General features: G+C 50.9%; 1 long non-coding RNA gene across 1 annotated transcript; it reads left to right on the forward strand.

Annotated features, from left to right (window-relative positions):
• The first annotated feature begins 37,638 nt into the window (after positions 1-37,638).
• On the forward strand, positions 37,639-44,252 carry LOC142930918 (uncharacterized). Its single transcript, XR_012946901.1, has 2 exons — positions 37,639-38,253; positions 43,067-44,252. It is a non-coding gene; the product is annotated as an uncharacterized LOC142930918 (long non-coding RNA).
• The last annotated feature ends 27,198 nt before the right edge of the window (positions 44,253-71,450 follow it).

The following is a 71,450-nucleotide window of genomic DNA, read 5'->3' on the forward strand; positions in this document are numbered from 1 at the left end:
GACAGCATGAACCACGATTATCTGAAAACCGGTTCTGGGCCTCCCCCAGGTCGACTCGGCCTCAAACGAGTGCCCTGGCGCAGCGTGCAAACGTCCCCACCGGGGAGACAAAGGCGGCCTGCTGGCGGGGCGTGGCGCTGGCCACCCACTCCCCTCGTGCTGCGTTTGCGGCCTTGATAAGCTCTGGCTAACAGCAGGAGTCTGCTGAGGCTATGTATATAAACACAGGGGGAGTGGGGGGGTGTTCTTGTCATTGTTACGAATCGCTGAGATCAGTCGAGGATGAGTGCGAGGCGATTGTTGCAGGGGGGTGATGCACGCAGTGCTGCTGCTGCTGCTTCTGCAACGTCCCGTGTCCTTGTGTGATGCGCGTCGATAGGCGACATTCATTCGGCGTAATGTTTGTACGGATTCAGAGTGAATAGGAGGGCAGTGCGGCTGTACGCGCGGGCGTGCGTGTGGGTGCGCGCATCTATCAGCGAGAAGAGACTGTGTGTATGTGTGTATGTGTGCGTGTGTGTGACAAGAGTCTTTGTCTGTGTTGTGTTATAGTCTCTGTGTGTGTGAGGGCGTGAGTCTATGTGTATGTGTGTGTGTGATAGAGTCTATGTGTGTGATAGAGTCTATGTGTGTGTGTGATAGTGTGTGTGTGTGATAGAGTCTATGTGTGTGTGATAGAGTCTATGTGTGTGTGATAGTGTCTATGTGTGTGTGTGATAGAGTCTATGTGTGTGTGTGTTAGAGTCTATGTGTGTGTGTGTGATAGTGTCTATGTGTGTGTGTGATAGTGTCTATGTGTGTGTGTGATAGAGTCTATGTGTGTGTGATAGAGTCTATGTGTGTGTGTGTTAGAGTATATGTGTGTGTGTGTGTGATAGTGTCTATGTGTGTGTGTGATAGTGTCTATGTGTGTGTGTGTGATAGAGTCTATGTGTGTGTGATAGTGTCTATGTGTGTGTGTGATAGTGTCTATGTGTGTGTGTGATAGAGTCTATGTGTGTGTGATACAGTCTACGTGTGTGTGTGATAGAGTCTATGTGTGTGTGTGTGTTAGAGTCTATGTGTGTGTGTGATAGTGTCTATGTGTGTGTGTGTGATAGAGTCTATGTGTGCGTGATAGAGTCTATGTGTGGTGTTAGAGTCTATGTGTGTGTGATAGAGTCTATGTGTGGTGTTAGAGTCTATGTGTGTGTGATAGAGTCTATGTGTGTGTGATAGAGTCTCTGTGTGTGTGTTATAGAGTATATGTGTGTTAGAGTCTATATGTGTGTGTGTGCTAGAGTCTATGTGTGTGTGTGATAGAGTCTATGTGTGTGTGTTATAGAGTCTATGTGTGTGTGTTATAGAGTTTATGTTTGTGTGTTATAGAGTCTATGTTTGTGTGTTATAGAGTCTATGTGTGTGTGTTTTAGAGTCTATGTTTGTGTGTTATAGAGTCTATGTGTGTGTGTGGGAGAGTCTACGTGTGTGTGTGTGATAGAGTCTATGTGTTTGTGATAGAGTATATTTGTGTGTGTGTTATAGAGTCTATGTGTGTATGATAGAGTCTATGTGTGTGTGTTATAGAGTCTATGTGTGTGTTATAGAGTCTATGTGTGTGTGTTATAGAGTCTATGTGTGTGTGTGATAGAGTCTATGTGTGTGTGTGATAGAGTCTATGTGTGTGTGTGTGATAGAGTCTATGTGTGTGTGATAGAGTCTATGTGTGTGTGATAGAGTATATGTGTGTGTGTGTGATAGAGTCTATGTGTGTGTGTGTGTCTGATAGAGTATATGTGTGTGTGATACAGTCTATGTGTGTGTGATAGAGTCTATGTGTGTGTGTGATAGAATCTGTGTGTGTGTGTGATAGAGTCTATGTGTGTGTGATAGAGTCTTTGTGTGTGTGTGATAGAGTCTATGTGTGTGTGTGATAGAGTCTATGTGTGTGTGATAGAGTCTTTGTGTGTGTGTGATAGAGTCTATGGGTGTGAGAGAGTGTGAGTCTATGTTTGTGTTATAGAGTCTATGTGTGTGTGATAGTTTGTGTGTGTTATAGAGTCTGTGTGTGTGATAGTTTGTGTGTGTTATAGAGTCTATGTGTGTGTGTGATAGAGTCTACGTGTGTGAGAGAGTCTGTGTGTGTGTGACACAGTCTACGTGTGTGTGTGATAGAGTCTATGTGTGTGTGTGACAGTCTATGTGTGTGTGTGACAGTCTACGTGTGTGTGTGACACAGTCTACGTGTGTGTGTGACACAGTCTACGTGTGTGTGATAGAGTCTATGTGTGTGTGTGACAGTCTATGTGTGTGTGTGACACAGTCTATGTGTGTGTGTGACACAGTCTACGTGTGTGTGTGAGAGAGTCTGTGTGTGTGACACAGTCTACGTGTGTGTGACAGTACGGAGCGCTGTTCCCCACGCAGCCAACTCCCCGAGTTCGATTCCAGCTCACGGCCAACATCGGTGGCGAATAGCCGCTCCCCCCTCCCCTCCCTGCTGCGGTGTGTAAACAATAGCCACTAGGAAGACAAAGGCAGCCGGGCGTGGTGCTGTAGAGACACGTGCTGTTCGCTGACACTAATTGTCCCCTACAGCCTGTCAGAGACTATAGGGGGATCTTCGTCTTGTTTGCTAATTCGCTCACAACTCTTGCTCCCTACAAAGCCTCCCAGAGACTATATGGGGGATCTTTGTCTTATTTGCTGTTCGCTCACAGCTCTTGCCCCCTACAGAGCCTGCCAGAGACTATACGGGGGACCTTTGCCTTTGGCGTGAGAGGCAATCCCGCTCTGCTGCTCCCACTCCTCTCTCCCTCTCGCGAGAAGTGACAAACGCCGCCGCTGACCTTGTCGCGACGCGTAACGAGAACTCCCCCTCTCACAAGACGGAGCGGGGGGAGGGGCGGAGGGGAGGGGGTGTTGGGGGAGGGAGAGGGGAGGGGAGGGGGGGAGCGGTGGGGAGGGAGGGAGGACAAGTGGAGAGTGAGGGGCTGGAGGGAAGGAGAGAGGGAGGAGAGAGGGAGGAGCGTGTAGAGAGAGAGGGTCCGAGAGAGGGGGAGATGGGGGAGAGAGGGAAGGAGAGAGGGTGAGGAGTGTAGAGAGAGAGGGGGGTGGAGATGGGGGAGAGAGGGAAGGAGAGAGGGTGAGGAGTGTAGCGAGAGAGGGGGGTGGAGATGGGGGAGAGAGGGAAGGAGAGAGGGTGAGGAGTGTAGAGAGAGAGGGGGGCGGGGATATGGGGAGAGAGGGAAGGAGAGAGGGTGAGGAGTGTAGAGAGAGGGGGGGAGATGGGGGAGAGAGGGAAGGAGAGAGGGTGAGGAGTGTAGAGAGAGAGGGGGGGGAGAGAGGGAAGGAGAGAGGGTGAGGAGTGTAGAGAGAGAGGGTCCGAGAGAGGGGGAGATGGGGGAGAGAGGGAAGGAGAGAGGGTGAGGAGTGTAGAGAGAGAGGGTCCGAGAGAGGGGGAGATGGGGGAGAGAGGGAAGGAGAGAGGGTGAGGAGTGTAGAGAGAGAGGGGGGTGGAGATGGGGGAGAGAGGGAAGGAGAGAGGGTGAGGAGTGTAGCGAGAGAGGGGGGTGGAGATGGGGGAGAGAGGGAAGGAGAGAGGGTGAGGAGTGTAGAGAGAGAGGGGGGCGGGGATATGGGGGAGAGAGGGAAGGAGAGAGGGTGAGGAGTGTAGAGAGAGGGGGGGAGATGGGGGAGAGAGGGAAGGAGAGAGGGTGAGGAGTGTAGAGAGAGAGGGGGGGGAGAGAGGGAAGGAGAGAGGGTGAGGAGTGTAGAGAGAGAGGGTCCGAGAGAGGGGGAGATGGGGGAGAGAGGGAAGGAGAGAGGGTGAGGAGTGTAGAGAGAGAGGGTCCGAGAGAGGGGGAGATGGGGGAGAGAGGGAAGGAGAGAGGGTGAGGAGTGTAGAGAGAGAGGGGGGTGGAGATGGGGGAGAGAGGGAAGGAGAGAGGGTGAGGAGTGTAGCGAGAGAGGGGGGTGGAGATGGGGGAGAGAGGGAAGGAGAGAGGGTGAGGAGTGTAGAGAGAGAGGGGGGCGGGGATATGGGGGAGAGAGGGAAGGAGAGAGGGTGAGGAGTGTAGAGAGAGGGGGGGAGATGGGGGAGAGAGGGAAGGAGAGAGGGTGAGGAGTGTAGAGAGAGAGGGGGGGGAGAGAGGGAAGGAGAGAGGGTGAGGAGTGTAGAGAGAGAGGGGGGGGGGGATGGGGGAGAGAGGGAAGGAGAGAGGGTGAGGAGTGTAGAGAGAGAGGGGGGGGGAGAGAGGGAAGGAGAGAGGGTGAGGAGTGTAGAGAGAGGGGGGGGGGATGGGGGGAGAGAGGGAGGAGTTGAAGGGGGGTGAGGAAGGAGAGGGAAGAACCAGGCACTGGAGGCAAGGAGAATAACAGAGAGAGAGAGAGGAGATATGAGGGAGAGAGCGAGGAGAGAGGATGTAGGAGAAGAGAGGAGAGGGGGGGTTGAAGGTGCTGGAGGTGCCGGAGACAATGAGGGAGCGAGGAGGAGGAGGATATGGAGGAGAGAGGAGGAATGGGAAGATGCTCGTGGAATTGATTTCCTATCGATTCCCCTGGAAATGAGACCGCGTCTCGCAGTAAATCAGCGGCAGCAGCAGTGCAGCGCTGAATCTAGGCGGCCCCGAGACGTCGCGTGCGTCTGTGTCTGTTTGTGACGGTCCTGGGCCTCCCCTAGGTAGACTCAGGCCTAAAACGAGTACCGAGTGCAGTGGTGTAAACATCGCAGCTGGGGAGACAAAGGCGGCCCGGGCGTGGTGCTGGCCACCCACCCCGTCGTGCGCCGTTCCGGTCTTCACAGGCGCTACTCGCTAACAGCACTTGCCCCAACAGTCTGTTCGGGCTATACGGGGGATTTTTGTCTTTTTTATTATCTGGACCAACCTTGGACACCCCCTAAGGTCGACTCAGCCTGGTTGAGCCCAGGATGGATCGCGGGCAGGCCAGCCTTGAATGCTTCTTTCGGAGGGCTCCGTCGCTGTGGAAGGGAAGAACTGGAGCTTCGTGTGGAGCGATGCGGTCGCTTCCAACGCAGCGTTACGCAGTCTATGGAAATATGATTCCGCTCGACTGAGACCTCTGCTGCAAAACCGGAGCTGGCCATAAGCACACCGCCCCGGGTTAGGGAACTCCTCCATTCTCACCACAATTGCCCCATCACTCGTGGGGAGTTGAGGGTGGGCGTGGGATGTTTGATGACAAAATAAATACCCAGGCAGGTGCTTTGTTTTGGTGGCGCTGATGGTAAGGCGTCACCTCTTAGCGGCACGCCCCAGGTTCAGCAAAACAGTATCCAGCTCCTTGTCACAGTGAGCAATAATTATCAGATCATCTGCATACACAACATGGTTGACCAATAGGGAAGCTATCCCTTGACCGGACCCCGTACATCGATCGGCCTTCCATTGTATCTGCTATACCAGATGGAAATGCCTCTGGAAACAGCCGTGGAAAGCTTTTCGAATTACGTGATCAAAAAAAGATGTTAAATTATGTAGCAGCCGGAAGATATCCTTTTCGCATCCCAAGGTGAACAAGGGATGCCTTTGACGCCCTGCCACGCTCATACACTCACGAGACAAAGACAAAGACCCCCCATATAGCTCTAGCAGACTTGTGGGGCAAGTGCTGTTAGCGACCACCTTCATTAAGGCCGGCACGGCGCACGAAAGGGTGGGGTGGCCAGCGCACCGCTGCCGTCCACCTTTGTCTCCCTAGTGGCGATGCTTACCAGGCACGCATTTGAGGCCGAGTCGACCTGACACACGCACACACAGACAAACACGCCGACGCACGCACGTGCGAGGCACGCCAACAAACGCGTTGACGAGCGCGTCGGATCAAAACTCACGGGAGCGTTCCTTGTCTGGCGCCTGTGCCTGGCACCAATGGTGAGCGCTCATTGAGCCGGAGTAATGTAGCGGGAATGACCGCTTAACACACACACACACACAAATATATATAAATATATAAAATACAACTTAAGCCAATTCCTTTCTCCTTTTTTTTTGTACCTTCCACGACGCTTCATCGACCAACATCGATCGCGGACGATGAACTCGGATGGGGGGGGGGACGCGGAGTGGGCGGCGCCTCGCCGCTTCCCGTGGACGAACGCGCGGCTGCAGTGAGCGGTGCGATGCGCGTGCGCGCGCGACGGTTATCAGGACCAGTCCCTGGGCCTCCCCTAGGTCGGCTCGGCCTCAAATGAGTACCTGGTGCGGCGTGGAGTTCACACCGCCGCTCGTGGAGACAGAGGCGGTCCGGGCGTGGTGCTGGCCACCCACCCACTCGTGTCCCGTGTCGGCAGTGATGAGTCTGTGCACGGGTGCCGGGAGTCCCCTAGGTCGGTTCAGACTCAAGTGGGTACACTACCTGACGCTGTGTGTGTGTGTGTGTGTAAAACATCAGCAGTAGGGAGACAAAGGCGGCCGGGGTGGTGCTGTCCACCCACCCCCTCGTGTGCCGTTCCGGCCTTCAATAGGTGCTCGCTAACAGCACTTGCCCCTACAGTCTGTGAAGGCTACACGGGGGATCCTTGACTTTTGTGGTGGACGGTCAGTCGACCCATGGCAACTGTTGGGTCTGCTCCGTGACCTCCTGCCAGCGGCCGTTCCACACTTCACGTGGCCTCAACGTGCACCTAGCCTGGCACAAGCACCATGGTGACGTCACCGCCACTTAGTGGCGAATGGCGGTGGTTGTTGTTGTCGGGGAGCGGTAGCGTAGCGGTCAGCGCACAAAGCTACGAACCAGGTGACCCTGATTCAATTCCCGCTCACGGTCGAAACCAATGACGTTTATCTGAACCGGTCCAGGGCCTCCCCTAGGTCGACTCAGCCTCCAATGAGTGCCTTGTGGAGTGTTCTAAACATCGCTACTGCGGAGACAAAGATTTCAGGGCGTGGTGTTGGCAGCTCACCCCATCGTGTGCGTTGCCGACCTTTATAGGTGCTCGCTAACAGCACTTGCCCCAAGTGTCTGTTAAAGGTTACCCGGGGGATCTTTGTTATTGTGTGACAGTCCCATCGGTGAGGTCCTCAGGCAGGCAAGGTCGCGTCGGCTGGGTCACGTAGCTCGCATGCTTCTGTTTGGCCGGATAGAGGGGGCTAGATTTCTCGTGGCCCGGGCTAGAGAAGAGATTTACTAAGGGACCGTCCATAAATGACGTCACGCGATTTTTGGACGATTTTTTACCCCCTTGAACTCGTATTTAATGTGGCGCTGCACTCTGATGTTGTAGGAGAAAACATTTATTAAAAGTCTATTTAATTAAGTAGAACGTGTTGTCTATGTTTATTTAAAGTTACGCATTTTGATGTGACGTCACATTTCACAAACCTCCCCCCCCTCGTCACAGATCGTCACAAATGTCTGACCCCCCCCCCCCCCTAGTTGTGCGTGACGTCATTTATGGACGGCTCCTTATGCGGTACATGAAGATGTAGATCTGATTGGTGTCAAGATAAGTACTTGACAGTGCCAGGCTAGGTGGACTTGAGGCTTTTTTTGAACGGGAGAAAGCGACGCTCACAACAAGCGAGCGGAGCGCCGGGCCGCTAAAACGCAGCAAGTTGTGGCACAGTCGGGTGCCACGGCTGAATCGTCTGTCAGTCATCTCAGTCAGTTAACCCATGGCACTCTGGGTCTGTCCGTTGACCTTGTGCCAAGCAGCGGAGAGAGCCTTCCACACACTTCACGTGTCGGCCTTCAAAGTGCACCTAGCCTGGCACACGCTCCGTGGCGACCTCAACCGCCAGCATCAGCGGCGAATGGTATGCTGTCTGCCTATGGGTTAAGTTCACTGATTGATATTGACTAACCTGCAATCACGATACACGGGAATTGATGTTGTGTTTCAGGCATCGTGTAGATTGATTGATCGACATTATTCCAGCAGGTGAGAAGTCCTTGAGATTTCAATCTCTCTCTGTCGGGGTGACCTGGGTCAGCGTGGGACAGCCAAGGAGATGTTGAGAGACATATGCGACTATCCTCTGTGGTATTAGAGATATATATTGATGATGGTGATGCTGATTATTATACTGCAGCTGGTGTGGTCGTTAAAAGCAGGATTGTTTGCGGTGATGATGATGATGAAGATGCTGATGATGATGCTAATGATGAAAACGATCCTGCTACTGCTATTGCTGATGATGCGACTGCTGATGGTGCTGCTGATGCTGGTTCTGCTGTTGATGATAATGATGATATTGATGACAATAATAACCATGTTGCTGATGATGAAAAAAGGGTTTGCTTGCCGTGATGATTTTGTTGCTGATTATGATGATGATGCTGCTGCGGATGTTTCTGCTGTTGGTGGTGCTGCTGCTGCTGATGACGAAGATGCTGCTGCTGATAGAGGCAGGACTAACAGAGGAGTCACCGCATGGACAGATTGCTCATTCACTCCATTGGTCTCGAACTCGCCCTGGGCAAGCGACTGGAATAGCAGCATCACCCCCCCGTCACCCCTCCCCTTAACACCCCCCCACCACTACTCCCACGTTACCCCTCCCCTTAACCCTAACCCCCCCCCACCACTACTCCCCCGTCACCCCTCCCCTCAATCCCTCCCTCCACCACTCCCCCAGTCCCCTTTAAAAAAGACCTACTCAGCAGGTATAGAAATGCAGTCCGTAGAACAATGATTATAATTCTTAAAATGTATTATACGTTTCTCTTGACTAGTATAGAGCTCTATTTAAGTCTGTCGAACTCGAAGAGTACTTACTTTAGAAATCCCATAGACGTACACAGGGCTCCATAGATTTACACAAAGATCCAGAGACACACATAGACTACATATATACCTTCGATTTAAAGCTTTCGTGACTGCAGGGATTCAAATTCTTGGTTCTTTCAGTAAACTCACGTAGAAGGGAATCAATAAAATAATAAAAATATGTGTTTTATATTTTTATTATTTTATTGTTTCCCTTCTACGTGACTTTACTGAAAGAACCAAGAATACATATATACCCATAGACTTACCTAGGGCTCCATGCATGTACACAGAGACCCAGAGACTTCGAAGGGGATACACGGGCCTACATGACAAACACACACATTTACTTAACAGCTTTAAACAGCTGACCCTTATTCCGAACCAGGTGAGAGCCCATTTTTAGCAGACATCTGTTTCTCCAGGGAGGGAGCGAGCGAACGAGCGGAGTGGAGTGGGGTGGGGGAGGGAGGTTTGGCACTGGAGGGAGGCAGGGAGGGAGGGGAGCGAGGGGCTGGAGCAGTTGACTCGATATGAATGCAAAGGAGCGAGAACGGGAGGAGGAGGTGGGAGGAGATATGACAACACGAGAGACGGATTGACACTGGAGTATAGATTTTCAACTTCTATGCATGGAGGGAGGGAGGTTCATGGAATTGATGGATGCAAAAGAGAGAGTGAAGAGAGCGCGAGAAAGTGAAGATACTTTGACTTTTAAACAACTTTTATTGCCGCCAGCAGCAACAGCACTGGAGGCAATTCCGATATGAAACACACAAAGTCACCAGCAACACAAATAAAACAAACACGATACATCCATGCGCTGTGGCGCCAAATACAGCGCACACAACACGAAAGAAAAGTCACGTGGTGATGGTGGTGGTGGTGGTCATCGCGCACGCCACGGTAACGAGCGAGCGCTTCAGAAGGTGAACACGAGGGGTGGTGCCGTCCACGCTGGTACAGAGGGGGGCTTGTCCGGCTCCCCGGCGTTCGAAGAAGACGCGCTGCACATCACCGACATGTGTGTGGTACGCGTGCCCCAGCCATAGCCGCGCCTTAAGCAGGCCCCTGGACACTGGAAGCACAGAGCAGCCGTCAGTGTCACCTTCCAGCATCTTTTACTCGTTCTGTACACCGCCAACTTCGCCTGAGCACAGGCGAAGTTGGCGAGGGTCATGGCGCTTGTTAGCCAGGTAAGGCACCACCCCATATACGAAGCTGCTGTTGTAGAAGGGCACCCCCAGTTTCCTGAAGATGTCCCCCAAAAGGCGGAACATTGGGTTGAGCCGCTGGCAGCGTAAGTACCGGTGTGGCAGATCCTCCCTGGCACCGCAGGAAATGCACAAGTCTGTTACCCCCGCAAGATTCGGCTGAGCCACACGGCCGATGGCAACGTGCAGTGTGCCAATCTCCACTGGAGGTCCGTTTGGCTACGGAAGACTTGGACATTTGTTTCCACTGGGGGGCGGCCGCAATGAGGGGAGAGAAATGGTCTCTCCATTTAGTGTCCTGTAGGTCGGCTAGGTCCCGGGAATGCAGCGCCTTGACACTGCCACGTGTAGAGAGAGCTGTGTTTGGGGCACTCTTCAGGGGCACGTTCCTGCAGCCTCGGAGCTTCAGCAGCTTGCCGGAGTCGCTGTGGCCGGGGGGCTGCGCGCAGGAGAAGCACAACTCCGGGAAGGAGGAAGAGAGGGGGGGAGGGCCGCCACCGTCCCCCGGCGCCTCCAGCTTCAGGCGCAGCTCCTTCATGGCACGGAGCGACGTCCCGCAGCAACTTCTCCCCGGCGAGCATGGAGCAGAGTCCCGCTGTGCTGGCGATCTCAGCTGCGGTCTTCCACTTGTGCTGGTGGGCCTGTACGAGCCCTGCTGATGTGAGGCATAAAGCCAGGGTCCTCTCTCCTCTGATCCCCTGGAAGCGGCCGTTGCAGAACGAGGGGCTCGTTCAGGAACTGCGCGAGGTCGTAGGGCGCGTGCGTTCTGCTCCACTCGAAGCTCCGCCACGCGTCCAAGAGGCTCCGGTGATAACCTGGCAGCCTCGTGTAGTCGACCAGGCTCAGGTCCATCAGGAAGAGCTCCTTTCCGTACCCCAGGCACCACCTCGCATTTCTCAGCAGGGCGAGGGCCGGCGACTTCCAGGGTAGCTCCTCCCGGTTGTACAGCGGCCACCTGACGGCCATGAGCCTGAAGCTCACGACCCTGGCGGCGACATCCTCCAGAACCCCCAGCCTGAGCCGGTGCTTCCCATGCCAGACGAAGTGCGCGAGTGAGCGGTTGACTCTGGTGAGTAGCCAAGCAGGAGGCTGGAGCCCCTTGGTCTTGTGCCACAGCGCGGATGCTGCCAGGGTGTTAGCGACGAGCACTCGGCCCCTGAAGGACATCTGCGGAGCGAGGCGTGGCGCCCATGTCAGTAATTTAGCCTCGATTGTGTCGGCCAACTCGGTCCAGTTGTTCAGAGCGACGTCACGTGGTTTCCCCAGGTAAACCCCCAGGTGCTTGACTCCGTCGTCCTGCCAACTGACTCCTCCTGGGAGGGGCACGGAGCGAACGCCGCCTCGCGACCCAAACACAGAGGGGGCCTCGCACTTGGCCCAGTTGACCCTGACGGAGGAGGCCCCCCTCTCGTACACTGCCACCGCCTGGAAGAGCGCGGTGACGTCATGCGCGTCGTTGAGCACGACGCGTCACGTCGTCTGCAGAAGCCGAGAGCTTGATGACCGCGTTCTCAGGTCCTGGGACCTTGAGGCCAGACAGATTTCTTCTCAGGTGGCGTAGCAGTGAAGAGAGAGAGAGTGAATAGAGAGAGTAAAGAGAGAGTGAAGAGAGAGAGAGTGAAGAGAGAGAGAGAGAGTGAAGACAGAGAGAGAGTGAAGAGAGAGTTAAGAGACAGTGAAGAGAGAGTGAAGAGAGAGAGTGAAGAGAGAGTGAAGAGAGAGTGAAGAGAGAGTGAAGAGAGAGAGTAAAAAGAGAGTAAAGAGAGAGAGTGAAGAGAGAGTGAAGGGAGAGTGAAGGGAGAGTGAAGAGAGAGTGAAGAGAGAGTGAAAAGTGAGTGAAGGGAGAGTGAAGGGAGTGTGAAGAAAGAGTGAATGGAGAGTGAAGAGAGAGTATAGAGAGAGAGAGTGGAGGGAGAGTGAAGAGAGAGTGAAGGGAGAGTGAAGGGAGAGTGAAGAGAGCGTTAAGAGAGGGAAGACAGAAAGAGTGAAGAGAGAGTTAAGAGAGAGTGAAGAGAGAGTGAAGAGAGAGTGAAGAGAGAGAAGAGAGAGTGAAGAGAGAGAAGGGAGAGTGAAGAGAGAGTGAAGAGAGACTGAAGAGAGAGTGAAGGGAGAGTGAAGAGAGAGTGAAGAGAGAGTAAAGAGAGAGTGAAGGGAGAGTGAAGAGAGAGTGAAGAGAGAGTGAAGAGAGAGTGAAGGGAGAGTGAAGAGAGAGTGAAGAGAGAGAGAGTGAAGAGAGAGTGAAGAGAGAGAGTGAAGAGAGAGTGAAGAGAGAGTGAGGAGAGAGTGGAGAGAGAGAGTGAAGAGAGAGTGGAGAGAGAGAGTGAAGAGAGAGTGAAGAGAGAGTGAAGAGAGAGTGAAGAGAGAGGGAAGAGAGAGTGAAGAGAGAGTGAAGAGAGAGTGAAGAGAGTGAAGGGAGAGTGAAGAGAGAGTGAAGAGAGAGTTAAGGGAGAGTGAAGAGAGAGTGAAGAGAGAGTGAAGGGAGAGTTAAGAGAGAGTTAAGAGAGAGTGAGGAGAGAGTGAAGAGAGAGTTAAGAGAGAGAGTGAAGAGAGAGTGAAGGTAAAGAGAGTGAAGAGAGAGTGAAGAGAGAGTTAAGAGAGAGTGAAGAGAGATAGTGAAGAGAGAGTGAAGGGAGAGTGAAGAGAGTTAAGAGAGAGTTAAGAGAGAGTGAAGAGAGAGTTAAGAGGAGAGAAGAGAGAGAGAGTGAAGAGAGGGTTAAAAGAGAGTGAAGGTAAAGAGAGTGAAGGATCGCAAGCCTGCATGCAGGGTCAGAGTACCGGGATTTGCAGAGCAGGGCAGTGGTGGGCACTGTGACTCACGCAGGTGACTCACCCAGGTGACTCACGCAGGTGACTCATCCAGGTGACTCACCCACGTGACTCACGCAGGTGACTCACGCAGGTGACTCGCCCATGTGACTCACCCAGGTGACTCACCCAGGTGACTCACGCAGGTGACTCACGCAGGTGACTCACCCAGGTGACTCACACAGGTGACTCGCCCAGGTGACTCACCCAGGTGACTCACCCACGTGACTCACGCAGGTCACTCACCCAGGTGACTCACGCAGGTGACTCACGCAGGTGACTCCCCCAGGTGACTCACCCAGGTGACTCACCCACGTGACTCACGCAGGTGACTCAGGCAGGTGACTCACGCAGGTGACTCACCCAGGGACCCACGCAGGTGAGCCACTTGCAAGGTGCCACTCAATGTGGCAACACAGACAAAGATCCCCCGTACAGCCCTCAACAGACTGTTGGGCCAAGTGCCGTGAGCTGTCACCTCTGAAGGCTGGAACGGCACGCGACGGGGTGGATGGCCAGCACCACGCCCGGCCGCCTTCGTCTCCCTACTGCTGATGTTTACACACACACACAGCGTCAGGCGGTGTACTCACTTGAGGCTGAGTAGACCTAGGGACCCACCCACCCCTTCAACTACTCATCACGGCAATACGAGTGGGGACGCGGGAGGCATCGATCTCGCGGTGTGGCTGGGTGCGCTAACCACTGCACCACCGCCCCACCTCGAGCTCCACGTGGTACCCGGTACGGCACGGCTCGGCACGGCTGAGCACGGCACGGCTCGTCAGGGCTCGGCTCGGTCTGACTTCCCACAGCACGGCACGGCACGGCTCGTCTCGGCCCGGCACGGCTCGCAAATCCGGCGTCGCTCGGAGGCCCAGGATTTTTAGAGCGCGGCTCAGCGCCGGCAAATCGATGGCGATGCGGCGAACGACATCATCCCCGAGTGTTCACTCGCAACGAGCAGGCGACATGAGACGACGTCATTTGTAACACCGCCCCGCGGCAATCGCTGTGCCGACACCGCCACCACAGGAACGCCCCCTTCCCACCCCCCCCCCCCCCCCCACAATTGTATCTACCTCCCACTCACCACAGGGACGCGCTCCCCCACAACCCCTCTCTATTCCCTCCCTCCTCCTCCTCCCGCACTCCCCCCCCACCTCTGCTCGAGATTGAGAGGCTGCTCGGAATAACACCGCGCTCGGTCTGAGGCCGTCACACGAGCCCTCGTGCGTTCTCTCCATCTTGCATGCGCTGCATCCGGCTATCGCAATCTCCCTCACTCATTCCCTCCTCATCCTCCAGTCTAAATCCCGCCCTCTCTGTCCATTCCACTACCCCGCTACCTCTCCCCCCTTCCTCCAGTTCCTCCCACCAGTCTCTCAATCCCTCCCTCCCTACATCTCGCTAGCTCCCTCCCTCTCTCTCATCTCAATCCCACCTCCTTACCTCCAGTGTTGCAATCTTTCACCCCACCCCCTCCCACCTTCTTCCTACCCGCCCCCTCTGCCCACCAGACTCTCAATCGCTCCCTCCCTCCTTTGCTTCGTTCCTTCCCTCCCTTTCATCTAACCATCCATCTCTCCCTCCTTCCCTCTCCATCTCTCCACATCCCCTCCCTCCCTTCCCCTCTCACCTCGCCAGCTCTCCCCTCCCCCACGGCTCCGCAGGAAGGGCTGCCTCATTCTGCACCCCGTGGCCGGGGCTGCGTTTTAACGCCGTGCGAGAAGTCCGCGACTCTGTGTGGGTGGGCGACTCTGCCTGTTCACATTAAGGGAGGTCACGCGGACACTTCCCATTAAAGGTGGAGGGGTGTGGTGAGATTCATGGATTTCTCTTATCTCTTCTTAAGGAGTTTCAGCTTCCTCGAGGTCCCCGGCAGTTAACACTCAACCTGGCCCGCCTGTCTGTTCACCTGCATGTAAAGCTGCCTGGCTGTATAGCTGCCTGTCTGTATAGCTGCCTGTATATGAACTGTGCAGCTTAACTGGGTAAACACGTGGCTATTTTTATCGTCGTCAACGGACTCCGTTTGCCATCTCCCTCCCCTCCCCTCCCTCCTACCAATCTCTCGATCCCTTCCTCCCTCCCTTTCATCCATTCACTCCCAACCCTCCCTGCCACCACTCTCTCAATATCTCCCCCCTCACTGTCATATTATTTTCATCCCTCCTTAAACTCTCTCAATCTCTCCCTCAACTTCCATTCATTCATCCCCCTATCCCTCACCCACCCTTTCCTCCATCACCTCCAAGTTCTTATCCCCTCCACCGCACCCTCCATCTCTCTATTCTCCGGCTCCTCTTCCCATAGCTGCAGGCAGAGGGAATGCTGATGATGGGGAAACGGAGAGATGATTGAGGGGTAGTCCTTCTTGCAAGCAGGTGAGTCAATCAATCAAACGCATACTGACCTTCAGTTCATAAGCAACATTTAAATACAAAATAAAGGCCACGGAGTGATTGATTGATTTTAATGAATGAATCAGGTTTGTATTATTCGTAGTATTATCATTACTATTAATAATACAGATCGAGAACGTGCCGGAGGGAAAAGTGCTGTGATGATTAACGGGAATTTTGCGTTGTGATGGCTGGGACACCCGCTCCGGATGGAGGATGCGGTGAGCAACTTGGAGGTTTGGAATGGGAAGAGAAGACCCAAAGCGGATGGAACCTTGAACGTCAGGTGCCGACTTTGCAACTACAATTGTTGATAATGGACCTCTGCAAGGTCTAGCAGACGCAAGGAAGCGACGGCTCGGCGAGGTGACATCAGCACCAGAGGTCACCGTGAACCCTGTGACCTTGAGCCCAACTTTAACACCGTTGCGATTATATTCTTAGTTTTTTCGGTAAAGTCACGTTGAAGAGAAACAACAAAATAATAAAATATATATAAAACAATAAAAAAATTCTCACGACGTTTCGACCATAACTCAAACGGTCATCTTCAGGTGTGTTGGTTTGCATAAATTTATTTTTATAATAAAAATAAAAAAATAAAAAAATAAATGTATGCAAACCAACACACCTGAAGATGACCGTTTGAGTTATGGTCGAAACGTCGTGAGAATTTTTTATTGTTTTATATATATTTTATTATTTTGTTGTTTCTCTTCAACGTGACTTTACCGAAAAAACTAAGAATATGAATTACTGCAGTCACAAAACCGTTGCGATTATTCATAACGACCGGTCATGGTCAATCCACCGATAGATGGAGGACCAACCCATGCCGCGTCAAGTCATGGGGAGTTGTTTCGCCATTCTTCACCACACTGCTCACTGCTGCGGGTTGCTTCAGTGACGTCTGGGCCAGGACCTGTGCCGTGATGTCACTCGCCACTGATGTTAGCCGTGGCCGGGAATCGCAGCGTAGTTACGCAAACCATTGCGCCGTCAATGTGACATGTGTCATCATCGTCAGCAGCAGCAGCAGCAGACTTGATGTGCTATGAAGAAGGACCATTGCCCGAATCGTCACCTATTATGTATCACATTGATCAAGGTCACCGTGTTGTTATCGACAAGCGTTTTGCATTTGATTTGTTATTTGTTTTCGTGCGGCACCACTGCCAACGCAGCAGCAGCAGCAAATCATTTGTTTAATCATCAGCCATGATCAATCCCCTGCTGGATGAACCCCCCCCTCCCCTCCACCAACGATCCGCCTCCACCTCTGCCGCACTATCCCGGGGACGTGATAACGTAATAACGGCAGAGCAAAATTCCTCACAATTATTATCCGCAGATAACGAGACAGCTCCCAAATCGTCGCGTGCTTTGCCCCCCTCTCTCGGTCGACACTCATCCGACGAGAGCTAATCTTAGTAACATGACGTCATCCAGAATTCCCAAATGAGCCCCCCCCCCCTCTCTCGCCTCCATCCCGTGCGGAGCCCTGGATCACGCTTAATTGCTCGTGTAATTGAATCTGGGCCACGGCGATGAGAGGAAAGAGACTGCTGACCCGAGGGTTTCGATGATGGGAAAGTTCCGAAGAGGGTGGTGGTGGTGGCGGCGGCCGGAGAAGAGATGAGGTGAGGAGGAGGAGGAGGGAAGAGGTGAGGAGAGAAGGGGAGGAGGGGGGGGGGACGAGGAAGAGTTAGACAAACGGGGAGAGGATGGAAGGGAGAGAGAAGAGATGGGAGTAGAAAATAACGATGATGATGATGATGACAGGGAGTGGTGAGGAAATCGAGAGAAGGCATGGATAGATCGGGTGGAGAGGAAGGGAGAGAGCGGAAGACATAAAATGAGAGAGGAAATAGAGAGAAAGAGAGAGAGAGAAAAAGGGTATGAGGAAGGGTGAGAAACGAGAGAGGAGAGCGAGGACGCATGGAGAAGGAGAGACGTGGACAGGAGGAGAGAAACAATGGATGGAGAGCGAAGGGGGAGCAATTGGGAGGATGGGAGAGCAAAGGAATGGACGGGGAGAGGAAGCAAAATAAAGGGGGGGGAGAGAGAGAGAGAGAGGAAAGAAAGGGGGAGAGAGAGAGAGAGAGGAAGGAAAGTGAGATGGAGAGCGCCGGGGAGAGTCTAGGAGAGCGGAGGATGGGGAGAGAGGGAGCGTGTTTGCCCTTTAGCGATGGCTGACCTTTCTGAGCCGCTGAAGGTAAATTAAAGGCCTTCAGCTTGCGTGCGAATCGCTTCGTGTTCCGCTCATTTTGTTTGTTGTTTATTATTATTATTATATGCCATTCTTCTGCGCTTGTTTATTTGTTTTTCATGAGGGTCAGATTCAAGCCGTGCTCGTGCGCGACACTCGTCCAATAGTAGCCCGGACTTCAAACACTAACAATTCCTCATAATTTGCACACCAACCCTAATGACAATACTCACCATCAAACACTTTTATTTTTCTTTGATAATTTCATTTTATAAATACACTCGCTCGCTCGACTGAATGCCCGCATGGCCCCAAACGCGCTCGGCGCCTGCCTATCAACGCAATCAGTCAATCCGAGCGCCGTGTTCAGATGTCGCTAACGTCTCCGGGTCACGGCAGCACGCTTCACTCCGTTCGCAAAGATCCCCCGTGTAGCCTTCAACAGACTGTCGGGGCAAGTGCTGCTAACGAGAAGCACCTATGAAGACCGGCACGGCACACGAGGGGGTGGGTGGCCAGCACCACGCCCGACCGCCTTTGTCTCCCCAGTGGCGATGTTCAATAAACTGCATCAGGTATTCAGTTGAGGCTGTATAAACCTAGGGGAGGCCCAGGACCGGTTCAGATAAGCGTCACCGGTGTTTGCCGTGAGCGGGAATCTAACTCGGGTCGCCGGGTTCGTAACGCAGCGCGCTAACCGCTGCACCACCGCTCCCCACCCTCACTCACACTCTCCATTACAGGAAACCACCTGCATCACGGAGTGACCACCGTCGCACGTGCAGATGGAACAGGCGGTGGTGTAGCGGTTAGCGCGCTGCGCTACGAACCCGGCGACCCGAGTTCGATTCCCGCTCACCGCCGCCAAAGCCAGTGACGGTTATCTGAACCGGTCTTGGGCCTCCCCCTCGGTCGACTCAGCCTCAACTGGGTACCTGGTGCGGTGTGCAAACATCGCAGCTGGGGAGACAAAGACGGCCACCTCTCCTCGCACCTCCCCCCCCCACCCCCCAACCATCGCGTTCCTTGCCGTCCTTCATAGGTGCTACTCGCTAACAGCACTTGCCCCAACACGTTCGGGGTGGATATCTTTCTTTCTCTTAGTGGTGGCTGGGAGGAGGCGATTGTTGTTGTTGTTGTTGGTGGTGGTGGTGGTACGGCAAGTCCACATCATCATCATCATCGAGAGAGAGAAAGAGAGTGCGGGTTACAGAGTTCCCGTCGTGACAATGCAGTCGGGGGGTTGGTGGGGAAGCATCCGCGCTCTCGTTTGGTTTTTGATCTGCGGGCATCACCCGAGAGCGCGTCGAGAGCGTCGAGCGATTGAGGCACGGCACGAGGAGGCGACCCGCGTCCCTCGACAGGAACAGTGCCATTAAGGACGCGACACGCGCATCCTCGTGAATGCCCGACACGGCGCCGACATTCACAGGCCACGTTAACTCGCGAGGTGCTGTACTGCCGGCCCCACCGCGTGATTGTGAGCGAGGTGGGGGGTGGGCGGGCGGGGATTTTTGGTCCCTGAGATGAGGATGCCGGTGGGTGCGTGGTTGGGCGTCGGTGGGGAGGGAGGTATGGATGGAGAGAGGGAGGGGAGGTGGTTGATGCTGGCGGATTGAGAGTGGGTGGATGAGTGAGCTGCGGAGGGAGGAAGGGAGGGAGGGAGGTCATGGTGGGTGGATGAGGGAAGGAGGGAGAAGGTGATGGTTGGATGGCTTGAGGGTGGGTAGATGGGTGAGGTGGGGAGGGATGTGGTGGTGGTGGTGGTGTGGGGTTGAGGGTGGGAGTTCGAACGGCCCTGGGTGCATGGATGCGAGGCAGGAGAGCTGGCGGTGTGTGGGTGGAGAGGGAGGAGCGCAGAGAGGATGCACGTGGCGTCGTGTCGGGGCTAGCGCTTTGAGGGTTGTTTCTGCGATTTTGTGTGGAGTGGTGAGGGTTGTGGGGTAAGCGTTTGATGGGAGTGTGTCTAGTGCTGATGTATGATGGAGGCGATAAGGGGTGCGCTTGTGTGTATGTGCTTGTGTTGCTCCAACAGTTTGTTGAAAGGCTACCCGGGGGGGTCTTTGTGTGCGTGTGGGGAGCGGTAGCGTAGCGGTTAGCGCGCTGCGCTACGAACCAGGCGACCAGAGTTCGATTCCCGCACACGGCCAACACCGGTGACGATTATCTGAACCGGCCCTGGGCCGCCTCCCCTAGGTCGACTCAGCCTCAAATGAGTGCCTTGTGGAGTGTGCGATGATCGCTACTCGAGAGACAAAGGCGGCCAAACTATGGTGAGGTGAGGTGTGAGTAGATATGCCGGTAACTTGTAGTGTTGAGGTATCATGGGAAGGGATAGTGAGTGGAGGAGTGTGTCGTATTATGGTAAACTATCGAGTATTTACGATGATATGTTGCGGTGAAATGAGTCGTGGTGAGGATATAGAGGTGGTGAGTTGCGATGAGGAGCGGATTCTGTTCTGTTGAGTCGTGGTGAGGTGATGTCTGATGGTGAGGTGAGGAGTGTTTTTGCGATGCCCTGTATGGTGAGGTGGTGGGTTAGTTACAGTGAGATATTTTTGATGACATGAGGCGAGCGATTATATATTATTATCAGTGTGTATGTTCCGCTTTTGTGAGGTAATACAATGAGGCATTAGAACGAGGCGAATTGTTCCAGTAGGGTAAGATGCGCTGTGTATTGGTGAGCAGTGGTGAGGTAGCCGTATCAGGTGAATAGACCGGTTATTATGGTGAGGAGTGCATTTTGGTGAGTCGGTTGATAATTGTGGTGAGTAGTAGTTGTGAGGTGAGTGTATTTGGTGAGTATTACATGTATTGGTGAGGAGGTGAGGTGGGGGGGGGTGGGGGAGGCGATTTTATTTTCGGACCGATCACACCCCGATCGCACCTAGGCGAGGCAGTGCGTCACCTCGGGGAAATCTTATCGCATTCGTAATTTTATTTTTTTATTTTACTTATTTAATTTTTTTATTTCATTTTATTTTTCTGTTGCAACAATTCCACAGCGGCCTCCGCGGAGCCCGCGTCTCAGCTGACGTGACAGGGGGCGGCGTGGGGTGAAATTGTCGAGGGGGGTAGGGTGGGGGGTGGGGTGAACGTGTGGGGGGGGGAGGGGGTGGTGAGGGTGAGGTGGTGAGGGTGAGGTGGTGAGGATCATGTAGGGTGGTCTAGTGAGGAAGAGTGGGGTGGTGAGGGTGAGGTGGTGAGGGTGAGGTGGTGAGGGTGATGTAGGGTGGTCTAGTGAGGAAGAGTGGGGTGGTGAGGGTGAGGTGGTGAGGGTGAGATGGTGAGGGTGATGTAGGGTGGTCTAGTGAGGAAGAGTAGGGTGGTGAGGTGGTGAGGGTGAGGTGGTGAGGGTGAGGTGGTGAGGATGATGTAGGGTGGTCTAGTGAGGAAGAGTGGGGTGGTGAGAGTGAGGTGGTGAGGGTGAGATGGTGAGGGTGATGTAGGGTGGTCTAGTGAGGAAGAGTAGGGTGGTGAGGGTGAGGTGGTGAGGTGGTGAGGGTGAGGTGGTGAGGGTGATGTAGGGTGGTCTAGTGAGGAAGAGTGGGGTGGTGAGGGTGAGGTGGTGAGGGTGAGGTGGTGAGGGTGATGTAGGGTGGTCTAGTGAGGAAGAGTGGGGTGGTGAGGGTGAGGTGGTGAGGGTGAGGTGGTGAGGGTGATGTAAGGTGGTCTAGTGAGGAAGAGTGGGGTGGTGAGGGTGAGGTGGTGAGGGTGAGGTGGTGAGGGTGATGTAAGGTGGTCTAGTGAGGAAGAGTGGGGTGGTGAGGGTGAGGTGGTTAGGGTGAGGTGGTGAGGGTGAGGTGGTGAGGGTGATGTAGGGTGGTCTAGTGAGGAAGAGTGGGGTGGTGAGGGTGAGGTGGTGAGGGTGAGGTGGTGATGGTTATTTAGGGTGGTCTAGTGAGGAAGAGTAGGGTGGTGAGGGTGAGGTGGTGAGGGTGAGATGGTGAGGGTGATGTAGGGTGGTCTAGTGAGGAAGAGTAGGGTGGTGAGGGTGAGGTGGTGAGGGTGAGGTGGTGAGGGTGATGTAGGGTGGTCTAGTGAGGAAGAGTGGGGTGGTGAGGGTGAGGTGGTGAGGGTGAGGTGGTGAGGGTGATGTAGGGTGGTCTAGTGAGGAAGAGTGGGGTGGTGAGGGTGAGGTGGTGAGGTAGTGAGGGTGATGTAAGGTGGTCTAGTGAGGAAGAGTGGGGTGGTGAGGGTGAGGTGGTGAGGGTGAGGTGGTGAGGGTGATGTAAGGTGGTCTAGTGAGGAAGAGTGGGGTGGTGAGGGTGAGGTGGTGAGGGTGAGGTGGTGAGGGTGAGGTGGTGAGGGTGATGTAGGGTGGTCTAGTGAGGAAGAGTGGGGTGGTGAGGGTGAGGTGGTGAGTGTGAGGTGGTGATGGTTATTTAGGGTGGTCTAGTGAGGAAGAGTAGGGTGGTGAGGGTGAGGTGGTGAGGGTGAGATAGTGAGGGTGATGTAGGGTGGTTTAGTGAGGAAGAGTGGGGTGGTGAGGATGGGGTGGTGAGGGTGAGGTGGTGAGGGTGAGGTAGGGTGGTCTAGTGAGGAAGAGTGGGGTGGTGAGGGTGAGGTGCTGAGGGTGATGTAGGGTGGTCTAGTGAGGAAGAGTGGGGTGGTGAAGTAGGGTGGTGAGGGTGAGGTGGTGGGGAGATTTTTATATTTGCCCTGTACTGCACAGTGCACACGCACTTGCGTGTGCAGTACTGTGTACACACACGTGTAAGCGAGTCGGGTTACGTTTCACGAGCCGCCCCTGAGGTATCGTTTCCTTCAAAGGTTCCTTCCTTGGCCTCGCTACTCTCCGCGATACACAGGGTTTCTTCTACTTACGAACACTCGACTTACGAATTTTCAGAGATACGAACAAACATGTTCGTATGTCGAGTTGCCTGTTCGGACCAAGAGGAGGAAGTTGAACCGCCCCGCAATAGATGGTGGTGGTGGCATCTACATCTACAGAACGTGAAGAACCAGTGGCATCTACATCTACAGAACGTGAGGAACCAGTGGCATCTACATCTACAGAAAGTGAAGAAACAGTGGCATCTATATCTACAGAACGTGAAGAACCATTGGCATCTACATCTACAGAACGTGAGGAACCAGTGGCATCTACATCTACAGAACGTGAAGAACCAGTGGCATCTACATCTGCAGAACGTGAGGAACCAGTGGCATCTACATCTACAAAACGTGAAGAACCAGTGGCATCTACATCTGCAGAACAAGAAGAACCAGTGGCATCTACATCTACAGAAAGTGAAGAACCAGTGGCATCTACATCTACAGAACGTGAGGAACCAGTGGCATCAACATCTACAGAAAGTGAAGAACCAGTGGCATCTACATCTACAGAACGTGAAGAACCATTGGCATCTACATCTACAGAACGTGAGGAACCAGTGGCATCTACATCTACAGAACGTGAAGAACCACTGGCATCTACCACTGCAGAACGTGAGGAACCAGTGGCATCTACATCTGCAGAACATGAAGAGCCAGTGGCATCTACATCTACAGAACGTGAAGAACCAGTGGCATCTACATCTACAGAACATGAAGAACCAGTGGCATCTACATCTGCAGAACGTGAGGAACCAGTGGCATCTACATCTGCAGAACGTGAAGAACCAGTGCCATCTACATCTACAGAACATGAAGAACCAGTGGCATCTACATCTGCAGAACATGAAGAACCAGTGGCATCTACATCTGCAGAACATTATGAACCAGTGGCATCTACATCTGCAGAACGTGAGGAACCAGTAGCATCTACATCTACAGAACGTGAAGAACCAGTGGCATCTACATCTATAGAACGTGAAGAACCAGTGGCATCTACATCTGCAGAACGTGAGGAACCAGTAGCATCTACATCTACAGAACGTGAAGAACCAGTGGCATCTACATCTACAGAACGTGAAGAACCAGTGGCATCTACATCTGCAGAAGGTGAAGAACCAGTGGAATCTACATCTGCAAAACGTGAAGAACCAGTGGCATCTACATCTACAGAACGTGAAGAACCAGTGGCATCTACATCTGCAGAACGTGAGGAACCAGTGGCATCTACATCTACAGAACATGAAGAACCAGTGGCATCTAGATCTGCAGAACGTGAGGAACCAGTAGCATCTACATCTACAGAACGTGAAGAACCAGTGGCATCTACATCTACAGAACGTGAAGAACCAGTGGCATCTACATCTATAGAACGTGAAGAACCAGTGGCATCTACATCTGCAGAACGTGAGGAACCAGTAGCATCTACATCTACAGAACGTGAAGAACCAGTGGCATCTACATCTACAGAACGTGAAGAACCAGTGGCATCTACATCTGCAGAAGGTGAAGAACCAGTGGAATCTACATCTGCAAAACGTGAAGAACCAGTGGCATCTACATCTACAGAACGTGAAGAACCAGTGGAATCTACATCTGCAAAACGTGAAGAACCAGTGGCATCTACATCTACAGAACGTGAAGAACCAGTGGCATCTAGATCTGCAGAACGTGAGGAACCAGTTGCATCTACATCTGCAGAACGTGAAGAACCAGTGGCATCTACATCTGCAGAAGGTGAAGAACCAGTTGCATCTACATCTGCAAAACGTGAAGAACCAGTGGCATCTACATCTACAGACCGTGAAGAACCAGTGGCATCTACATCTACAGAACATGAAGAACCAGTGACATCTACATCTGCAGAACGTGAGGAACCAGTGGCATCTACATCTGCAGAAGGTGAAGAACCAGTGGCATCTACATCTGCAGAAGGTGAAGAACCAGTGGCATCTACATCTGCAGAACGTGAAGAACCAGTGGCATCTACATCTGCAGAACGTGAAGAACCAGTTTAGTGTCCACGCCGTACATGTTTTGAATCGACATGAGTAAAGAGGAACTTATGAACAAATCGACCTACGAACAGTACTCTTATCCTAATTCGTTCGTAAGTAGAGGAGTCCTCTGTATCTCCTCGCCCTGAGGAAATGCATTTCCAGTTGCAATGCTGACCGACAACAAAAGAATCCTTTTAACAATGACGCCCGGGTCTTCATCGCCACTAACCCCATCAATCCAGCCCCAATGGGGGCCCACAAACCTGCGGTTCCGTAGCCGCGTGTGGGCTCTTTAAGGGCCGCCTCGTGACGAGAATTTATTCAAGAAACATCACCGTCTCGTGTTCACAAAGTGCATTGTTGGGGCTCTTGAAATATTGACCGGTTTTATTCCTCTTCTTTTTTACCGAATTCTAAAAAAAGAGAATAGCTCTGCTTGTTATTTCTTTGTCGACCTACTGCTCCACCCCAACCATCTCGCCACTTCTCACGATCGTGCCTTTTTTTCTTTCTTTTTCACACGGACTCAAACCTCGGATTGTGTTAGAAACCTCCTCCGGCCGAACGCGTTGCCAAAACGGAATAATTTCCACACCTCAGAATCGGAGTCTCAGCGACGCGTCCGGCCCGGCGAGAGCATCTCGCCTCCTAACCGCTGGTCGTCACCGTGACAACGAGTTTCGGAATCCTTTAGAGTGGTCTTGGATGACTCGTGGTGGTGGTGGTGTTGCTGCTCGCTAACACCACTTGCCCCGGTGTGTTCAGGCTGCACGGGAGATATTCGTCTCTGTACTCCATGTGCGTAGATGTGGCGTGTGAGGGTTGGCCCTTCTTATGCGCCCCGAAAGCCTGCGTCTGTGTGCGAATGATTTGACTCTGAGCACGGGGCCTTGATGGGTTAGGGTTGGCATGTAGACAAACGCTGCACTCTCAACCCTCCCCACTCTCACCATCTCCCCGCTCTCACTCGCTCCACTCCACCCCCTCTCTCACCATCTCCACCCTCTCACTCGCTCCACCCTCCCCCTCTCACTCTCCTCTCTCTCCCCATCTCTCCGCTCTCACTCTCTGCACTCTCCCCTCTCTCCCCATCTCCCCGCTCTCACTCTCTCGCACGCCTTACCTTATCCCCCCCTTTACTCTCCCCTCGCTCTCCCATTTTCTCACAACACTCCCCTTCTATTCCCTCTCCCACAGACTCCTCACTCACCCCTCTCTAATACTCCCCGACTCTCCTCACTCTCTCACACTCTCCCCTCTCTCACACTCTGCTCACGCTCACTGTCTCCATTCTCCCTGCTCCCCATCTCTTACACAAGGAAACAAGAGGATGCTCGGTGTAGTCGGCACTTTGCTTCGTTCATCATTTCGGTTGTTTTAGGGTTTTTTTTAGTCGCTTACCTCACTCTCCCGCAATCTCTCCCTATCCTCTCTCTTTTCCTCATTTCGCTCTCCTCGCCATCTCTCCCCCTCTTTCCCACACTGCCCACTCGCCCGCACTCTCCCTACATACTCCCCATACTCCCACACTCTCCCCCCTCTCTCTTTCACACTCTCCCCCCTCTCTCTTTCACACTCTCCCCCCTCTCTCTTTCACACTCTCCCCCCTCCTCTCTCGCGTACACTCTCATTTGGCCGTGGCACCCTCTCTCTCATTGGCGTTATCTCTCCCTCACACCCCTCTCGTCTCTCCTCCCCGCTGTGCAGGTCTCTCTCTTCCTCTCACTTTCCTCCCTCTCTCTCTCTACACTCTCCCTTAGTCTCAGTAAGGCTCTCTCCCTCTCTCTCTGCCTCCCTGTCCTCTCTCCCACTCTCTCCTCTCACACGATCCGCGTCTCTTGTGTATCCATTACGTATACAGTCACTCTCACCTCTCTCCTACACCCTCTTTCTTTATTTCTCTCTCTCTCTTTTGCTCTCATTGCCTCTCCTGGATCAAGCAGACACACAGACAGGCGCACAGTTACAGACTCTCTGCCAGGCAGACTGACACATATACACACACACAGAGACACACGGACAGACACACAGGCACAGACTCTCTGCCAGGCAGACTGACACATATACACACACACAGAGACACACGGACAGACACACAGGCACAGACTCTCTGCCAGGCAGACTGACACATATACACACAGAGACACACAGACAGACACACAGGCACAGACTCTCTGCCAGGCAGACTGACACATATACACACACCGAGACACACGGACAGACACACAGGCACAGACTCTCTGCCAGGCAGACTGACACATATACACACACAGAGACACACGGATAGGCACACAGGCACAGACTCTCTGCCAGGCAGGCTGACACATATACACACACCGAGACACACAGACAGACACACAGGCACAGACTCTCTGCCAGGCAGGCTGACACATATACACACACACAGAGACACACAGACAGGCTGACACAGAACACAAGACAAAGGTCACCTGTATAGCCTTAACAGACTGTTGGGGCAAGTGCTGTTAGCGAGCACATATGAAGGCCGGCACAGCACACGAGGGGGTGGGTGGCTAACACCACGCCCGGCCGCCTTTGTCTCCCTAGTGGCAATGTTTTACACATCGCACCAGGTACTCATTTGAGGCTGAGTCGACCTATGGGAGGCCCGTCGACCGGTTAAAATAAGCGTCGCTGGTGTTGGCTCTGAGCGGGAATCGACACAGATACACACACAGAGACCCACAAGCAGACTAACACAGACACACACCGATAAGCACTCAGCAATACATTCTGGCGCACGGAAAAACAGGCACACATACAAGGGGAGAGATCAATGAAGGCTGATATGGCACACGTGGGGGTGGGTGACCGGCACCGCGCCCGGCCGCCTTTATCTCCCAAGTATAAACATCGAACCAGGTACTCATTTGAGATTGAATCGACAGAGGTCCATATAACAGCTTTAGATATTGCTTGCCCGAGAATATAAACCAGTTCTCACACTCGTGCCACAATAAATGCTCATCAAATCAATAGCAATATAAATAGCTGTGTAAATAATTCACCTAACTACAACATATCGAATCCTTTACCTGGTCCAATAGAGCCAACGCCGCGTGTCCGCGTGTACGCCTTTGTGTGTCCGTGTGTGTGTGTGTTTGGCGAGCGGTAGCGATGCAAGCGGTTCGCTACGCTGCGCAGCGGACTCCCGACCACCCGAGTTCGACTCCCGCTCACGGCCACCAACAACATCTGAACCGGTCCTGGGCCTCCCACTGGGTTGCCTGGTGCGGTGTGTAAACATCGCCACTAAGGGAGACAAAGGCGGCAGGGCGTGGTGTTAGACACCCACCCCCTCGTGTGCCGAACCCGGCCTTCATAGATGCTCCAACAGTCCGTTAGAGGCTATACGGGGGATCTTTGTCCTTATCTTTGCGTCGACTCAGCCTCAAATTAGTACGTGGTGCGGTGTGTAAACATCGCCACGAAGGGAGACAAAGGCAGCCGGGCGTAATGCTGACCACCCACCCCCTCATCTATGAACGAGTGCAGTGCCAGCCTCAATAGGTGCTCCTCGCTAACAGCACTTGCCCCAAACAGTCGGCGAGAGGCTATCCGGGGGGACCTTTGTCTTTGGCTAACTCCGGGTCTTCGCGTGCGGGGCCACGGACGCACCGCCCCAACGACCACGCAACTCCGCCGCCCCCGAAACGCAAATTACCGCAGAGCCTCATCAATAATTCCCACGGACAAATCGAGCTGCAGAAAGCCACGTCGAGTGCGAGAGCGTGCGGGGCGGTGGGGGGGGGGGTTCTGTCTGTCCGTCCGTCTCTGTGTGTGCGTGTGCCCCTAGGTCGACTCAGCCTCAAATGAGTAGCCGCTGCGGTGCGTGAACATCGCCACTGTGGGGGGAGACAAAGGCGGCCCGGCGTGCTGCCGGCCACCGACCCCCTTCCACTCGTGGTGCCGTGCCGGCCTAAATAGGTGCTCGCTAACAACACTTGCCCCTACAGTCTGTTGCAGGCTAGAGAGGGGGAATGTTTGTGTGTGTGCAGTCAGAGGCGGTCGCCCTCCAACCACAGCGGAGGGCGGAGAGGAGTGACGCTCACAACAACGGGCAGAGCGCTGCGTGGCGGTGGGGGGGGGTAAAATATACCGAGTGAGTACAGCTAGTCCATGCAGTGCTCGCCGAGATGCATTGGCGTACGCTTAGCGAACGAATAAATTAGACGCACAAAGTTATCGTCAGAAGTGAACTAAGCACCCGGATGCGTCGCTGATCTCGGCAAGGAGCATAAACCATCAGGCAAACTCCGGTCAACCTCGCGAAGCAACGGAATCGCACGGGGGGGGGGAGGTTTGAAAACGTTGCATCAACTCAGTTCCCTATGCAGTGAAAATTGGCTCGGGCGGATTTTGCACCTCCAGATGGAACACTGCAACTAATTTCAAAAGTTGAAATGAGTACACACACCTCACATCAAGAAGATATGCATGCATGCATGTGTGTTGAACTTCTTTCACGCCGTACCTAGCCAAACCGTGCTAAAATTGGAGGGGGGAAGGCATGGCGTCGGCACGAACTCGGACGTGGATGACGCAATCACGCAGAATGTGCGCGTTGACGTCACCACCGCACTGGCAATCCGGCCGAGAAGACAGGAATCCAGGCGGCAAAACTTATTTTATTTTTAAATGTTCTAACATAGTACTTGTTAGAAGAGCCAGATGGGTGAACAGGTCACGCGGAGTAAAGCTAAGTTGACAGGTAGGGAGGCATGGTTGACAGGTAGGGAGGCATGGTTGACAGGTAGGGAGGCATGGTTGACAGGGAGGCATGGTTGACAGGGAGGGAGGCATGGTTGACAGGTAGGCATGGTTGACAGGGAGGGAGGCATGGTTGACAGGTAGGGAGGCATGGTTGACAGGGAGGCATGGTTGACAGGGAGGCATGGTTGCCAGGGAGGGAGGCATGGTTGACAGGGAGGCATGGTTGACAGGGAGGGAGGCATGGTTGACAGGGAGGGAGGCATGGTTGACAGGGAGGCATGGTTGCCAGGGAGGGAGGCATGGTTGACAGGGAGGCATGGTTGACAGGGAGGGAGGCATGGTTGACAGGGAGGGAGGCATGGTTGACAGGGAGGGAGGCATGGTTGACAGGGAAGCATGGTTGACAGGGAGGGAGGCATGGTTGAGAGGTAGGGAGGCATGGTTGACAGGGAGGCATGGTTGACAGGGAGGGAGGCATGGTTGACAGGGAGGCATGGTTGACAGGGAGGGAGGCATGGTTGACAGGGAGGCATGGTTGACAAGTAGGGAGGCATGGTTGATAGGTAGGGAGGCATGGTTGACAGGGAGGCATGGTTGACAGGGAGGGAGGCATGGTTAACAGGGAGGCATGGTTGACAGGGAGGCATGGTTTACAGGGAGGCATGGTTGACAGGGAGGCATGGTTGCCCCTTTGCAGGCGATGAGGTTGAGACATGAGACCATCAACAGCAAGCCGGCTGCGAATCAAACCGAGAGCGCGCTCGAATTAGTCGCGTAATTAAAAAAAACAAAATTGTGAAGACATTTTAATTGCACAAGTATCGCATTAACACCTCTATAAATACTTTTTAAAAATCCAAAGCATGTGTTGAATCGCTTAATTGATTTGTTCCTCTAATAATCGCTCAACTTCTTTACCAAAACAACAACAGCCACCAAATGCATTCCCAAGATGTCTACCGCGTGTGCTATATCGCATTCATGAGCAATCGTTGTCAAAAATCCGGTCGTTAATTAACATAGACACAGGCGAGCCCTCCTCGCCTAACCCCCGTCGTGCAGGCTGGCGCACGTGCTGGTTGGGACAAGTGCTGTTAGCGAGCACCTATTAAGGATGTTTTGGGTAAGGGACCTTCTTCAATGGCACAAGGGACAATCTCCAACCCGCTCCCTGATATTATTATAATTAAAAAAAAGAATTAGTTTAAGGCGCGGTGTTATTGATGGACGTGGCGAGTTTATTGCCTTCAGATCTGTCTAGCAAACGACTTCTCATACCTAACACACTCCAGCCCTCCGCCAGCTCCCCCCCCCCTCCCCTCACTAATGTCCGAATGGAAGGAGCATTTAGATTGCCTTAGCTCCAGGGTGTTTGAATCTCCCGTGCTGAGCGGAGGCGGGGGTGCGTTAAAGGTCATTTCTTTAGCCAGGCAAGCATTGGCGAGTCTCAACACTGCGCTTTTGGAGGGTCCTGCTGGTACATGTGAGATGTTTCACCAATAACACAATATAGATATAGAATGCTGGTATGTTTATATATATATGATTTAATAATGATACTTACGTTGACAACGGCGCACAATGGCAAATAACTCATAACAAATAGCAAATGAAGCACATATATATTAACACTTTGATCTCTCATGTCTTGGGTTTTTTTCTGCTTTGAAGGCAGTGTTATTGATGAATGCGTAGTTTTCATTCATACGTGTGAGTCTGTGTGTGCGCTGTGTGGGGAGCGGTGGTGCAGTGGTTAGCGCCCTGCGCTACGAACCCGTCCGTCCGGGTTCGATTCCCTCTCACGGCCAACACCGGTGACGAATATCTCAAACGGTCCTGGGCCTCCCTTAGGTCGGCTCAGCCTCAAATAAGTACCTGGTGCGGTCCATAAACATCGCCGCTGGGGAGAAGAAGGCGGTCGGGCGTAGTGCTGGCCACCCATCCCCTCGTGTGCCCTTCCAGCCTTCGTAGGTGCTCGCTAACAGCACTTGCCCCTACAGTCTGTTAAGGCTATACGGGGGATCTTTGTTGCTGTTGCGTTAAGTGTTCGGGTTGTGTGGGCATGTGTTGCTGGGCATAGAGGATTGCATAACTCTGACTGACGATTTGACATATATATTCCCCAAAACAAGGCAAGGAAAAATGCATTCAGACGATACCGTCACGTTTTAGCTCACTTCTGCATGACATTACAGCGTGTGCATTTATTATATTAATGCATTTTTCTTTACAAATTTCCAACATTAAAATATTCCGAATGCTTTCAATAGATCGACGCCAGAGGGTTGTCAACCGTCCCGATCCCGATCCGGGACGGTTGACAACCCCCAAGTTAGTGCACGATGTCCGACGTTTCGCTCCATGAGCTGTGGTCCTCTCCCGGAGATGACATTCGTAAACTTCCGCCATACAGACGGACACATGAACCCACTTGCTATACTACCGTCCCCTGTCTTCCACCCTTGCGCTGGACGTCTGTGAACAAGAGCTTCATAGCTCATCGGATTCCTCCAGTACAAATAAATATTCTAATGATTTTGTATTCCAGCGGGGTTTGTGAGTTGCACAACATCTCTGTGTGATCCACCGACCCTTGAAGACTAGAGTTGGTGGATCAGGGTGAGAGTTATGGGAGAGGCTTACTGGTTAGAGTTAGTATTTGGGTTTAATGTCATGGCTTGTCTTACGGTTAGCGTAGGGTGTGATAGTTCAGGGTTAGGTGAGTATAGGTAATGTTAGGATTAGTGCGATGGCCGAAGTTGATGTCGGGGTTATAGTTAGTGTTCGGATGAGAGTTTAGCCGTGTGCGGTTTATCGATGGAAACAAAATTCTAGGGGGGGTGCCATCAACCAAAATAACAAAAAAGAGCCATTTTTTTTCGAATTCGTTTTTTTTTTTAACAAACAAACTCAACATTCCAAGAGCCGCAGCGCACGTGACGACGAGATGGCGGTGGTTCCCCTTCATTTACGACGTCGCGAAGCGGTCCTCAAACAGCCGCAAGTTGGCGACCCCTGCTGTAGAGGGTTGACACATCAGCGGGTTAGGGGGTCGGGGCACGCGTTGGCACTCTGTGTGCGTTGTGGGTCGCGCAGCAGCAGAGCGCGTTGTGATTGCAGCGAGCGCTCGAAGGTGTTAGAACCGTCGACTCTCATCTCGCACCCTCCTATCCCGTCACCTCCTCTCTCTCTCTCTCCTTACTGTCTCCATTCCTCAAATCCTTCTCTCTCTCTCTCCCCGAGGCTCTCTCAGCCCCCCCCCCCCCTGAACATCGCCTTATCTCACCACCTGTATCCTTCACTTGTATTCACTTCCTCCCTTCAACCCCATATCTTAATTCTCGCTCACCCCTCCTCCCTGCCTATCCCTCCTCCTTCTCCCATCCCCCTCGTGGCGCAGCATCTGGGCTGAAGGAGCTGTCAAGGAACGCGCGGACCCCATTTAGTGAGCGAGATATATACTCTTCCCACACTCTGCCCACACTCTCTCCACACTCTCCCTCTCCCCACACTCTCCCTCTCCCCACACTCTCCCCGCACTCTCCCCACACTCTCCCCGCACTCTCCCCGCACTCTCCCCACACTCTCCCCACACTCTCCCTCTCCCCACACTCCCCCTCCACCCACACTCTCCCACACTCTCCCTCTCCCCACACTCTCCCCACACTCTCCCCGCACTCTCCCTCTCCCCACACTTCCCCTCCACCCACACTCTCCCCACACTCTCCCTCTCCCCACACTCTCCCCACACTCTCCCCGCACTCTCCCTCTCCCCGCACTCTCCCCACACTCTCCTCGCCCTCTCCCTCTCCTCTCCCTCTCCTCGCCCTCTCCCCGCGCTCTCCCTCACCTCCTGCCCCTCCCACGTGGTGCGTGCAATGTACGCGTGTATGTTGCACTTCTTTCGTACCGCATGCAGCCAACCGCGCTCATCGGAGCTGCTGGGGAAAGACACCGAACTGAGCACACGCGCACACACACACAAAACATCCGTAACGAAATGAGTCTGTCAATCCAGATGATGATTTAAAAGTGGCACAGCTCCCACAGTGGCTTCCTAACATCGGCAAGGAATGAGCGTTCCAGACGGCTCGCAGAAGCGCGTCCGAACGCGCCGCGCGATTCGACGGCTGAGCCAGAAATCCGCCGTTGCTGCAGAGGATGACCACCCGACTGTCGTGTGGTGCCCCTCACAATCAGCGCTTCCATCTCCGACTCTCTAACCCCTTAACCTTATCTCTTACGCTAATGCTACCCTTAACCCTGCACCTCCCCCCCCCGCCCCATCATCTCTCGCCGTGCGCTTAACCCAAACCTCTCGTCCTAATCCGACGATGAAACCCGATACCGTTGGAGAAAGTGCTGATGGCAAGCAGCTATGACGTGCCGGGCACGCCACGAGAGGGAGTAAGGTGGCCAGCACCCACGGCCGGCCGCCTTTGTCTCACCAGTGCCGGTGTCGACACACACCGCACCGGGTAACGACCGAGTCTAACCGACGGGTGGCCCCGGGACCGGTTCAGATGTCACTCACTACTGGCGTTAGCTGTGGCCTGGGATCTAACTCGTCTTTACAACAATGCTGATGATGATGACGATGAAACAATTTGTGTAACGCGCACCAATGCATCACGTCCGTCAGTGACCGTGAGTCTCAGGCGCGGGATCAAGGTGAGTGTCACTCAAGAGCCAGGCGAAAGAGGTGGGGCCTTTCAGAGAGAGGTGGACGTCTTTAAGATAGAGGTGGGGGGAGGGGGAGTTTAAGAGAGGGGTGGGGCCTGTAAGTGCCCCTTAGAAGTCCGCGCAGATTGATTATATTCTTGCTTATATTCTTGGTTCTTTCGGTAAAGTCACGTGACTTTACCGAAAGAACCAAGAATATGAATCCCTGCAGTCAGGAAAGCTTTAAATAAAAAAAATGATGCTGCTGCTGTGAATGTGCAGCAGCAGCGGTGGGAACGATGACGACGATGATGATGACGACGACGATGACGACTATGATGACGACAATGATGACGACAACGATTATGATGATGACGACGGGAAAGGGGGGGGCTGCCACAGAGACACGACGCCTGGCAGTGGCCACGGTTTTGCTCCTTGGTGGAGAGAGGAGTGACCAGGGATGAGGAGGGAGGAGGAGGGATGAGGAGGGAGGAGGGATGAGGAGGGAGGAGGAGGAGGTGTGTGAGCAGCGCCTCTGCTGCTGCTGCTGCTGCTGCTGCAGAAAAAGAGGCGACAGGAGAGTCACGTGGGGGCCGCTTGGACCGATGAGACATCACCGGTGTGCGAGAGGGCCGCAACACATTTGACGACGACGACGACGACGATAGGGGCTGTTTTCACCACGGAGGACCGCACGTCAGGGGCCGCACTGAAGGCCACCAGGGTACCGCCAGTGGCCTCGCGGGCATTGCATCGAAGGCCACTGCCGTGAGCAGGCCGTGGTGGCTGTGGGGGAACCAGCGGAGGGTTCGGAGGGAGGGTGACGCATGCTGCCAAGCGCCATGCGGGCTAGGTGATTGTGCACGCGTTGCGGAATTTGCTCGAGAGGCGCTTTGATAGTCTCTAATTTTATACTTATATTGAGTAGTATTTCGTGGTGTATGCTTTCTCGAGAGGTTATTTTATGGTATTTTATTTATACTTATCTCAAGGCGCCATATAACGCAGTTTAAAAACGGCAACAACATACGGAGTGATTTTGATTGCCAGGGCAGAGCAAGGGCCGAGGAAAGAGCGCTCATAACAGAGGGCACGCGGGGGGAGGAGGCACCATCTAGCTACAAGGGAGGGACGGGGAGGAGTGGAGGCGCATGGTGAGGGAAGGGAATGGGCGATGGAGAAGAGGTGAGGGGAGGGAAACTGCTTAATGTTACATGGTAAGCATTGAGTCTATGGGCAGTGTTTAGTCAATAGGCAGTGTTGAGTCTATGGGTAGTATTAGTCTATGGACAGTGCTGAGTCTATGGGCAGTGTTGAGTCTACGGGCAGTGTTAGTCTATGGGCAGTGTTGAGTCTAAGGGCAGTGTTGAGTCTATGGGCAGTGTTGAGTCTATGGGCAGTGTTGAGTCTAAGGACAGTGCTGAGTCAACGGGCAGTGTTGAGTCTATGGGCAGTGTTGAGTCTATGGGCAGTGTTGAGTCTACGGGCAGTGTTGAGCCTATGGGCAGTGTTGAGTCTATGGGCAGTGTTGAGTCTGCGGGCAGTATAAATTTCGATTTAAAGCTTTCGTGACTGCAGGGATTCATATTCTTGGTTCTTTCAGTAAAGACACGTAGAAGGGAAATAATAAAATAATACAAATAAAACAATAAAATTCTCACGACGCTTCGATTGCAACACAAGCAATCATCATCAGGTGTGAAAACCATAGCACGAAAATTTGAAAAAAGTGGCGCTTTTTTCTGAACGTTAGCACCAAGGACAGCAACTGGCGGTTGTTTAGACGGACGAGTCCATCTCAGCTCGGAACGGTGGAGGGGGGAGCTAGAAAGAGAATGGAATGCGGTCTGAAAGTCACTGTAAGCGTGAACACAATCAATTAAGACCCTAAATGGTTTATCAAATCCTTCCAATGATTACTAAGCCAGAATACATCTTCTCGGTTGAAATTGTCTCTGGGTTTGTATATGTGGATAGCCTCATGAACGAATCTCTCATGGTAGCCAGATGGCTTGCAGAGAACCTCTGTCTTGGAGAAGTCAATGTCATGTGAGCCCATTGAATTATAACAGTGATCTGCCACGGCTGAGGTGTTGGTCCTACCGTGTTTTAGGTCTGCTTTGTGTTCACAGATGCGGTCCGAGACATGTCGTTTGGTTTCTCCAATGTAACTGCTATCACAGAGGCAACTTAGTTTGTAGACGCCAGGGTACTGTGTGTCTGGAATCACATATTTTTACAGACGGGACCAGATCACGGATTTTACGTACTGTGTTTAATGGGACCTGGATATTGTGTTTATTTAAGATTTTGGAGATATTTTTTGTGACCCCCGCAATGTAGGGTAAGGTGATGGTTTTGAATGGCTCCTCAAGAGGGTCCTTCTTCATGGTTGGAGTGATGGGTTTGCGGATTGTGTAGTCGGAGTAACAATTAGCCTTGAGAGCTTGGTGTACGTGCTTGAGTTCACTGGTAATGTGTTCCTGGTCGGAGATGCATTGGGCTCTATGGTATAGAGCAGGGGTGGGCAAATTTTTTGACTCGCGGGCCACAATGGGTTCTAAAATTTGACAGAGGGGCCGGGCCAGGAACAGATGGATGGAGTGTTTGTGTGAACTAAATATAATTGACATGTAAAAATCATTACATGAAAGGATTTGGCCTTTAACAGGTAGCAAAGCATTTATTTGCAAGGCAATTTAACAAATTGCACCAACATGAACAATACAAAAACATGTCGTAACTCCCGGTCAAAGTGCGCCATCTAATGGGGAAATGGGGGCATTACAGGAGAAAGGTAAAATTTAATTTAATAATAATAATATTTGGACAAGTTCGGCGGGCCGGATTAAAAAGCCCAACGGGCCGTATACGGCCCGGGGGCCGTACTTTGCCCATGTCTGGTGTAGAGTCTTGATGAGGGAATTCTTATGGGATGGATGGTGGTGGGAATCCGGTTTTAGGTAAGCATCCGTATGGGTAGCTTTCCTGTAGACAGAGTGGCTCATTGAACCATCAGGTCTCTTTTTTATTAGGACATCCAAAAAAGGTAGCTTGCCATATTTTTCGACTTCCATGGTAAATCTGATGGTTGTGTGTATGGAATTGATGTAGTCGAGGAATTGGTCTAGAGCAGGCCGGCCATGTAGCCAGATGACAAACGTGTCATCCACGTACCTCTTCCATAAGGTTGGGCGTGGAGTGGCAGTCTGGATGGCGTCAGTCTCAAATTTATCCATGAAAACGTTGGCTACAACCGGGCAGTGTTGAGTCTATGGGCAGTGTTGAGTCTATGGGCAGTGTTGAGTCTATGGGCAGTGTTGAGTCTATGGGCAGTGTTGAGTCTATGGGCAGTGTTGAGTCTATGGGCAGTGTTGAGTCTATGGGCAGTGTTGAGTCTATGGGCAGTGTTGAGTCTATGGGCAGTGTTGAGTCTATGGACAGTGTTGCGTCTATTGTGCAGTGTTGAGTCTATGGGCAGGGTTGAGTCTATGGGCAGTGTTGAGTCTATGGGCAGTGCTGCTCAATGTACAGAGGAAGATGATTCTAGTGGAGGGAAGACCGAACAAGGGCGGAGTTGCCATCGGGGGAGGGGAGGGTGTACGAGCTATTTGACCATACTTCCCCACTTTGGTCAGTGCGGGTTGGATGAAGGGGTTGAGTGGCATTGCCGGGTCGGGGATATTCTCGGGAGAATGAAGCTGTGCCCCCCCTCCCACCCCCCTTAGCGTGACGCCCGTGGATAACTGTGACAGCGGTGAGTGATGAGTTGAGTGAGTGAACGATTGTAAATTCTAGTGATGTTCTTTAATGGCTTGGGAGGTGAACATTAAAGGAGCATTAAAGCAAATGCGGTCGAGTCCGTGTGCTCTAAAGAGTTGATGACAGTAATTTGCAGCTCCTCGCTCAATCCACTGCTGGATAGCGGCCTCACCATGCCGTGTCGGTCACGATGGGGATGGTTGGGGGGGGGGGGGTTATGGGGGTACTTTGACATCAACTCGAAAGAATGGAAAGAAAAAAACATCTAACAACCCCCCCCCCCCCCAAAAAAAATGTAATCTCGGGACACGCCAATAAAAGTATCGTGCATAGCTCGATCGGTTTGAGTGGAGAAGCCTCGAGAAAAAAACCTAAAGTTCTACATCTGTTGCTCTTTTGAGTGTCTCGCGCTAAACTCTCACGCGTACATTTACGATGCCTTTCGTGGGTCAACCGAGTCGTGAAGTCGCGAGCCATGGGGAGACTCACTTTGAGTACGGTAGTGCGTGCGTGTGTGTGCGCATGTATTTGTATGCGCGTGTGCGTGTGTGTGCGTCGTCCTGAAATGAGTACCTGGAGCGGTGTGCAGTAAACATCGCCACTGGGGGGGGAGACAAAGGCGGCCGGGCGTGGTGCTGGCCACTCACCCCCTCGTGTGACGTTCCGGCCTTTGTTGGTGCTCCCTAACTTACCCCAAATGTCTGTCAAGGATAATTGGGGGACCATTGCATCTGTATATATGTTAATGCGTGTGCATCTTTGTTTATGTGTGTTTGTTGGCACAGTAGGGGGCGCAGGTGGTGCATCAGCCAGTCATCTTGGTCATCTCAGTCAGTCGACCCGTGGCACCTGGGTCTGCCCCGTGACCTCCTGCCAGCGGGCGTTCGACACTTCACGTGGCCTCAAGGTGCACATAGCCTGGCACAAGCGTCGTGGTGACGTCACCGCCACTTAGTGGCGATTGGTGGTGGTTGTTGTTGTGCATTAGAAGCGGTGGCGCAGTGGTTAGCACACCGCGCTGTGAACCCACTAAACAGAATTCGAACCCGGGCCACGGCAAACATCGGTGACACGTGCTAATATGAACCTCATCTGTGGCCTCTCCTAGGTCGACTCAGCCTTAGACGGCTACCAGGCACTGCGCGTAAACATGATCAGCACTGGGGACACAAAGGTGCGAGCGTGCGTTGTGTTGGCCACCAACCCCCTCGTGTACCGTAGCAGCCTTCATCATCAGCTTAATAGAGAAAAAAAAACGACACCGCGCGTCCCATGCTGTAGGTCTCAATGCGCCAAAACAATTGGGAAGTTTACATACTTACTCAGCGAGGCAGAGATCGCAGACCAACACGATGCTCAAATACAAAGCCGAATAGACAATGCACGCTCACTCGCCCACCGAACACACAAAGATTCCCCGTATAGACTTAACAGACTATTCTTTTTTGTCTTTCGGTAAGGTCACGGAGATATAAAAAAACAATAATAATAAATAATAATGAAAATCAAGTGAATAAAAAAGAATACAAATGTCAGGACTAATGGAAATTATAGATAATTACTGAATTAGGCAGAGATTCCTCAGCAGCTTCCCCCCCCCCCCCATACTGATAACGATTTGCTTGTGTTGCAATCGAAACGTCGCGATATTTTTATTATTTTTCATTAACTTTATTTCCATTTTTATTATTTATTATTGTTATTATTTTTTCGATCTACGTGACTTCACCGAAAGACCCAAAGAATATGAATTCCTGCAGTCACGAAAGCTTTAAGTCAAGATTTAACAAACTATTGGGGCAAGTGCTGCTCGCGATCATCTATGAAGGCCGGCACGTTCACACCATGGGGTGAGTGGCCAGCGCCACGTCCGGCCGCCTTTGTTTCCCTCATGGCGATGTTTACACACCGCACCAGGTACTCATTTGAGGCTGAGTCAAACCAGAGTAGACCTACAACCGGTTCACATAATTGTTGCTGGTGTTGGGCGTGAGCTGGAATCAAACTCAGATGGCCGGGTTCGTAGCGTGGCATGCTCACCATTACACTACCGCTCGCCATGCGCACCCACCCACTGACTCTCTCATCCACCAAACCACTCACTCATTCACACACGTGCACACCTACTGACCCACGGCACTCACCCAACCACTCATCCATCCACCTAACCACTCACTCTACGCATCCATCCGCCCACTCAATCATCCACTCAATCACCTATTCACTCATCATCATAATAATCATCAAATCAAATACAACGTTCATAAACAATGCAGAACAGACGATGTACACAACAAAGCATAAGTAAAACTGAAAATCTAATCTGTGCTTTAGGTCACTCCCAATATTTAGACAATGAGTCTGTTTGTTTTACTTGCTTTGCGTTAAGCGGAACCCCCGTATTTAATAAGGATGGCTCTTGCCAATAACAATCTGATAGTGCAGCAGCATTTCTTTAACAAGCCTGACTTTATATTCTTAGCTCTTTCGGTAAAGTCACGTTGAAGGGAAACAATAAAATAATAATATATATATATAAAACAATAAAAAAAATCAAAATTTAAGCCTGACTTTGTTGATGAGACCGAGAATGTTGAAACCAATCCAGCAGCATTTGCTTGCTTAGGCAAATGCCTTTGGATATAATTATAGTCTGGGAAGCCAAAAGACAGATGGACTAAAAATTATATGTATATCAATCATACCTTATATTATCACCTCATACAGATTTGCATTTGTGCTTTTGCGTCAATTATAAAATTGTACATAAGATGACCGTGGTTGAGATGAAGCGTGGTGTTGTTATTACAAGTCGTGGTGTAGTGACGGTGACAGGAGAGCAGGTGGGAGAGATTAAGGAGGGATTGGGGTAGTGATTGGGGTAGTTATAGGGATAGTCATAAGGGTTGGGGTAGTGATAGGGGTAGTGATAAGGGTAGGGGTCGTGATAGGGGTAGTGATAGGGGTAGTGATAGGGGTTGGAGTAGGCCTGGTCGTAGTGGGGGGCGGGGACAGGGAGTAGCAGACCTGGGCCGTGTTCTTGATTTTACAATTAATCCGAAAACTTTCTGAAAATCCGGCTGGGTCTCGAAACGGAAGTTTGGACGATCCACAAAGAGGTTTTTGTTTCAGGACTGATCTGGAAACGGCACGTCACAACGATTAAGTGACGTCACAGCGTGACGTCAAAACGTGACGTCAAAAGCAATGGCGGCACGAGGCATCGCTTGACGAAGTCTCGTTAAATTATAATCAAAGAATCGCTAAACGCAAGGTGAATGATTACACGTGTTGAAACTCCACAAATTACACAATTTAACGAACCTCTGCATTAAATTAGTATGTTACGTGAATTACCATGAAACAGGGGGAAACAATATATCCCAAACAATCCTAAACTAACCAAACTCCTGTAATCTGACGTGCTTAAATCCAAGACTGACTTCGTCAAGCGGAGGCAGTGGACGTCGCAGGTCCTCTCCTTACGGTTCAGAATCAGTATTCATCGTTGAGGAATCCGATGAGCTATGAAGCTCTTTTTCACACATGTCCAGTCGGGGCACGGGGTCAGAACGCTACAACAACAAACAATACGAAAAACACAATAGGCCTGCAAAGTATAGCAAAGGTGAACAAATCACTTTGAAAAGATATTTCCAAATAAATCCAAACTATATTATATATTTTAATCTTACCAGGTAAAGCCCACTGTGATATGAGTTGCTCGCTGACAGCACGGTGCCCCAACAGTCTAAAGGGATACACGGGGGGAAGAGGTTGGAGGGAAGAGTTGGTGCCGCGTCTTTGTGTGCAAGCAAGCGAGACAGGAGTGGCGATAACAGGACGAGAGAGAGAGAGGAGTCTGACAGCTCCGGAGGTCGGGTTTGATGTTTCTACCCTGGCACACATGGTTCCTGTGTAGAACAAAACCTCTCCAACCTCCTCTGTCATCACCTCGCATATCTCCCCCCCCCCCGTACCGTCGCCCCCTCTCATCTCGGCAGTCACTCACGCGAGGTCTCACAGTCACCCACGTACAGAGACACACTTCACATCAACATGGACACACACACGCACACACACACACAAAGACCCCCCCCCCCCCGTATAGCCTTAACAAACTGTTGGGGCAAGTGCTATTAGCGAGCACTTATGCAGGCCACCACGGCAGACGCAGAGGTAGGTGGTTAACTCCACGCCCGGCCGCCTTTGTCTCCTTAGTGGCGATGTTTACACACCGCACCAGGTACTGATTTCAGGCTGAGTCGACCTAGGGGAGGCCCAAGACCGGATCAGATCATTGTCGCGGATTCGTAGCGCAGCGTGCTCGCCGCTACACTACCGCTCCCCACAAACAAATGCACATCTACAATAGCACACACACACATACACACACGTGCTAATACACACTCTGAACCAGCGTCCTCATCCAAGCAGAAACACACAGGCTCATACACATACACGCCTACGATAATACACACATACACGTTCTAATGCAAGCACTTAAACACATTCCAGTACACCCACACGCGCAGACAAATATAAATGCCGTACAAATGATTCCCAAAGGTCGCTTTTTACAAACTGAAGTGCAGTTAGCGAGCACCTGTTAATGCCGTCACGCCAAAGAGTGGCCGTGACGGCATCACGACGCTTTCGCCAGGCTAGGTGTTCGAATACACGAAGACAAACACGCTGAGCCGATGCTGCTGGCGATGATAATGCTGATCAAGACGATGAAGTCGATAGTAACGATGATAATGCCGATAGTGGCGATAGATGATGATGATTATGATAATACTGATGATGAATGATGATGGTAGTGATGAAGGCGATGCCGATTATGATCATGATGGTGATGACGACAAGAGCGATGATTATTATAATGTTGATGAGAATGATGATGGTGGTGGTAATGAAGGCGGCGATGATAAGTATGATAATTCTGATGATGAATGATGATGGTGATGTTTATGATGATGATGATGACGACGACGATGGCGATGATAATTATCATAATGCTGCTGATGATGATGACTATAATAATGCTGATCATCATGATGACGATCGTGATGATGCACTGCCCACTGCACCACCAGCAAACTGCACTCCACTACTTCCTACTGCAGCATCGCACACTCCCCCACCGTCTTTGTCTCCCCCCCCCCCCGCCTCTCTCTCTCTCTCCCTCTCTCGATGGCTCTGTCGCATTTGAGCAGGAGAGACATCTGAGGCGGGATTGACAGCACCAATGTGAGGCCCCTTCGCGCGAAGCTCCGAATTCTCTCGTCCGTGTGTTGGGGCCGATAACGACCCATCGAAAGAAGGGAGCCTCCAGAATGCTCTCTCTCGCTCCCCTCTCTCTCTCGCGTTGGCTCTCTCTCTCTCTCGCGCTCTCCTTGTCTCTTGTTTAACTGCCCCAGTGGCTATCGGCCGCTCGCCCTCGTAACGAGCGTGACAGAAATCCCTTTGTTCCGCGTCCTTGGCCTAGTTTCGCGTGCCGAGATGTCATCCACACGAGCTCGAGCGGCAGAAGGGAGATGGGCGGGAGGGAAGGGACGGGAGGGGAGTAGATTTTGAGAAAAGTTTGGAGGAGCTTGAGCTGAGTGAGTCTCGCCGACTCTGTGATATCGCAGCCTGTCAACGACCGACGGCATTGAGTCAACAAATTGTCCCTCTAATTTCTCTCTCTCTCTCTCGCTCGCCCTTCCTTCTGACAGATTTTGCAGGGTCTCGCGCGGTTCACGCACAACCTCCCCGAGGATCACCCTCAGTCTCGGCATCACCGCCACCGCCATCTGGCTTGAGGTCTTCTCTTCCCATGGGTATCACTCCGATCTCTGTCCCAGTCACGTGTCCTTCCACTCATCCTCTTCCACCCATCATACCACGCGTCCCACCCATCACAACCAACTACAAGTTGATAATCTTATCCTCCATCCTGCACCACGCGTCCCACCGCTGCTGCTGCTGCTGTTCTCAGTCGATGACGTTGACTCATTTCTATTTCGATGGTGACCCCACCTCCCAAGAGCACCAACAATGTACTAGTGACGAATTGGCCACGTTCTGTTTACGTGACAACCCTTACTAGTCGGCTGTGTCGGGTGGTGGCGGAGTTTTAACGACACAACATTTATATATTTACTCGATCTAACCCAAAAAAACCTTGATTATGGACCAACAATGCAGTTCTTCAGGAACTACTTTATGGGTTTTATTCATAATAGGTTAGATCCTTTCTGACAATATGACCGGTACTAAGATGTTAAAATACCAAACTGAAACATTTATTTCCGGTTTTAAGAAAGGAAACCTTTTGCAAGGAATAATGTCTGCGTTACCCCTCAAAAACTTGTGGTGAACATGCAAACAAAAACACGTGCTCTGGTAGAACATGATGCATTGTGTTCGACACTGATTGGTCCACACCAGAGGCAGCTTTCTTTAGAGCCTACAGTCTCACTAACAGTGTTAGACCAGAGGACGCCAAAAGGCGAAGAGCACAAAGACAATGCCACTATCGGGACATTGATAGTTCAAGGCGAATAGCCACATCACCCTTGCCAGTATAAACAATAATATAAGAATAGGCTTTAACCTTCCTGGTAATGAAACAGTTGTGTCAAAGACGTTAAAACACTAAACAGGAACCTCCTGCAGGGAATCGTGTCTGCATTAAGGGGCCGTCCATAAATGACGTCACGCAATTTTTGACGATTTTTTACACCCCCTCCCTCGTCACACGGCGTCACAAAAAGTCAGACCCCCCCTCAAATATGACGTCACAAAGCCCTGCCGCCCCCCCCCCCAAAAAAAATAAAACATGCTTCAAATCGTATTTAATGTGGCGCTGCAGTCTGATGTTGTAGGAGAAAACATTTATTAAAAAGTCAATTTAATTAAGTAGAACGTGTTGTCTATATTTATTTAAAGTTGCGCATTTTTATGTGACGTCACATTTCTCAACACCCCCCCCCCCCCTCGTCACACATCGTCACAAATGTCTGACCACCCCCCCCCCCACATTAGGTGCGTGACGTCATTTATGGATGGCCCCTAGCCACACACGGTACTTGTGGTGAACATGCAAACAAAAAAGAAGATTCTCTGGCAGAGCACCAACAATGCAGTGCTTCAGGAAGTGTTGATGGGTTTGTTTATTTTCATTTTTGTGCACAACGAATGGACGCCGCGTAACACTTCGCCCGTGGGTTCATCTCGAAACGTCTGCTCCACGTGGCCAATGTGACGACGTAATTCATTACACCACCACCACCACCACCGAGCCGATGAAAAATTAATTATTTTAAAAAGTTGTTGTTGTTGTCACGCGATGGGCAAATGTGGTGCCGTCAGCAGCAACAAAAAAGCCCCCCGGAGGAATTCCAAAAAATAAAAAACCCCGAGCAAAAAAATGTTGCCCGACGTTTCGCAGGGGCGACCACACCCAAGCAAAGCCCGGCTTCTCGCACGAGCGCATGGGTTGCAAGTCGTTGGTGCCGCGGCAGGCGAAGCGGTACTTGTGGAGAGACAAAGGCGGTCGGGCGTGAGGGCGAGGGGGGGGGGCGTTGCTGGCCACACCAACTCTAAGCTCCCCCCCCCCGCCCCAACTCCCGTCGTGCGAAGCAAAGTTTAGTTGAGAGGAGCCGCAGAGAAGTTGCGCGAGCCCAAAGCCTTCACCTTCCCGGGAGAGACGCCGCCACATCGCAGATGATTTGGATGTAAACGTGGGGATCATCTCACGGGTGGGGGTGGAGGAGGAGGAGGAGGAGGGGGGAGGTGAGGTGGGGGTGTGGGTGGGTGGGTGGGGAGGGAAAAATCATAACTCCCCTAATTAAAGCATCGAGTGCAGCACCGGACCAAAAATTATAACTTCGTTAAAGTCCCCGCGCGTCGTGAGTTACACGCGGCCCCTTCCCCATGCATCGTCGCGATCGCCGGGCGTCGCGTGTTCATTAATTGGAAAGGCGCGCGCGCGTGCGTGGGGGGGGGGGCTGATTTACACGGACCGCGTGCACGCGCCTGCGTGCGTGCGTGCGCGTGCCGTGCCGTGTTGTGTTGTGTCTGCGCGTGTGGTTTTGTCGGGGCGTGGTGCTGGACACCCCCAACAGCCCCTCGTGTGCCGTTTTGGGCTTCGTTGGTGCTACTCGTTATCAGTACTTGCCTCAACGGTCTGTTAAGGCTATACGGGGGGAAGGGGTCTTTGTATCTGTCGTGGGGGAGCGGTGGCGCAGTGGTTAGCGGACTGCGCTACGAACCCGGCGATCCGAGTTCGATTCCCGCTCACGGCCACCAACGCCGCTCCTGGGCCTCCCCTAGGTTGACTCGGTCTCAAATGAATACCTGGTGTGGTGTGTAGTAAACATCGCCATTAGGGAGACAAAGGCGGCCGGGGCGTGGTGCTGGCCACCCACCCCTTCGTGTGCCGTGCCGGCCTTTATAGGTGCTCGCTAAGAGCACTTGTTCCAACAGTCTGCTCAGGCTATACGGGGATCTTTGTCTTTTATATAAAACATTAGCACGGGGGGAGACAAAGGCGGCCGAGCAGTGGTGCTGGTCACATCACAGTCCTCTCGTAGGTGCACTTGGCTTCTAAGTCTGTCAAAGGCTACACGGGGGATCTTTATCTGTGTTGTTGTTGTTGTGTAACGCACAGCGATGCTTATCACGCAAACCCAATTACTCCAGGGACAGATTTCCTCCTCGCGGGTTTTATTACTCGCGGTATATAATGATCACTTTTGCTATTCCATGAGACTCCCCGTAAGCTATTAATAATACAGTTGTTTAAACTATATTTAATTATATATGTATGTGTGTGTATGGCGCAACCGTTAGCCCGCTGCGCTACGAACCCGGCGACACGAGTTCAATTGTCTGAACCGTTCCTGGGCCTCCCCTAGGTCGACTCGGCCTCAACTGAGTGCCTGGGAGCGGTGTGTAAACATCGTCAATGGGGAGACAAAGGCGGCCGGGCGTGGTGCTGGCCACCCACCCCCTCGTGTGCCGTGCCGGCATTCATCGGTGCTCGCTAACAGCACTTGCCCCAACAGTATGTTAAGGCTATACGGGGGACCTTTGTCTTTGTTTGCTGTCTTAAGGCGCTTACTCGCTTAACAGCACTTGCCCCAACAGTCTGTTAAGGCTATACGGGGGATCTTTGTCTTTGTTTGTTGTCTTAAGGCGCTTACTCGCTTAACAGCACTTGCCCCAACCGTCTGTGAAGCCTACGTGGGGGGGGGGGGGGGGGCCTTTGCCTTTGTTTTGTCTTTGCGACTGGCCGAGCGCACGAGATGATGACGTCAACGGCTTGCTGCCCGCGCTCGCAATCAGAGGAATTGAAGCAACAACAACAACAAACGCCGTTTGTTGTTGTTGTTGCAATTAACAGGCTCCTAGATGAATGACGATCTCTCTCCGGCTGGCGTGGCTTTGTGTTGTTGGGCTCGCGGAGGCGCAGAGTGGCGGGTGGCGCAGTGGTTAACGCTCGTTCCTGCAGACCAAGAAGCGCCTGGGCTCGATTCCCTGACTCGAGTGCACTGAATCATTCACTCTCTGCCGAGTGAGTGAGTGGAGTGTGTGTGTTCTACCCCTGTTCTGCAGAGTGAGTGGAGTGTGTATGTTCTACCCCTGTTACACAGAGTGAGTGGAGTGTGTGTGTTCTACCCCTGTTACACAGAGCGAGTGGAGTGTGTGTGTTTTCTAGCACTGTTCTGCAGAGTGAGTGGAGTGTGTGTGTTCTACCCCTGTTACACAGAGTGAGTGGAGTGTGTATGTTCTACCCCTGTTACACAGAGCGAGTGGAGTGTGTATGTTCTACCCCTGTTACACAGAGTGAGTGGAGTGTGTGTGTTCTACTCCTGTTACACAGAGCGAGTGGAGTGTGTGTGTTCTACCCCTGTTACACAGAGCGAGTGGAGTGTGTGTGTTTTCTAGCACTGTTCTGCAGAGTGAGTGGAGTGTGTGTGTTCTACCCCTGTTACACAGAGTGAGTGGAGTGTGTATGTTCTACCCCTGTTACACAGAGCGAGTGGAGTGTGTATGTTCTACCCCTGTTACACAGAGTGAGTGGAGTGTGTGTGTTCTACTCCTGTTACACAGAGCGAGTGGAGTGTGTGTGTTCTACCCCTGTTACACAGAGCGAGTGGAGTGTGTGTGTTCTACCCCTGTTACATAGAGTGAGTGGAGTGTGTGTGTTTTCTAGCACTGTTCTGCAGAATGAGTGGAGTGTGCATGTTCTACCCCTGTTACACAGAGCGAGTGGAGTGTGTGTGTTTTCTAGCACTGTTCTGCAGAGTGAGTGGAGTGTGTATGTTCTACCCCTGTTACACAGAGCAAGTGGAGTGTGTGTGTTCTACCCCTGTTCTACAGAGCGAGTGGAGTGTGTATGTTCTACTCCAGTTCTACAGAGTGTGTGGAGTGTGTATGTTCAACCCCTGTTACACAGAGCGAGTGGAGTGTGTTTGTTCTACCCCTGTAACACAGAGTTAGTGGAGTGTGTGTGTTCTATCCCTGTTCTACAGAGTGATTGGAGTGTGTGTGTTCTACCCCTGTTACACAGAGTGAGTGGAGTGTGTGTGTTCTACCCCTGTTCTACAGAGTGAGTGGAGTGTGTATGTTCTACCCCTGTTACACAGAGTGAGTGGAGTGTGTGTTCTACCCCTGTTACACAGAGTGAGTGGAGTGTGTATGTTCTACCCCTGTTCTACAGAGTGAGTGGAGTGTGTGTGTTCTACCCCTGTTCGACAGAGTGGAGTGTGTATGTTCTACCCCTGTTACACAGAGTGAGTGGAGTGTGTATGTTCTACCCCTGTTCTACAGAGTGAGTGGAGTGTGTGTGTTCTACCCCTGTTCGACAGAGTGGAGTGTGTGTGTGTTCTACCCCTGTTCTACAGAGTGAGTGGAGTGTGTGTGTTCTACCCCTGGTACACAGAGCGAGTGGAGTGTGTATGTTCAACCCCTGTTACACAGAGTGAGTGGAGTGTGTATGTTCTACCCCTGTTACACAGAGTGAGTGGAGTGTGTATGTTCTACCCCTGTAACACAGAGTTAGTGGAGTGTGTGTGTTCTACCCTTGTTCCACAGAGTGTGTGGAGTGTGTATGTTCTACCCCTGTTACACAGAGTGAGTGGAGTGTGTATGTTCTACCCCTGTTACACAGAGTGAGTGGAGTGTGTATGTTCTACCCCTGTTCCGTATAGTGAGTGGAGTGTGTGTGTTCTACCCCTGTTCTGCAGAGTGAGTGGAGTGTGTATGGTCTACCCCTGTTCGACAGAGTGAGTGGAGTGTGTGTGTTCTACCCCTGTTACACATAGTGAGTGGAGTGTGTATGTTCTACCCCTGTTCTCCAGAGTGAGTGGAGTGTGTGTGTTCTACCATTGTTCCACAGAGTGTGTGGAGTGTGTGTGTGTTCTACCATTGTTCCACAGAGTGAGTGGAGTGTGTATGTTCTATCCCTGTTCTACAGAGTGATTGGAGTGTGTATGTTCTACCCCTGTTACACAGAGCGAGTGGAGTGTGTGTGTTCTAGCACTGTTCTACAGAGCGAGTGGAGTGTGTATGTTCTACTCCAGTTCTACAGAGTGTGTGGAGTGTGTATGTTCTACCCCTGTTACACAGAGCAAGTGGAGTGTGTGTGTTCTACCCCTGTTACACAGAGTGTGTGGAGTGTGTATGTTCTACCCCTGTTACACAGAGTGAGTGGAGTGTGTATGTTCAACCCCTGTTCTACAGAGTGAGTGGAGTGTGTGTGTTCTACCCCTGGTACACAGAGCGAGTGGAGTGTGTGTGTTTTACCCCTGTTACACAGAGTGAGTGGAGTGTGTGGGTTCTATACTCTGGTTCTAATGGCTAAAGTCACGTAGGTAAAAAATAAAATAACAAAAAATAACAAGAATCACGACGTTTCGACCACAACACAAGTGGCCTTCATCAGGTGAAGGAACCAACCTGTCCGGAGGACAGCGTTGGAGTGAAAAAGTCAAGCGCAGGTCGCCTCCTTTAAGCTGTGAGTGGGTAAACAGAAAAGACGCCTTGACAAAGGAATTAGTATAAAATGTAAAGCTGTGCAAGCTCGCAAATAGAATCAAAGATACATTAGCACCACCGTGAGAGTTTGGGATGCCACTAATGCTAATTCCTTTGTCAAGGCGTCTTTTCTGTTTACCCACTCACAGCTTAAAGGAGGCGACCTGCGCTTGACTTTTTTCACTCCAACGCTGTCCTCCGGGCAGGTTGGTCCCTTCGCCTGATGAAGGCCACTTGTGTTGTGGTCGAAACGTCGTGATTTTTGTTATTTTATTTTTTACCTACGTGACTTTACCCAATAGAACCAAAGAGTATGGATCCTTGCAGTCACGAAAGCTTCAAATCTAGAATTGTGTGTGTTCTACCACTGTTCCACAGAGTGAGTGGAGTGTGTATGTTCTACCCCTGTTCTACAGAGTGGAGTGTGTATGTTCTACCCCTGTTACACAGAGCGAGTGGAGTGTGTATGTTCTACCACTGTTCCACAGAGTGAATGGTGTGTGTGTTCTACCCCTGTTCTACAGAGCGAGTGGAGTGTGTATGTTCTACTCCAGTTCTACAGAGTGTGTGGAGTGTGTATGTTCTACCCCTGTTACACAGAGCAAGTGGAGTGTGTGTGTTCTACCCCTGTTCTGCAGAGCAAGTGGAGTGTGTATGTTCTACCCCTGTTACACAGAGTGTGTGGAGTGTGTATGTTCAACCCCTGTTACACAGAGCGAGTGGAGTGTGTTTGTTCTACCCCTGTAACACAGAGTTAGTGGAGTGTGTGTGTTCTATCCCTGTTCTACAGAGTGATTGGAGTGTGTATGTTCTACCCCTGTTACACAGAGTGAGTGGAGTGTGTGTGTTCTACCCCTGATCTACAGAGCGAGTGGAGTGTGTGTGTTCTACCCATGTTCTTCAGAGTGAGTGGAGTGTGTGTGTTCTACCCCTGTTCTACAGAGTGAGTGGAGTGTGTGTGTTCTACCCCTGTTCGACAGAATGGAGTGTGTATGTTCTACCCCTGTTACACAGAGTGAGTGGAGTGTGTGTGTTCTACCCCTGTTCTACAGAGTGAGTGGAGTGTGTGTGTTCTACCCCTGTTCTACAGAGTGAGTGGAGTGTGTATGTTCTACCCCTGTTCTCCAGAGTGAGTGGAGTGTGTGTGTTCTACCATTGTTCCACAGAGTGTGTGGAATGTGTATGTTCTATCCCTGTTCTACAGAGTGATTGGAGTGTGTATGTTCTACCCCTGTTACACAGAGCGAGTGGAGTGTGTGTGTTCTACCCCTGTTCTACAGAGCGAGTAGAGTGTGTATGTTCTACTCCAGTTCTACAGAGTGTGTGAAGTGTGTATGTTCTACCCCTGTTACACAGAGCAAGTGGAGTGTGTGTGTTCTACCCCTGTTCTGCAGAGCAAGTGGAGTGTGTATGTTCTACCCCTGTTACACAGAGTGTGTGGAGTGTGTATGTTCAACCCCTGTTACATAGAGTGTGTGGAGTGTGTATGTTCAACCCCTGTTACACAGAGCGAGTGGAGTGTGTGTGTTCTAGCACTGTAACACAGAGTGAGTGGAGTGTGTGTGTTTTACCCCTGTTACACAGAGTGAGTGGAGTGTGTGGGTTCTATACTCTGGTTCTAATGGCTAAAGTCACGTAGGTAAAAAATAAAATAACAAAAAATAACAAGAATCACGACGTTTTGACCACAACACAAGTGGCCTTCATCAGGTGAAGGAACCAACCTGTCCGGAGGACAGCGTTGGAGTGAAAAAGTCAAGCGCAGGTCGCCTCCTTTAAGCTGTGAGTGGGTAAACAGAAAAGACGCCTTGACAAAGGAATTAGCATAAAATGTAAAGCTGTGCAAGCTCGCAAATAGAATCAAAGATACATTAGCACCACCGTGAGAGTTTGGGATGCCACTAATGCTAATTCCTTTGTCAAGGCGTCTTTTCTGTTTACCCACTCACAGCTTAAAGGAGGCGACCTGCGCTTGACTTTTTTCACTCCAACTCTGTCCTCCGGGCAGGTTGGTCCCTTCGCCTGATGAAGGCCACTTGTGTTGTGGTCGAAACGTCGTGATTTTTGTTATTTTATTTTTTACCTACGTGACTTTACCCAATAGAACCAAAGAGTATGGATCCTTGCAGTCACGAAAGCTTCAAATCTAGAATTGTGTGTGTTCTACCACTGTTCCACAGAGTGAGTGGAGTGTGTATGTTCTACCCCTGTTCTACAGAGTGGAGTGTGTATGTTCTACCCCTGTTACACAGAGTGAGTGGAGTGTGTGTGTTCTACCACTGTTCCACTGAGTGAGTGGCGTGTGTATGTTCTACCACTGTTCTGCCGAGTGAGTGGAGTGTGTGTGTTCTACCACAGTTCCATATAGTGAGTGGAGTGTGTATGTTCTACCCTTGTTCCACAAAGTGTGTGGAGTGTGGGTGTTCTATCCCGATTCTACAGAGTGAGTGGATTGTGTGTGTTCTACCCCTGTTCTGCAGAGCGAGTGGAGTGTGCATGTTCTACCCCTGTTACACAGAGCGAGTGGAGTGTGTGTGTTCTAGCACTGTTCTGCAGAGTGAGTGGAGTGTGTGTGTTCTACCCCTGTTACACAGAGTGAGTGGAGTGTGTGTGTTCTACACCTGTTACACAGAGCGAGTGGAGTGTGTATGTTCTATCCAGGTTCTACAGAGTGAGTGGAGTGTGTGTGTACTACCCTTGTTCCACAGAGTGAGTGGAGTGTGTGTGTTCTACCCCTGTTACACAGAGCGAGTGGAGTGTGTGTGTTCTACCCCTGTTACACAGAGCGAGTGGAGTGTGCATGTTCTACCCCTGTTACACAGAGCGAGTGGAGTGTGTGTGTTCTAGCACTGTTCTGCAGAGTGAGTGGAGTGTGTATGTTCTACCCCTGTTCCACAGAGTGAGTGGAGTGTGTGTGTTCTACACCTGTTACACAGAGCGAGTGGAGTGTGTATGTTCTATCCAGGTTCTACAGAGTGAGTGGAGTGTGTGTGTTCTACCCTTGTTCCACAGAGTGAGTGGTGTGTGTGTGTTCTACCCCTGTTACACAGAGCGAGTGGAGTGTGTGTGTGTTCTACCCCTGTTCTGCAGAGCGAGTGGAGTGTGTGTGTTCTACCCCTGTTACACAGAGCGAGTGGAGTGTGTGTGTTCTACCCCTGTTCTGCAGAGCGAGTGGAGTGTGTGTGTTCTACCCTTGTTACACAGAGCGAGTGGAGTGTGTGTGTTCTACCCTTGTTACACAGAGCGAGTGGAGTGTGTGTGTTCTACCCCTGTTCTGCAGAGCGAGTGGAGTGTGTGTGTTCTACCCCTGTTACACAGAGCGAGTGGAGTGTGTGTGTTCTACCCCTGTTACATAGAGTGAGTGGAGTGTGCATGTTCTACCCCTGTTACACAGAGCGTGTGGAGTGTGTGTGTTCTAGCACTGTTCTGCAGAGTGAGTGGTGTGTGTATGTTCTACACCTGTTCCATACAGTGAGTGGAGTGTGTATGTTCTACCCCTGTTCTGCAGAGCGAGTGGAGTGTGTGTGTTCTAGCACTGTTCTGCAGAGTGAGTGGAGTGTGTGTGTTCTACCCCTGTTACATAGAGTGAGTGGAGTGTGTGTGTTCTACCCCTGTTCTGCAGAGCGAGTGGAGTGTGCATGTTCTACCCCTGTTACACAGAGCGAGTGGAGTGTGTGTGTTCTAGCACTGTTCTGCAGAGTGAGTGGAGTGTGTATGTTCTACCCCTGTTACACAGAGCGAGTGGAGTGTGTGTGTTCTAGCACTGTTACACAGAGCGAGTGGAGTGTGCATGTTCTACCCCTGTTACACAGAGCGAGTGGAGTGTGTGTGTTCTAGCACTGTTCTGCAGAGTGAGTGGAGTGTGTATGTTCTACCTCTGTTCTCCAGAGTGAGTGGAGTGTGTGTGTTCTACCCTTGTTCCACAGAGTGTGTGGAGTGTGTATGTTCTATCCCTGTTCTACAGAGTGATTGGAGTGTGTATGTTCTACCCCTGTTCTCCAGAGTGAGTGGAGTGTGTGTGTTCTACCCTTGTTCCACAGAGTGTGTGGAGTGTGTATGTTCTACCCCTGTTACACAGAGTGAGTGGAGTGTGTATGTTCTACCCCTGTTACACAGAGCGAGTGGAGTGTGTGTGTTCTACCCCTGTTCTGCAGAGTGAGTGGAGTGTGTATGGTCTACCCCTGTTACACAGAGTGAGTGGAGTGTGTGTGTTCTACCATTGTTCCACAGAGTGTGTGGAGTGTGTATGTTCTACCCCTGTTCTACAGAGTGATTGGAGTGTGTATGTTCTACCCCTGTTACACAGAGCGAGTGGAGTGTGTGTGTTTTACCCCTGTTACACAGAGTGAGTGGAGTGTGTGGGTTCTATACTCTGGTTCTAATGGCTAAAGTCACGTAGGTAAAAAATAAAATAACAAAAAATAACAAGAATCACGACGTTTCGACCACAACACAAGTGGCCTTCATCAGGTGAAGGAACCAACCTGTCCGGAGGACAGCGTTGGAGTGAAAAAGTCAAGCGCAGGTCGCCTCCTTTAAGCTGTGAGTGGGTAAACAGAAAAGACGCCTTGACAAAGGAATTAGCATAAAATGTAAAGCTGTGCAAGCTCGCAAATAGAATCAAAGATACATTAGCACCACCGTGAGAGTTTGGGATGCCACTAATGCTAATTCCTTTGTCAAGGCGTCTTTTCTGTTTACCCACTCACAGCTTAAAGGAGGCGACCTGCGCTTGACTTTTTTCACTCCAACGCTGTCCTCCGGGCAGGTTGGTCCCTTCGCCTGATGAAGGCCACTTGTGTTGTGGTCGAAACGTCGTGATTTTTGTTATTTTATTTTTTACCTACGTGACTTTACCCAATAGAACCAAAGAGTATGGATCCTTGCAGTCACGAAAGCTTCAAATCTAGAATTGTGTGTGTTCTACCACTGTTCCACAGAGTGAGTGGAGTGTGTATGTTCTACCCCTGTTCTACAGAGTGGAGTGTGTATGTTCTACCCCTGTTCTACAGAGCGAGTGGAGTGTGTGTGTTCTACTCCAGTTCTACAGAGTGTGTGGAGTGTGTATGTTCTACTCCAGTTCTACAGAGTGTGTGGAGTGTGTATGTTCTACCCCTGTTACACAGAGCAAGTGGAGTGTGTGTGTTCTACCCCTTTTCTGCAGAGCAAGTGGAGTGTGTATGTTCTACCCCTGTTACACAGAGTGTGTGGAGTGTGTATGTTCAACCCCTGTTACACAGAGCGAGTGGAGTGTGTTTGTTCTACCCCTGTAACACAGAGTTAGTGGAGTGTGTGTGTTCTATCCCTGTTCTACAGAGTGATTGGAGTGTGTATGTTCTACCCCTGTTACACAGAGTGAGTGGAGTGTGTGTGTTCTACCCCTGTTACACAGAGCGAGTGGAGTGTGTGTTTTTCTAGCACTGTTCTGCAGAGTGAGTGGAGTGTGTATGTTCTACCCCTGTTCTTCAGAGTGAGTGGAGTGTGTATGTTCTACCCCTGTTCTACAGAGTGAGTGGAGTGTGATTGTTCTACCCCTGTTCTCCAGAGTGAGTGGAGTGTGTGTGTTCTACCATTGTTCCACAGAGTGTGTGGAATGTGTATGTTCTATCCCTGTTCTACAGAGTGATTGGAGTGTGTATGTTCTACCCCTGTTACACAGAGCGAGTGGAGTGTGTGTGTTCTACCCCTGTTCTACAGAGCGAGTAGAGTGTGTATGTTCTACTCCAGTTCTACAGAGTGTGTGGAGTGTGTATGTTCTACCCCTGTTACACAGAGCAAGTGGAGTGTGTGTGTTCTACCCCTGTTCTGCAGAGCAAGTGGAGTGTGTATGTTCTACCCCTGTTACACAGAGTGTGTGGAGTGTGTATGTTCAACCCCTGTTACACAGAGCGAGTGGAGTGTGTGTGTTCTACCCCTGGTACACAGAGCGAGTGGAGTGTGTGTGTTTTACCCCTGTTACACAGAGTGAGTGGAGTGTGTGGGTTCTATACTCTGGTTCTAATGGCTAAAGTCACGTAGGTAAAAAATAAAATAACAAAAAATAACAAGAATCACGACGTTTCGACCACAACACAAGTGGCCTTCATCAAGTGAAGGAACCAACCTGTCCGGAGGACAGCGTTGGAGTGAAAAAGTCAAGCGCAGGTCGCCTCCTTTAAGCTGTGAGTGGGTAAACAGAAAAGACGCCTTGACAAAGGAATTAGCATAAAATGTAAAGCTGTGCAAGCTCGCAAATAGAATCAAAGATACATTAGCACCACCGTGAGAGTTTGGGATGCCACTAATGCTAATTCCTTTGTCAAGGCGTCTTTTCTGTTTACCCACTCACAGCTTAAAGGAGGCGACCTGCGCTTGACTTTTTTCACTCCAACGCTGTCATCCGGGCAGGTTGGTCCCTTCGCCTGATGAAGGCCACTTGTGTTGTGGTCGAAACGTCGTGATTTTTGTTATTTTATTTTTTACCTACGTGACTTTACCCAATAGAACCAAAGAGTATGGATCCTTGCAGTCACGAAAGCTTCAAATCTAGAATTGTGTGTGTTCTACCACTGTTCCACAGAGTGAGTGGAGTGTGTATGTTCTACCCCTGTTCTACAGAGTGGAGTGTGTATGTTCTACCCCTGTTACACAGAGTGAGTGGAGTGTGTGTGTTCTACCACTGTTCCACTGAGTGAGTGGCGTGTGTATGTTCTACCACTGTTCTGCCGAGTGAGTGGAGTGTGTGTGTTCTACCACAGTTCCATATAGTGAGTGGAGTGTGTATGTTCTACCCTTGTTCCACAAAGTGTGTGGAGTGTGGGTGTTCTATCCCGATTCTACAGAGTGAGTGGAGTGTGTGTGTTCTACCCCTGTTCTGCAGAGCGAGTGGAGTGTGCATGTTCTACCCCTGTTACACAGAGCGAGTGGAGTGTGTGTGTTCTAGCACTGTTCTGCAGAGTGAGTGGAGTGTGTATGTTCTACCCCTGTTCCACAGAGTGAGTGGAGTGTGTGTGTTCTACCTCTGTTACACAGAGCGAGTGGAGTGTGTGTGTTCTACACCTGTTACACAGAGCGAGTGGAGTGTGTATGTTCTACCACTGTTACACAGAGCGAGTGGAGTGTGTATGTTCTATCCAGGTTCTACAGAGTGAGTGGAGTGTGTGTGTTCTACCCTTGTTCCACAGAGTGAGTGGAGTGTGTGTGTTCTACCCCTGTTACACAGAGCGAGTGGAGTGTGTGTGTTCTACCCCTGTTCTGTAGAGCGAGTGGAGTGTGTGTGTTCTACCCCTGTTACACAGAGCGAGTGGAGTGTGTATGTTCTACCCCTGTTACATAGAGTGAGTGGAGTGTGCATGTTCTACCCCTGTTACACAGAGCGTGTGGAGTGTGTGTGTTCTAGCACTGTTCTGCAGAGTGAGTGGTGTGTGTATGTTCTACACCTGTTCCATACAGTGAGTGGAGTGTGCATGTTCTACCCCTGTTCTGCAGAGCGAGTGGAGTGTGTGTGTTCTAGCACTGTTCTGCAGAGTGAGTGGAGTGTGTGTGTTCTACCCCTGTTACATAGAGTGAGTGGAGTGTGTGTGTTCTACTACTGTTCCACAGAGTGAGTGGAGTGTGTGTGTTCTACCCCTGTTCTGCAGAGCGAGTGGAGTGTGCATGTTCTACCCCTGTTACACAGAGCGAGTGGAGTGTGTGTGTTCTAGCACTGTTCTGCAGAGTGAGTGGAGTGTGTATGTTCTACCCCTGTTACACAGAGCGAGTGGAGTGTGTGTGTTCTAGCACTGTTACACAGAGCGAGTGGAGTGTGCATGTTCTACCCCTGTTACACAGAGCGAGTGGAGTGTGTGTGTTCTAGCACTGTTCTGCAGAGTGAGTGGAGTGTGTGTGTTCTACCCCTGTTACATAGAGTGAGTGGAGTGTGTGTGTTCTACTACTGTTCCACAGAGTGAGTGGAGTGTGTGTGTTCTACCCCTGTTCTGCAGAGCGAGTGGAGTGTGCATGTTCTACCCCTGTTCCACAGAGTGAGTGGAGTGTGTATGTTCTACCCCTGTTCTGCAGAGCGAGTGGAGTGTGTGTGTTCTAGCACTGTTACACAGAGCGAGTGGAGTGTGTGTGTTCTAGCACTGTTCTGCAGAGTGAGTGGAGTGTGTATGTTCTACCCCTGTTACACAGAGCGAGTGGAGTGTGTGTGTTCTAGCACTGTTACACAGAGCGAGTGGAGTGTGTGTGTTCTAGCACTGTTCTGCAGAGTGAGTGGAGTGTGTATGTTCTACCTCTGTTCTCCAGAGTGAGTGGAGTGTGTGTGTTCTACCCTTGTTCCACAGAGTGTGTGGAGTGTGTATGTTCTATCCCTGTTCTACAGAGTGATTGGAGTGTGTATGTTCTACCCCTGTTCTCCAGAGTGAGTGGAGTGTGTGTGTTCTACCCTTGTTCCACAGAGTGTGTGGAGTGTGTATGTTCTATCCCTGTTATACAGAGTGAGTGGAGTGTGTATGTTCTACCCCTGTTACACAGAGCGAGTGGAGTGTGTATGTTCTACCCCTGTTCTACAGAGTGAGTGGAGTGTGTGTGTTCTACCACTGTTCTGCAGAGTGAGTGGAGTGTGTGTGTTCTACCCCTGTTCTACAGAGCGAGTGCAGTGTGTATGTTCTACCTCTGTTACACAGAGTGAGTGGAGTGTGTGTGTTCTACCCCTGTTACACAGAGCGAGTGGAGTGTGTGTGTTCTACCCCTGTTCTGCAGAGCGAGTGGAGTGTGTGTGTTATACCCCTGTTACACAGAGCTAGTGGAGTGTGTATGTTCTACCCCTGTTACATAGAGTGAGTGGAGTGTGCATGTTCTACCCCTGTTACACAGAGCGTGTGGAGTGTGTGTGTTCTAGCACTGTTCTGCAGAGTGAGTGGTGTGTGTATGTTCTACACCTGTTCCATACAGTGAGTGGAGTGTGTATGTTCTACCCCTGTTCCACAGAGTGAGTGGAGTGTGTGTGTTCTACCCCTGTTCTGCAGAGCGAGTGGAGTGTGTGTGTTCTAGCACTGTTCTGCAGAGTGAGTGGAGTGTGTGTGTTCTACCCCTGTTACATAGAGTGAGTGGAGTGTGTGTGTTCTACTACTGTTCCACAGAGTGAGTGGAGTGTGTGTGTTCTACCCCTGTTCTGCAGAGCGAGTGGAGTGTGCATGTTCTACCCCTGTTACACAGAGCGAGTGGAGTGTGTGTGTTCTAGCACTGTTCTGCAGAGTGAGTGGAGTGTGTATGTTCTACCCCTGTTACACAGAGCGAGTGGAGTGTGTGTGTTCTAGCACTGTTACACAGAGCGAGTGGAGTGTGTGTGTTCTAGCACTGTTCTGCAGAGTGAGTGGAGTGTGTATGTTCTACCTCTGTTCTCCAGAGTGAGTGGAGTGTGTGTGTTCTACCCTTGTTCCACAGAGTGTGTGGAGTGTGTATGTTCTATCCCTGTTCTACAGAGTGATTGGAGTGTGTATGTTCTACCCCTGTTCTCCAGAGTGAGTGGAGTGTGTGTGTTCTACCCTTGTTCCACAGAGTGTGTGGAGTGTGTATGTTCTATCCCTGTTATACAGAGTGAGTGGAGTGTGTATGTTCTACCCCTGTTACACAGAGCGAGTGGAGTGTGTATGTTCTACCCCTGTTCTACAGAGTGAGTGGAGTGTGTGTGTTCTACCACTGTTCTGCAGAGTGAGTGGAGTGTGTGTGTTCTACCCCTGTTCTACAGAGCGAGTGCAGTGTGTATGTTCTACCTCTGTTACACAGAGTGAGTGGAGTGTGTGTGTTCTACCCCTGTTACACAGAGCGAGTGGAGTGTGTGTGTTCTACTACTGTTCCACAGAGTGAGTGGAGTGTGTGTGTTCTACCCCTGTTACACAGAGCGAGTGGAGTGTGTGTGTTCTACCCCTGTTACACAGAGTGAGTGGAGTGTGTGTGTTCTACCCCTGTTACACAGAGCGAGTGGAGTGTGTGTGTTCTACTACTGTTCCACAGAGCGAGTGCAGTGTGTATGTTCTACCTCTGTTACACAGAGTGTGTGGAGTGTGTGTGTTCTACCCCTGTTACATAGAGTGAGTGGAGTGTGTGTGTTCTACCCCTGTTCTGCAGAGTGAGTGGAGTGTGTGTTCTACCCTTGTTCCACAGAGTGTGTGGAGTGTGTATGTTCTACTACTGTTCCACAGAGTGAGTGGAGTGTGTATGTTCTACTACTGTTCTACAGAGTGAGTGGAGTGTGTGTGTTCTATCCCGGTTCTGCCGAGTGAGTGGAGTGTGTGTGTTCTACACCTGTTCCATACAGTGAGTGGAGTGTAATTTTCGAATTAAAGCTTTCGTGACTGCAAGGATTCATTTTCTTTGGTTCTTTCGGTAAAGTCACGTAGAATGAGAATAAAATAATAAAATAAAACACTAAAATTCTCACGACGTTTTGTGATTATTCTGAATATTATTACTTAATTGGATACTACACGCGTTGTGCTCGTGATTGGGACGTTCCGAAAAGCGAAACAAATATTTCTAGCTCTGTCGTCCCGACAGGTTTGTTCCTTTCACCTGAAGAAGGCCACTTATGTTGTGGCTGAAACGTTGTGAGAATTTTATTGTTTTATTTCATTATTTTATTCTCATTCTACGTGACTTTTCCGAAAGAACCAAAGAAGATGAGTGGATTGTGTTTGTTCTACCCCTGTTCTGCAGAGTGAGTGGAGTGTGTGGGTTCTACCCCTGTTCTGCAGAGCAAGTGGAGTGTGTATGTTCTACCCCTGTTCTACAGAGTGAGTGGAGTGTGTGTGTTCTACCCCTGTTCGACAGAGTGGAGTGTGTATGTTCTACCCCTGTTCCGTATAGTGAGTGGAGTGTGTATGGTCTACCCCTGTTCGACAGAGAGAGTGGAGTGTGTGTGTTCTACCCTTGTTCCACATAGTGAGTGGAGTGTGTATGTTCTACCCCTGTTCTCCAGAGTGAGTGGAGTGTGTGTGTTCTACCATTGTTCCACAGAGTGTGTGGAGTGTGTATGTTCTATCCCTGTTCTACAGAGTGATTGGAGTGTGTATGTTCTACCCCTGTTACACAGAGCGAGTGGAGTGTGTGTGTTCTACCCCTGTTCTACAGAGCGAGTGGAGTGTGTATGTTCTACTCCAGTTCTACAGAGTGAGTGGACTGTGTGTGTTCTACCCCTGTTCTGCAGAGCAAGTGGAGTGTGTATGTTCTACCCCTGTTACACAGAGTGTGTGGAGTGTGTATGTTCAACCCCTGTTACACAGAGCGAGTGGAGTGTGTGTGTTTTACCCCTGTTACACAGAGTGAGTGGAGTGTGTGGGTTCTATACTCTGGTTCTAATGGCTAAAGTCACGTAGGTAAAAAATAAAATAACAAAAAATAACAAGAATCACGACGTTTTGACCACAACACAAGTGGCCTTCATCAGGTGAAGGAACCAACCTGTCCGGAGGACAGCGTTGGAGTGAAAAAGTCAAGCGCAGGTCGCCTCCTTTAAGCTGTGAGTGGGTAAACAGAAAAGACGCCTTGACAAAGGAATTAGCATAAAATGTAAAGCTGTGCAAGCTCGCAAATAGAATCAAAGATACATTAGCACCACCGTGAGAGTTTGGGATGCCACTAATGCTAATTCCTTTGTCAAGGCGTCTTTTCTGTTTACCCACTCACAGCTTAAAGGAGGCGACCTGCGCTTGACTTTTTTCACTCCAACGCTGTCCTCCGGGCAGGTTGGTCCCTTCGCCTGATGAAGGCCACTTGTGTTGTGGTCGAAACGTCGTGATTTTTGTTATTTTATTTTTTACCTACGTGACTTTACCCAATAGAACCAAAGAGTATGGATCCTTGCAGTCACGAAAGCTTCAAATCTAGAATTGTGTGTGTTCTACCACTGTTCCACAGAGTGAGTGGAGTGTGTATGTTCTACCCCTGTTCTACAGAGTGGAGTGTGTATGTTCTACCCCTGTTACACAGAGTGAGTGGAGTGTGTATGTTCTACCCCTGTTACACAGAGTGAGTGGAGTGTGTGTGTTCTACCACTGTTCCACTGAGTGAGTGGCGTGTGTATGTTCTACCACTGTTCTGCCGAGTGAGTGGAGTGTGTGTGTTCTACCACAGTTCCATATAGTGAGTGGAGTGTGTATGTTCTACCCTTGTTCCACAAAGTGTGTGGAGTGTGGGTGTTCTATCCCGATTCTACAGAGTGAGTGGATTGTGTGTGTTCTACCCCTGTTCTGCAGAGCGAGTGGAGTGTGCATGTTCTACCCCTGTTACACAGAGCGAGTGGAGTGTGTGTGTTCTAGCACTTTTCTGCAGAGTGAGTGGAGTGTGTATGTTCTACCCCTGTTCCACAGAGTGAGTGGAGTGTGTGTGTTCTACCTCTGTTACACAGAGCGAGTGGAGTGTGTGTGTTCTACACCTGTTACACAGAGCGAGTGGAGTGTGTATGTTCTACCACTGTTACACAGAGCGAGTGGAGTGTGTATGTTCTATCCAGGTTCTACAGAGTGAGTGGAGTGTGTGTGTTCTACCCTTGTTCCACAGAGTGAGTGGAGTGTGTGTGTTCTACCCCTGTTACACAGAGCGAGTGGAGTGTGTGTGTTCTACCCCTGTTCTGCAGAGCGAGTGGAGTGTGTGTGTTCTACCCCTGTTACACAGAGCGAGTGGAGTGTGTATGTTCTACCCCTGTTACATAGAGTGAGTGGAGTGTGCATGTTCTACCCCTGTTACACAGAGCGTGTGGAGTGTGTGTGTTCTAGCACTGTTCTGCAGAGTGAGTGGTGTGTGTATGTTCTACACCTGTTCCATACAGTGAGTGGAGTGTGTATGTTCTACCCCTGTTCCACAGAGTGAGTGGAGTGTGTATGTTCTACCCCTGTTCTGCAGAGCGAGTGGAGTGTGTGTGTTCTAGCACTGTTCTGCAGAGTGAGTGGAGTGTGTGTTCTACCCCTGTTACATAGAGTGAGTGGAGTGTGTGTGTTCTACTACTGTTCCACGGAGTGAGTGGAGTGTGTGTGTTCTACCCCTGTTCTGCAGAGCGAGTGGAGTGTGCATGTTCTACCCCTGTTACACAGAGCGAGTGGAGTGTGTGTGTTCTAGCACTGTTCTGCAGAGTGAGTGGAGTGTGTATGTTCTACCCCTGTTACACAGAGCGAGTGGAGTGTGTGTGTTCTAGCACTGTTACACAGAGCGAGTGGAGTGTGCATGTTCTACCCCTGTTACACAGAGCGAGTGGAGTGTGTGTGTTCTAGCACTGTTCTGCAGAGTGAGTGGAGTGTGTATGTTCTACCTCTGTTCTCCAGAGTGAGTGGAGTGTGTGTGTTCTACCCTTGTTCCACAGAGTGTGTGGAGTGTGTATGTTCTATCCCTGTTCTACAGAGTGATTGGAGTGTGTATGTTCTACCCCTGTTCTCCAGAGTGAGTGGAGTGTGTGTGTTCTACCCTTGTTCCACAGAGTGTGTGGAGTGTGTATGTTCTATCCCTGTTCTACAGAGTGAGTGCAGTGTGTATGTTCTACCCCTGTTACACAGAGCGAGTGGAGTGTGTATGTTCTACCCCTGTTACACAGAGTGAGTGGAGTGTGTGTGTTCTACCTCTGTTCTGCAGAGTGAGTGGAGTGTGTGTGTTCTACCCCTGTTCTACAGAGCGAGTGCAGTGTGTATGTTCTACCTCTGTTACACAGAGTGAGTGGAGTGTGTGTGTTCTACCCCTGTTACACAGAGCGAGTGGAGTGTGTGTGTTCTACCCCTGTTACATAGAGTGAGTGGAGTGTGTATGTTCTACTACTGTTCCACAGAGTGAGTGGAGTGTGTATGTTCTACTACTGTTCCACAGAGTGAGTGGAGTGTGTATGTTCTACTACTGTTCTACAGAGTGAGTGGAGTGTGTATGTTCTACTACTGTTACACAGAGTGAGTGGAGTGTGTATGTTCTACTACTGTTCTACAGAGTGAGTGGAGTGTGTATGTTCTACCCCTGTTCTGCCGAGTGAGTGGAGTGTGTGTGTTCTACACCTGTTCCATACAGTGAGTGGAGTGTAATTTTCGATTTAAAGCTTTCGTGACTGCAAGGATTCATTTTCTTTGGTTCTTTCGGTAAAGTCACGTAGAATGAGAATAAAATAATAAAATAAAACACTAAAATTCTCACGACGTTTTGTGATTATTCTGAATATTATTACTTAATTGGATACTACACGCGTTGTGCTCGTGATTGGGACGTTCCGAAAAGCGAAACAAATATTTCTAGCTCTGTCGTCCCGACAGGTTTGTTCCTTTCACCTGAAGAAGGCCACTTATGTTGTGGCTGAAACGTTGTGAGAATTTTATTGTTTATTTCATTATTTTATTCTCATTCTACGTGACTTTTCCGAAAGAACCAAAGAAGATGAGTGGATTGTGTTTGTTCTACCCCTGTTCTGCAGAGTGAGTGGAGTGTGTGGGTTCTACCCCTGTTCTGCAGAGCAAGTGGAGTGTGTATGTTCTACCCCTGTTCTACAGAGTGAGTGGAGTGTGTGTGTTCTACCCTTGTTCCACATAGTGAGTGGAGTGTGTATGTTCTACCCCTGTTCTCCAGAGTGAGTGGAGTGTGTGTGTTCTACCATTGTTCCACAGAGTGTGTGGAGTGTGTATGTTCTATCCCTGTTCTACAGAGTGATTGGAGTGTGTATGTTCTACCCCTGTTACACAGAGCGAGTGGAGTGTGTGTGTTCTACCCCTGTTCTACAGAGCGAGTGGAGTGTGTATGTTCTACTCCAGTTCTACAGAGTGTGTGGAGTGTGTATGTTCTACCCCTGTTACACAGAGCAAGTGGAGTGTGTGTGTTCTACCCCTGTTACACAGAGTGTATGGAGTGTGTATGTTCAACCCCTGTTACACAGAGCGAGTGGAGTGTGTGTGTTCTATCCCTGTTACACAGAGTGAGTGGAGTGTGTGGGTTCTATACTCTGGTTCTAATGGCTAAAGTCACGTAGGTAAAAAATAAAATAACAAAAAATAACAAGAATCACGACGTTTTGACCACAACACAAGTGGCCTTCATCAGGTGAAGGAACCAACCTGTCCGGAGGACAGCGTTGGAGTGAAAAAGTCAAGCGCAGGTCGCCTCCTTTAAGCTGTGAGTGGGTAAACAGAAAAGACGCCTTGACAAAGGAATTAGCATAAAATGTAAAGCTGTGCAAGCTCGCAAATAGAATCAAAGATACATTAGCACCACCGTGAGAGTTTGGGATGCCACTAATGCTAATTCCTTTGTCAAGGCGTCTTTTCTGTTTACCCACTCACAGCTTAAAGGAGGCGACCTGCGCTTGACTTTTTTCACTCCAACGCTGTCCTCCGGGCAGGTTGGTCCCTTCGCCTGATGAAGGCCACTTGTGTTGTGGTCGAAACGTCGTGATTTTTGTTATTTTATTTTTTACCTACGTGACTTTACCCAATAGAACCAAAGAGTATGGATCCTTGCAGTCACGAAAGCTTCAAATCTAGAATTGTGTGTGTTCTACCACTGTTCCACAGAGTGAGTGGAGTGTGTATGTTCTATCCCTGTTCTACAGAGTGGAGTGTGTATGTTCTACCCCTGTTACACAGAGTGAGTGGAGTGTGTGTGTTCTACCACTGTTCCACTGAGTGTGTGGCGTGTGTATGTTCTACCACTGTTCTGACGAGTGAGTGGAGTGTGTGTGTTCTACCACAGTTCCATATAGTGAGTGGAGTGTGTATGTTCTACCCTTGTTCCACAAAGTGTGTGGAGTGTGGGTGTTCTATCCCGATTCTACAGAGTGAGTGGATTGTGTGTGTTCTACCCCTGTTCTGCAGAGCGAGTGGAGTGTGCATGTTCTACCCCTGTTACACAGAGCGAGTGGAGTGTGTGTGTTCTAGCACTGTTCTGCAGAGTGAGTGGAGTGTGTATGTTCTACCCCTGTTACACAGAGCGAGTGGAGTGTGTATGTTCTACCCCTGTTCCACAGAGTGAGTGGAGAGTGTGTGTTCTACCTCTGTTACACAGAGCGAGTGGAGTGTGTGTGTTCTACACCTGTTACACAGAGCGAGTGGAGTGTGTATGTTCTACCACTGTTACACAGTGCGAGTGGAGTGTGTATGTTCTATCCAGGTTCTACAGAGTGAGTGGAGTGTGTGTGTTCTACCCTTGTTCCACAGAGTGAGTGGAGTGTGTGTGTTCTACCCCTGTTCTGCAGAGCGAGTGGAGTGTGTGTGTTCTACCCCTGTTACATAGAGTGAGTGGAGGGTGCATGTTCTACCCCTGTTACACAGAGCGTGTGGAGTGTGTGTGTTCTAGCACTGTTCTGCAGAGTGAGTGGTGTGTGTATGTTCTACACCTGTTCCATACAGTGAGTGGAGTGTGTATGTTCTACCCCTGTTCTGCAGAGCGAGTGGAGTGTGTGTGTTCTACCCCTGTTACATAGAGTGAGTGGAGTGTGTGTGTTCTACTACTGTTCCACGGAGTGAGTGGAGTGTGTGTGTTCTACCCCTGTTCTGCAGAGCGAGTGGAGTGTGCATGTTCTACCCCTGTTACACAGAGCGAGTGGAGTGTGTGTGTTCTAGCACTGTTCTGCAGAGTGAGTGGAGTGTGTATGTTCTACCCCTGTTACACAGAGCGAGTGGAGTGTGTGTGTTCTAGCACTGTTACACAGAGCGAGTGGAGTGTGCATGTTCTACCCCTGTTACACAGAGCGAGTGGAGTGTGTGTGTTCTAGCACTGTTCTGCAGAGTGAGTGGAGTGTGTATGTTCTACCTCTGTTCTCCAGAGTGAGTGGAGTGTGTGTGTTCTACCCTTGTTCCACAGAGTGTGTAGAGTGTGTATGTTCTATCCCTGTTCTACAGAGTGAGTGCAGTGTGTATGTTCTACCCCTGTTACACAGAGCGAGTGGAGTGTGTATGTTCTACCCCTGTTCTACAGAGTGAGTGGAGTGTGTGTGTTCTACCTCTGTTCTGCAGAGTGAGTGGAGTGTGTGTGTTCTACCCCTGTTCTACAGAGCGAGTGCAGTGTGTATGTTCTACCTCTGTTACACAGAGTGAGTGGAGTGTGTGTGTTCTACCCCTGTTACACAGAGCGAGTGGAGTGTGTGTGTTCTACCCCTGTTACACAGAGCGAGTGGAGTGTGTGTGTTCTACCCCTGTTACACAGAGTGAGTGGAGTGTGTGGGTTCTATACTCTGGTTCTAATGGCTAAAGTCACGTAGGTAAAAAATAAAATAACAAAAAATAACAAGAATCACGACGTTTCGACCACAACACAAGTGGCCTTCATCAGGTGAAGGAACCAACCTGTCCGGAGGACAGCGTTGGAGTGAAAAAGTCAAGCGCAGGTCGCCTCCTTTAAGCTGTGAGTGGGTAAACAGAAAAGACGCCTTGACAAAGGAATTAGCATAAAATGTAAAGCTGTGCAAGCTCGCAAATAGAATCAAAGATACATTAGCACCACCGTGAGAGTTTGGGATGCCACTAATGCTAATTCCTTTGTCAAGGCGTCTTTTCTGTTTACCCACTCACAGCTTAAAGGAGGCGACCTGCGCTTGACTTTTTTCACTCCAACGCTGTCCTCCGGGCAGGTTGGTCCCTTCACCTGATGAAGGCCACTTGTGTTGTGGTCGAAACGTCGTGATTTTTGTTATTTTATTTTTTACCTACGTGACTTTACCCAATAGAACCAAAGAGTATGGATCCTTGCAGTCACGAAAGTACGAAAGCTTCAAATCTAGAATTGTGTGTGTTCTACCACTGTTCCACAAAGTGAGTGGAGTGTGTATGTTCTACCCCTGTTCTACAGAGTGAGTGGAGTGTGTTCTACCCCTGTTACACAGAGTGAGTGGAGTGTGTGTGTTCTAGCACTGTTCTGCAGAGCGAGTGGAGTGTGTGTGTTCTACCCCTGTTCTACAGAGTGAGTGGAGTGTGTATGTTCTACCCCTGTTACACAGAGTGAGTGGAGTGTGTTTGTTCTACCCCTGTTCTGCAGAGTGAGTGGAGTGTGTGTGTTCTACCCCTGTTCTGCAGAGTGAGTGGAGTGTGATTGTTCTACCCCTGTTCTACAGAGTGAGTGGAGTGTGTGTGTTCTACCCTTGTTCCACAGAGTGTGTGGAGTGTGTATGTTCTGTCCCTGTTCTACAGAGTGATTGGAGTGTGTATGTTCTACCCCTGTTACACAGAGTGAGTGGAGTGTGTATGTTCTACCACTGTTACACAGAGCGAGTGGAGTGTGTGTGTTCTACCCCTCTTACACAGAGCGAGTGGAGTGTGTGGGTTCTATACTCTTTGGTTCTATTGGGTAAAGTCACGTAGGTAAAAAATAAAATAACAAAAAAATAACAAGAATCACGACGTTTCGACCACAACACAAGTGGCCTTCATCAGGTGAAGGAACCAACCTGTCCGGAGGACAGCGTTGGAGTGAAAAAGTCAAGCGCAGGTCGCCTCCTTTAAGCTGTGAGTGGGTAAACAGAAAAGACGCCTTGACAAAGGAATTAGCATAAAATGTAAAGCTGTGCAAGCTCGCAAATAGAATCAAAGATACATTAGCACCACCGTGAGAGTTTGGGATGCCACTAATGCCCGTCACCTGAAGAAGGCCACTTATGTTGTGGCCGAAACGTCGTGAGAATTTTATTGTTTTATTTTATTATTTTATTCTCATTCTACGTAACTTTACCGAAAGAACCAAAGAAGATGAGTGGAGTGTGTGTTGTGCTACCCCTGTTCTGCAGAGTGAGTGGAGTTTGTATTCTATCCCACTGTTCTGCGTGGGTTTCCACCGGGTTATCCGATTTCCTTCCATCGCCTAAACAATGAATGCAATTGGTATAGGTCAAACATCCTTGAGCCTGCTCCGTCCTTGGGTGGAAGAGTTCAAAATCAGGATCTGCATTTGGACAGGAGGAAACCGATGCGCTGTGAAGCTCACACCCGCGAATCTTCGGTGTGGGTGGGGAGAGTTCCAGGGAGAGTACCAGGTGCTATGGGCTCGGGATTGCGAGGTGACCAGCAGACGGCATCGTCGGTTTCACCATTCTGGGTCTCATCAGGCGTGCCGAGTTCGACCACGTGGGGTACCCACGCGCTGTAATCACATTTATTCTGATCATTATTACTTTATTGGAAACTACACGCGTTGTGCTCGTGAGTGGGACGCTCCGAAAAGCGAAACAAATACAATACAATATATATTGATATATAGACCTCCATTCCGTATCTCCCACACATACACATATCAATTATGTGATTCGTATAATAAAAGTTTTTTTTTTAGCCCGCCACCACCACCGTTTCACGACGCGTTCTTCTTTAAGCGATCGATATTATATCGGCAATATTGGTCGCCGCGAAAGCCCGAAATTATTCGGTCCGTTCCGTTGGATGCATCTGACCTGCTGCAGACTCAGGCAGAGCCAGCCAGATGCCTTTGATGGCGATCCACCCTTCACCCTCCCCCTCCCTGCGTGTGGGACCGGTTTCTCCTATTCCGGTCTCATCAGCAGCAGCAGCAGCGAGGCTGCCTCTTGTTCAGCAAACAAAACCGCGCGGCCCCCGCTTCTTGTTTCCGGGAGCGCTCCCTCCTCGAAACCATCGCGCGTTAAATTGCACCCCCCCCCCCCAAAAAAAAAAGCCATCCGCGTTGAAACCAACAACAATAATAATAATGCAATCCGCACAAACAAAAGATAAACAAACAGCCCGAAATAAAATCCATTGACGTCTAGCTCCGTATCACTTTGGAGAAAGTTCTGTCTAAAATAAAATAAACATTTCCAGTCCGTCACTTTGTCCGGGCGCTGCCTACTCGCGTTAACACTCTCGAGCTCTGAGGATGATGAAGCTTCCAATTATCCACGATCACTTTATTTGCTAGAGGCGGCGGCAGCGCAGTGTGGTGGCAATCGCGCCTCGCTAGCAAGAAGTGCCCCCCTCTCTCTCCGCGCCGAGTTTGATTCCCGACTCGGGTGCCTTGTCCGTGTGGAGGTTATCTGTTCTCCCCCTGTTCTGCGGGAGTGAGTGAGTATGAGTGTGTGAGTGAGTGGAGTGGAGTAGGCGAGTGTGTGTGAGAGAGTGTGTGTGTTAGGTCGACTCAGCCTCAAATGAGTACTTGGTGCGGTGTGTAAACATTGCCACTAGGGAGACAAAGGCGGTCGGGCGTGGTGCTGGCCACCCACCCCCTCGTGTACCGTTCCGGCCTTCATAGGTGCTCGCTAACAGCACTTGCCCCTACAGTCTGTTAAGGCTATATGGGGGATTTTTGTTTTTTTCTGGGGAGCGGTAGTGTAGCGGTTAGCGCGCTGCGCTATGAACCTGGCGACCCGGGTTCGATTCCCGCTCACTGCCAACACCAGTGACGATTATCTTAACCGGTCCCGGGCCTCCTCTAGGTCGACTCAGCCTCAAATGAGTACCTGGTGCGGTGTGTAAACATTGCCACTAGGGAGACAAAGGCGGTCGGGCGTGGTGCTGGCCACCACCCCCTCGTGTACCGTTCCGGCCTTCATAGGTGCTCGCTAACAGCACTTGCCCCTACAGTCTGTTAAGGCTATATGGGGGATTTTTGTTTTTTTTCTGGGGAGCGGTAGTGTAGCGGTTAGCGCGCTGCGCTATGAACCTGGCGACCCGGGTTCGATTCCCGCTCACTGCCAACACCAGTGACGATTATCTTAACCGGTCCCGGGCCTCCTCTAGGTCGACTCAGCCTCAAATGAGTACCTGGTGCGGTGTGTAAACATTGCCACTAGGGAGACAAAGGCGGTCGGGCGTGGTGCTGGCCACCACCCCCTCGTGTACCGTTCCGGCCTTCATAGGTGCTCGCTAACAGAACTTGCCCCAAAAGCCTGTTCAGGCTATACGGCGGATCTTTGTCTTTGTGCATGTGTGTGTGGGGAGCGGTAGTGTAGCGGTTGGCGCTACGCTGGGAATCGAACCCGGCGACCCGGGTTCGATTCCCACTAACGGCCAACACCCAGTGGCGATTATTTAAACCGGTCCGGGGCCTCCCCTCGGTCGACTCGGCCTCAAGTGAGTACCTGGTGCGGTGTGTAAACTACTAGGGAGTGTGTCAGTGCAGTTTTTAATGTTCTCCCCCTGTTCTATAATGTGAGTGTGAGCTGATGAACGGTAGAGCTTGGCGACCCAAGCTCGATTCCCGCTCGCAGCGAGTTTCTGAAAAGGTCATGGGGCCTCCCCTAAGGCCAATCATCAGCACTGGACAGTGCCGGATGAAGCTAGTGCGAGGCCTGTAGCATGTGTTATATTAAAGTAATTGTATTTTTTCATTTGCTCTCAAGCCATATAATACGACGAATCGCTGAACTTAAACACCCGGTCGTTCATACAAGTTGAAGGCGGTACAGTACTTTAGTAATAGAGCAAGTGCAGAATCACGGTGGCAAATATTTCAACTGTTCACTGGCCCCAGCCTCAAATGAGTACCTGGAGCGGTGTATAGTAAAAATCAGCGCTGGGGAGGCAAAGGCGATCGGGCGTGGTGCTGACCACCCACCACCTCGTGTGCCGTTCCGGCCTTCATAGGTGCTCGCTAGCAGCACTTGCTTCCAATCATCAGCACTGGACAGTGCTTCAGCAGCCAGGTAAGCCTATACGGGGGTTCTTTGTCTTCGTGTTAAGTCAAGGAAAGTTTATTTTGTGTAATCAAGTGAGTGGCGTACTCAGGACACCAGGGTTGAGGATAAATGAAATAAATAAAGTGTAGCAATGTTAGCGAACAGCAATTGGTGCAAAAACAACCGCGCCAAACGCACGAGAAAATCCTCAAATAATGTTGCACGGACGTAAATCAAATGTTGAAGGACAAATTCCCTGTATAGCGAGTCGGCTCGAGCAGATTACGTTGCCGACTGACAAGAGCACAATTACACGATTTAAGTGACACAAACATTAGACATAAATAGAGTGACTCGTGTATTAAATGTGTAAACAGGCAGGGATGGATGTCAAATGCAATTGCAGGGTTCTGAGAGAGCGCGAGATGTAGCGTTTGTGGAATGTGTGAGAGAGAGAGAACGCTGTCAATATCGGCCTCTGTGGAGGAGGCTCGTGAAGGACGCCACTGGGAAGTTGGAGGCAGTCGCCCTCCAGCAACGGTGGA

The sequence above is a fragment of the Petromyzon marinus genome, chromosome 45, assembly GCF_048934315.1.
Source record: "Petromyzon marinus isolate PM22_M1 ecotype Great Lakes invasive population chromosome 45, UKy_Petmar_22M1.pri1.0, whole genome shotgun sequence".
NCBI lineage: Eukaryota > Metazoa > Chordata > Hyperoartia > Petromyzontiformes > Petromyzontidae > Petromyzon > Petromyzon marinus.